Below are 72,089 nucleotides of genomic sequence, written 5' to 3'. Positions count from 1 at the left end.
GTTGTGTCAAATAATGTTGAGCCAATAAAAATATAGGTGTGACAATTGATTTCTTTCTTTCACCATCAAAGCCCCCAAAATGTTGAGCCAATAAAAATTGAACTCAATTGAAAAACCTAAACTGTTTTACCAAAAAAATGTTATGAGTGTTTTGAATAATGTCAATCGATTTTCTTGAAAATTTGTTAAAATGATGTCAGTAAAACTTAATTAGCAACTTTTCATCTCAAAAAATAAGAAAATGGTTTAAAACTATAATATAATATAAATAGTTGAAAATAATATTTGATTAATATTTAAATACTAAAAAAACTACTAAAATTTATCGACTAAGTCTCAAATGTATGAGTTGACTTGAAAGGCCTCCATTGATAATATAACACACTAGTTTCACCAAAAAAAAAAATCTAAATAGGTTTTGTACTCGTTCTCCCACCTCTAAGAAAATAATAGATCAATAGAAAACCAAATCTAATTAAAACTCTAAAATGTTTGAAAAACAAAATATTGTATGCGTTTCAAACCATCATTAACGATTAATTTTACATATGACTTGAAACTTTAATTTTTGTAAAATAATCTTTCATATGGTAGATTGTCAACAGCAACCACTTAATGTTCAACACTACTACACACCAAACTCTCTCTCTCTCTCTCTTAAAAAAACTAGATGTCTTTTCCAAATGCACATATCATTTACAAAATTTTACTAATAATACTTGTTATAGTTGTTTATGTGGAAGGAAGTTAAAAAAAAAATTAAAAAAAAAAAAACTTAAGATTGATAATATCACAAAGAGATTAAATAAATTAGCTATTATCAATTTAAAAAAGATATGTTAACAAACCTTGATACAAAACTTAATTAGGATGTTTGCATCTCAAGAAAGAAAGAATAAGGATTTTTATTTTAAAAAATAAATAAATATTATATAAATGATATTTAAACCTAAAAAAGATCTCTCAAACTATATTAAGCTAGCCTGGTTGCGAAGCCAACATTTGGACCTTGGAGTTGTAACAGCTTGTACCTGCTTCTAACCGAGTTGATGACTTCTGCTTCATGGGCCACGACCCACCCAAGTAGTCCCATTATCATTCATTCCTAGGACTAACCCACTTTTAAAGGTGGTTGGGAAAGGTCATCACATATGGTATGTCTCCCACTCCTCACCCACCTTTCGGAAGGACAATCTTGCCTACAATAATCATTCTCCATGCAAAATAAGCCTTTTTTGGGGGAGCTTTTGCATGCAAAAAAGAATAATTCTAAAAAAAAATACAAAACAATAGAGAATTGTGTTTAGAATTAGCCTCCTCCCCTGCTTTGAAAGTAAAACAAGATTTAACCTCAATTACTCCCAAAACCCATACATACATACATACATGCATACATACAACCCTTCCCTTTAGGCTTGCATAAATGATTCCAAGTAATCCAATGAAACTTTCTTTCCTGCTGCCCCCCACCAAAATTTTCCACCATAAAGGACAATTTTGCAATTAGCCATGGCAATTTGAAACAACACATAATAATGAGAAGGTATAACTTTGTTGAGGTACAAATTTTTGGGCCCTAATTTCATTAACCCACTCACAAAAAATACCCACACAAGCCCATATGCTATTTTGAGTCCACATAAATATTTCCCACATATTACTCAAATATTCTCCATGTTATTGGGCTCTTGCAAATACTCTCTATATAAGTCCCATAAAATTACCTTGGGCCCTCTTACAAATATTACCCATTATATCGTGCATATTATTCACCTTGGGCTTTCCACAAAAACACTTATCACATTACTACCAAATTGGGCCACAAAATTATACTATCTCCACAAAAAAGCCCAAGATCATTTAACTTGTGGGCAAAACCCAAAAAGCCCAACAAAGCTCTCTTACAAAGCCCATTGCTATACGGCACTTTTTAAAAGCCGATTGTTACATGACACTTCTTAAAAGCCTGTTACTACACGGTACCTCTAAAGCCTGTTGCTACACGGCACCTCTAAAAGCCCATTGCTACACAGCACCTCTAAATCCCGTTGCTACATGGTACCTCTAAAGTTCGTTGCTACTTAGCAATATTTTTACAAAATCTTACAAAGCCCAAAAGCTATTTTGGCATCTATTTTTACAAAGCCCAAAAGCTATTTTGGCACCTATTTTACAAAACCCAAATGCTATTTTGACACCTATTTTATAAAGCCTAAATGCTACTTTTGGCACCTATTTTACAAAATCCAAATACTATTTTGGCAGTTACATATAAATCCCAATGCTATTTTAGCACCTATTTTACAAAGTCCAGATACTATTTTGGCAATTACATATAAAACCCAATACTATTTTGGCACATATTTACAAAGCCCAAGTATTATTTTGGCAACTACTCATAAAGCCCAATAATACTTTGGAATCTATTTACAAAAGCCTAAATATTATTTTAACAAAAACAATTACATTGTGCTCAAAAGCCCCGAAACTATTTCTTGACAAAAATATATCTTCATATAGTAAAGTCCCTAACTCATAGGAAATATAAGTTACTCATCTCTCAAAAATAATTATTTTACAAAACTTATGGGAACTATGCTTATTTTTCCATAATCAACTAACTACAAAAGCCCATGCATATCACCCATGGTAAAACTATTCATCTTGTAGGGATGGACAAGCCCAAAGAAGCTTAACTACAAGGCCCAACTGAGCCAGCCCAGCTCACATGAAAATCCTAGTAGCTGAAGCTTACGTGAGCTGTCCAGTCAAGTTTCAGTACAACCTGACAGCTGGAGCCCATCACCATCAATTCCAGCTTTACCAGTCAAATTAGAAAAGGACACGTGTCCAGCAAGGGTTAAACCCTTTCTTGCTAAGTTCATTTAATCATTTTTCATGAGACATAAAGCTGAGGTGACATAATATAAAGCTGGGAAAGCTTCAGCCAGCTGTCCTTCCTTTCTTCTCCAACCCATTCAGTCAAGGACTAAGGGGAGCCATAACCAGGCCATGAAAGCTTATGGAACAACTTGAAATCAGCTCATTATCTTGCCAAAAACGTGTACTTTCTGGTTCATGGACCAAGTACATGAACCCATATAGGGAAACTTAGGGATATGTGATTTGGAGGGCACCAAAGGGATCTCCAACAGAGTTCCTAGCCAAGGGTTCCAAGGTTGACACCTGGCTTAGGGTGATGCAACCAGCCCTAGGGAGCTTTGATTCTAGCAGCAGCAAAACCAAGATCATTAGCCTAATACATGCTTTAATCCCATCAGCTAAGGCCAATTAGCATTTAATGCTAGGTTAGAACCCTAGTTGTTATTACCCAAAACAACAAGAACATTCTAAAAGCTGAGCTTACCACTCTTGGCCAAAATCCTAGGAATAATTCTCTAAATATTGAGGAAGATTGAGGAAGTTTTAGCAGAGATTATTTGCTAATGACCACCTCAAACCCAACTATAAATGGAATTCTCCATTAACACTTCAAGGGAGACCGATACACACTAAGAGACACACTAATAGAAAAGAGTTCTTCCTTAACTTCTCTGTTTAGCCTTCTCTAAACTCCAAAAAAGTTTTGAGTCACTGAGTTCTTAGTTTCAAGCTTAGAAACTAAGTTCTCCAGCTCCTAGCTCACGAACACCCCTCATAACTCTACTCATAAACACTTATTTGTCCCTAGCAAAAAGCTCCAGCAACTTTAATATACACTTTCACTCACTACTCATAATACTCAAAATGACCTTCACTACTCACTACATATACTATGCCCACAAGCATGCTCTGGTATCATAATGATCTTGCTGCGCTAGTTGGAATCTCTCTCTCTCCCTTCATCTCACACTAAGTTTTCTCATTACTTGTTATAATGGAACCTATGGTATTTGTTTATTCATTTACTATTGAAGGTTATGACGTGACTGTTACTATAGAATTTTTCCCTTATATTATTGTATTAGAAGACTCTTCTCTAAAGTTCACGGATGACGAGTTTGAAAATGTAGATACTTTTCTTAATCTGTGAATATCTAACGGCTGATTCTGCTCTGTTTCATTTTACCATTGGAATACTTCACCGCAGAGATACTTTACTACTGGGTTATTTCTTTATTGCAGTATGCTTTTTATTGTGCTAACGTGTCTACTGTAGGAAGTGGTTTTAGGCCACCTCATAACCCTTGTCAATCCCATCCTAGGCCCAAGGTACAAAAAGAGGGTGAACTCTTCGAAAACTTCACTAATAGCCTTTGGGCCATGCTTCAAACCCATTGTCGAGTTTCGGTTTAGGCCTCCAACCCAGCATAAATCTCATTTGTCGGGTCCTTCCTCGACAAACTTTTGCCATCTTGAGTGTTTATTTGGCAAAACTTAAATGGTTTTTTTTTTTAATTAATAAAATTAATTTTAACTTTTTATCACACATTTAGCAAAAACAATTACCAAAAAATATAAACTACGAGAAACCCAAATGGCCAAAATAAAACCACTAAAATATAGTTTTGCTAGAGATCCTTTTTTTTGAACTCAACAAAGGCATGCTTTCTTAGTTGTCCCACATGGTTGTCCACTTGTGCCCACAAAGAAAGGAAGTCCAAGATATTTTTAAATTTTCATCATTAGGATACTGTAATGTTTTGTAAGTTGTAAGATCTATTGTTTTATTCAAAGAATTAATTAACCGATAACTAATTACATGTGAAACATTTGAAGCTAAAGTAAGTTTTTACATGTGACCATACAATTAATACAGTGTATTTACTTATCAAAAAAAAAAAAAAAAACAGTGTATTTACATGTGACAGTACAACTAATAAAGTATTTTTTTTTTTTTTTGGAGAATCAAAAAATAAAGTGAGTTAGTTGAAACTTGAAACATTTGAAGCTAAATTCACAGACTTTTTTTTTTTTCCCAATTTAAAAATTAAAAAAAAAAGGCGGAAAAAACAATAGCTGTCGCTTTCGCTTTTGTCTGATGTTAACTCTCGATCTATTCTCAACAAAACAAGCGATTTCTCCAACAGTGTCTCTCTCTCTTAGATTTGTTAAGATTAAGATTGAAGATTCCTTCTTTTTGACTTTGCATTTGTATAGATTACTGTGTGGTTTTTTTTTTGAGACATGGCGGTGGCAGCTTTCAAATCCTCGTCCAGAAGAGGAAACCCAACAACCACAAACTCAAATACTGCCAAAGTAAGCAGAGACACTTCTCCAAAGAAAGCCCCAATACGAAGATCTAGAAGCGTCAGTGCTTTCTCTAGGACTAGTGCCAACAACTCCACCGAGACTTCTACTACTATTTCCTCTGATTTCTTGAACAAGAGAGACAACCCTTTGTTCTGGAGTAGCTCTACTGCTAAATCACCTCCAGAACTCGAGCCTCAGTGCAGTAATGGTGGTGAAGATAGCAGGAGAGGTCGCTCTGTCACCAGGAATAGTGGTGTTGGTATTGGGAGTAATAAGGGAGCTGGGATGGAGGCTGCCCGGAGTCTGTCGAGTGTTGGTACGGCGGCCGCCCGCCGCAACCGCTCGGTGTCGCGGGGCCCGGTGTCGAGGCGCTGGGATGTGACTTCTGAGGTTTGGAGTTATTTTGCAATGGAATTATTAGTTATTTGAATTCTTTTTTTGTGGGTTTTGATCAATTGGGGTACACAAGTGTGATAAATTATCGATTGACCCAGAAGCTTAAGCCTACAGGAAATGATGAATTTAATCACTTAAACATTGTTCTAACAAAGTGAAGTGGTTTATAAAAGAATGCTTGAATTGATTATATTTGGTTTTAAAAAAAAAATGCTTTTTTTTTAAAGTGATTTGGGATTGTTTGTTTGATCAAATTATGGGAAAGATGGGATGCTGTAAGTTAAAAGATAGAATGTTTGAATTGTTTGTCCAGAGTGAAGCTGAGCAAGAAGGTAATTTATCTAAGGATTTCAAGAATAGACGTGATTGGAGTGTAGTATCTAATAATACAAAAAAGGGTGGCTTAGTAAGTAGTTCTGGTGTATGGTCTTCTCGGGATTCCCCTTTCAGGCATTCAGATGGTTCCGCTACAACTTTGGTACATACTGGGGACCCATTTTCCTTTTGGGATATGATGTGATGGTTCATAAAAGGGAACTATTAAATTGATCATTTTTTGCCTTGTACATATGTTTCTCATTGTAGTCTTGTTCACAAAGTGCAAATCGGGAAGATAAAGCATCCACGGCAAGTTCTTTATCTGGAGCTGAAGATAAAACTATAAAAGCAGTTTGCGGAAAAATGAAGGTGAGGTGGGGATAAGGTTGTGGTCATTTGGTCCAGATATAAGTTATGCACTTTAACTCAGTTTACATGTTAGCAAAAATGCAAATGCTACTATGGAAATTAGTAATATCTAATTATGATGGATAAAGCCCTTTGTAATATAAAATGGTTTCATACTTCTTATTGCAGTCAGTCCAAGGGGACAACATGGAAGCTGATACTACTACTAGTGGTATATATGAAACTGTTCGTTCTGAAGTGAGGCGTGCTATCTCTGAAATCCAAAATGACCTTGAAATTGTTAGTTCTTTTGTTTTTCATTATGTTAGTGTTGAATTAATTATATAATGCTGTTACTGACAAAATTCTTGTCAGAATGCTTTTTAATCTAACATGAGTTAGGCAAGATGTGATGGAGTTCTACATTTTCATTTCTGTATTTACCGAGTTCTCTAATATTAAATGACTGTTCATTTTCATGACAAGGATAGGATGCTCTATCTTCTAAAATTTTTGTAACATATGTTTTGTGTTGGGAATTCATGCCCTGATAGATGGTAGCGTATGTCGATTTTTGAAAAAGGAAAAACATAATGAATATATAAGAGAGACCTTCCCCTGCATGGTGGGGTAGGGATGTCCACATTTTTATTTTTGAGGTGCTATGATCATAAATTCTAGCATATACATCATTCCATTATGTAAAATATTAGAGAACTGAGATTAAGTAGTGAGGTTCTCAATGTGCATTTAGTGTCCCACTTTAAGTGAGTTCAGTAACTCTAACACAACTTTAATTCTTTACACATCTTTGGTATTTTTATGGAGAGACCAAGACTACCAACCTGACAAATTTGGGATGGAATGGATCACCACCAATTCAAGGGTTGGCATGTTGAGAATAGGGGTGTAAATGAACTGACCTGCTCAAAAACTTCTCAGTCAAAGAATTGGTTGAAACTCAACTTGGGTCGTTCATCAAGTTAAACAGGCCAAGCCTGATCTTTAGGCTCATTTAGTAAACAAGCAAGCTCGAAGTGTGCGGTGCTCAAACTCGTTAGCTTGTGAACCTGTTATAAAAAAGCTCGACTATTTGATGGTGCAGGAAGGAGCCTTACAAAGAGTAAATACTTTTCAATTGCATTAAAATTTCAATTAGGACTTGTATCTTGTAAGAGTGATACACAAAAGGGTAAGCATTTTTATTCTTTCCCCTGATGTGGAACTGCTGGAACAATGGAGGGTGCCAACAGAAGACTTGCTAATAATACACGTGCCTTGTGTTTCTAAGCCATTAATTGTTGGACCTGTTTTCTTGTGGGCTCAAACCTTTCTATGTTCAATGCTGGGCTCATAGTTCTTTCTGACCATGTATTGTTTAAGATAGTATTTTAGTGTGACCTAACCAAAAAAGACTATTGTAGTGTGACTTCGTCTTTATTTTCTTAAGTTTGTTGAGCTGCTTGTTGGCTTGATGAGCTCAGTTTGAGCTGAAGGTTTGAAGCTAGTTCAAGCTTCAGCCAAGCTTAAGGTATTGAAATTTTAGATTGAGCTGAACCTGAGCATGGTAGAACGTGGCTTGGCTTTGCTTATTTACACCCATAGTCAAGAAATCATCTTGGGATATGGCTTTAACAGAGTTAAAATTGGGGCACTCCTTCATTTGTAATGTGGTATCTCCAGCTACTTGTTAAAAAGGAATGGCAGAATGTGTGAACTCCAATCATTAAGCAAGAGACACTTCTTTCATAAACTTTGAACTTATGATATCCTTGTCATTGTGTACACACATGCTGACTTATGTTTGTACCCACACCAATGCTCTAGATCTTGTTGCATGGTTAAATTTGGCAGTCTAGCTTTTGTTTCTACTCTCATTTTTGGTTATGTTTGACGATTCCTACATGGCTAGTATCAATACAGTTAATTTTGTTTATTATTTCTGCTCATTTCATTGTATCATGCAAGCCACTTTGGTTTAGTGTATAATTTGTTCTCTGGTTCTTTTAAGTTCAGGCTATCCGAAAGAGTAAAACTACTGCTATTGCGACGACCAATATAGCTGATATCCCTCCTGACTTGGTAAACCCAGATGCAGTTGAATTAGTTTTGGACATCAGAAGAGAATATGCCATAAAGCTTGAGCAGGTGATTTTACCTTGCCATAACTGTAAGCGTAGATGGGGATACATGAATCAGGATTGTCTTGTCATGCTTGGTAATTGGTACGTAGCTTAGTTCATGATGGCGTTGTTTCCCAACTACATAAGTCTTTGGGCAGATAAAGATTCATGCAATTTCCAATCCAATAACTATAACGACTCAATGTAAATATTACTTTTATCCCACAATATTTAGAAACAAATTATTATTGAAGTTAAGTGGAAAATTGGTCTTTCTTAGGGCACAGTAGGCCTAATTATTAATGCCTGTTTGTCTATACAATGGGGACCCATCAGTAAGTCATGTAGTTATCCTGTTTCCTATTTTAATGACATAGTTTACTATGATAAAGTTTGTTCATGCACTACATATTAAAAACATTAGGGAAGTTATTCATGTACCTGGTAGAGGTGACTAATTTAATTGTTTTAAGGAAAATGGGACCAAGAATGGGTCATCAGAGTGGCTAATTCATGCAGAAAATCTGAAGATTTAGGTGGTAACCAAATCAACGTCCATAGTGCATTGGGCAAGCACTTGTGATGAACTATCCTCTCTTATTTGCTTTAACAAAAGAGATTTTTGAAGTTATATTTTTAATAGATGGTTACGTTTTTTATTAAGCTTGGCCTGAAGCTTCTATTCTGGGACAACGTTGAAGGAACATTGTCTTTCTTGGTCCCAAGTCTTCAGTGCCACATTGGAGAACATACACTGGAACAGGCATTCCAGGCTATGGTGTCTAATCATGTTACCTGGTTAATAAAATAGAATTAATCTAAATGTCTTACTCATGTAACATATCAAATTCAGCATTGTTTATTTTTTTTTATCCAATTCATTCAAATAAAAATATATTCCTTAGACCTTGTCTTCAACTTGCAGTCCCTTGAACGTGCTAGAAAACTTCAAGCAGACTTGGCTGTGGAGGAGCACCGCGGACATGAGCTGAGTAGAATTCTGAAGGAAATACTTCCAGATCCTAAGACCCCTAATGTGCCAAAGTCTCGACCAGGAAGAAAAGTAAGGTCTTTTTGGTGTTTTGGTCAAAATTCTGATGCATTTTTACACAATCTGATGACCTCTAGCTCAAAAGGCACCTCCTTCCCTTGTAATAACAAGGTGGAGTTTGAGGTAGTGGGTTCATGACCCACCGGTGTGTTTGTATCTTACCAATACACATGAGTGCGCACACACACATAAAATTTATCTGGATCTTTATTTCTTTTAATATAAGATATGCTATTATCCTGCATAATGCATCAATTTGAAAATTTTGAATGTCGTTCCCCCCCCTTTCCCCTTTGACTAAAATGATCATACTTGATATATGCCTAAACCCCAAACTATTCTATCATTCTATTGCAAATAACAGATTTGTGGGTACAAATACTGGTAAAATTACAACAGAATTGTTTTTTGCCCCATCTTCACAAACAGTCCTGCACAGATCAATCACGTTGCATCCATGTATATCGCTAATGTGGGGAAATAAATGCCACAAATGCTGAGAATTGTAGTGTCTGTATAGAAATCAACTATGTCTTTTCTTCTCTCTCTGAAAGTGTATTCATTCGAATATGATGACAGACTAGCATTGAAAGAAGAAAGATGTCAAAACGTCTAGAAGAAGAAGCCATGAATTATTTTGATGAGTGTGTATCATTATCAACATTCGATAGTTCTGACTTCTCATCACCAGAGGACCCACCATTTGATCTTGCTACCCCAGTTGGTGACAGTATACTACCCCAAGCAAGTTTGGGTGCTTCAGCTACCAACTTTACCAAGAGTTCCTTAAATACTAAACAGGTCAATCTTCTTATCTACTAGTTTTTATCTTTTCTACTTTTGTTTTGAATCATTATATCTAGACATGTCAGTGAATGAATTATTCTATTACTCATTACAGTTTTGCATATTCTCAGAGCTTATTCATTATTGGGGAAAATATCCCTTCTTTTCCTTTGTTTAATGATTTTAGTTGTTCTTAATATATATCCGTAATCCATGCAACATATTTTGTGGTATCGTATGCCAAATATATCTATAAGCAAGAGCAAGCTATAGAAATGGCATTCTTTGCACCAGGGCTTACTGATTGAGCCACTTACCATATCCATGAAGCCCACATGTGGGCTTTAAGTTTGTGTCAAATTCAAATGCTTTTGGTTGAATAACTCAAAAAGAATAATGATTGAGAGAGGAACTAAAACTCAAACACATTTTAGGTCCAGTTTGCATTATTTTTCAAGGTGAAATTTCTCCCTGTGGTTGAGCAGGACCCCAACAAAAGGTTGGACATCTCCCGATTAATGTGGAATAGGTTCATAGTCAAAAAGTTGGGCTATGGCTATCACACCAGAGGCCTGAAAATGCACTAGTGCTGAAAAGTGATTATATATATATATATATATATATTGTGGCATCATATGCATTACTTTTTTTTATTTAAGAGAGTGACAGGCCAAGCTACAAGCCCAACATTGAACTAAAGAATATTGGGCCTACAAAAACTAATACATTCAATTTTTAAACTCTTGATAGAGTTTTATATTTATAGGGGAAGGAGTATAGCACCCTCATTTATTTTCCAACATGGGACTTCTAACAATTCTTTCTCATAAAGAAATAAGTCCCAAATTGAAAAAAGGAAGGATGCTATGATTTAACTTATAACTGAGCTACTCTTCCCTGCTTCATTCTTAAGGTGCAAAAGCCCAATAACCCTAAACCCATGACAATTGACAAGGAGTAAGTCTTTATAAGTTTCTCTTATAGATTAATAATGAAAAATTATGAAACAGAAAATTTTGGCTTACAAGCTAAGAAGTTTAATATCCTAGATGTTAATAATATTTATTATTTATAATGTGCCAATCTGCCTATCGGTCAAATCCTGGATTGACTACAAGATTATAAATCACTCACTTTTCCAGTTCTTTGTCTAGTCCATTGGCCAAACCTTGGTTCAACTAAAAAAATAAGGTATCACTCTCTTTTCCGGGACTTTGTCTAGTCTAGTTTTTAAAACCATGGGTGGGATGAAGGCTTAATTAAGTTGAGGGTTGATGGCATGGGCAGAGTTAGGAAAACTTGTCTATGTATGCTTATGATGGGCATAGGGCTACAAAAATTTGCGGATTTAGGATTTCGTATCTTCAAGAAAGGGTTAGGATTTGTAAGAGTTGTAAATTTTTTAATTTTGTGGCTTTTTGGTAGGGAAATATGATTTGATAAGGGAAGGGTATGGATTTGATTTAGGTTTGTAAAAGGAGAAGAAAACAGAGACTGCTGATGCTGTTTAGGGGCTGTGTGACTAGCCACATGAAGCAGTAACTGTGAGCCAAAAGACAAGAAGAAAAGAGAGATTGAATGAGAACACTCTAGGCACTCTTGCTTCAAAATTAAAATAACTAAATATTCTGTCAATCAATTTCGGAATTCTTTGAGTACATTGAGCACAAATATAAGGACTTTTTCTAGCATTTGTAGCATTAGGACTCCTAATTTTACTAGAGAACTAAAAATCTAGTAAGGTATTAATCAATTTCTGAATATTTTAAGTACATTGAGCACAAATATAAGGACTTTTTCTTGCATCCAAGACACTTGCCAACTCCTAGGAATTATAGACTGAACGACCAAATCAAATTGTTTCAACCTATAGAATCATACAATTCATGCTTAAATTGGATTTCACAAATTCACACATAAATAAATCTTGATTGGATGCAATTGTGAACTAGCAACAAATTAATGTTTCATCATTGCATCAATTGAGGTTTATGAACTAAAAAGTAAAGGGCTATGATTAGCACTTGAAGGTGCTCAATATACAGCTTTTGTATATGGTTTCATGAAATAATTGAATAGGTGCTTACATACACTACCGGACTGATCAACTTTTATTTTTGGTTTCACCTCTCAAATAATTGAATTGGTACTTACAACTTTACTTACAAATCCTTGTGTATTTAACATATTTAAGTTGAGTGTTTTTTTTATAAGTGAACATTATACATATTCAAATAAATTTAAGTTGTCATTTTCTACCATACTTGAGGAAAATCATTTGCATGTGATGCATTAGATTTGTAATTGGCACTGAACTTGCTGAATACCATTCATTGTCCCATATAAAGTTTAATAAACTATTTATTTGTGCTTTGTGCGTATTACAATCAAGGGCATTCATCCCCTGTAGGACACAAAAATTGAAGGCTAAATAGAAGTATAACCAGGTAATGCACGAGTATCATTAGTGACTCCAACTAAAATTTATGAAGAACCATCAGTATGGAAGGTGTGAGTTTCAAAATCTTTACTGAAGATGTCAGCAAGTTGGTACTTGCAGACAGAGCAAACTGTAAGTAGATTATTGGTAATTAAGTCTCTTAACAAAACAATATTTAAAGTGCTACACTAGAGCTTGAAGTACTTGTTTTGGCAGCATGATGAGTAGCACTATCATTGTGAAATGAAGAACCAAGAGTGGTTGGAAAGGTCTTGAAAAACATGGAGTAAGGACCCAAAGCACTTTGGAGGTCATGATGGCTATTGTTTTGAACTCGGCTTCTACACTAGATAAAGAGACAGATAAAGTTTTGACCAAAGCCTGTTGTGGAGCAACATGTGTTAGGACACCTGACCTTACATAAACTAGCTGTAGTCACAATGAAAGGTCCAGATGAGGATAGAGTCTAAGAAAATTACGCCTTTTAGGTTGTGTGAAATCATTTGATGGCTTAGAAGTGAACAGTGGTTTGTTTGTCACTAATTTGACAAGTGTGATTACCAGGACAATGCAAGGCTACCATTTGTCATTTGGGTGTAGGTCAAAGTAACATAAACCAGGCTCCATTGTTGTTCCATATTGTGAGGCACTAACAAAATTCTTCAATAGCTCATAGGTTCTGATAAGGGAGCTCTGCTACTGCTAGAGATTTGGAGCCTATGAGAACAAGGTTTGTAACTTAGCCTTTTAGCCCATTTGAGGAAAAATGATGATTATTTGGTTTGAATAAGAATTAGACCAGTAGGATTGCTGCGAGCTTCAATACTAAGAAAAGTAACAAATTCTGAGGGACAAGATAGTCATTACAGTGACATTTTAAAATTTGAGTTTGGGTAATTCCTTTGACATTGAAAGAGGGAAGGGATTTTTCGGACTCCATGAGAAAAAAGAGAGAGAATCTCTATTAGGGAAAAAAGTAAATGGAAACTTCGAGCCTCGAGGGCTAGTTGGGGTAAAGGAGGAAGGAGAGACAAATAACTAAAATAGAACATTTAAAGAATTTTCCTTTATTTTTTCTCATTTTTTTTTTATTGTGCTAAGATAACTAGGAAGAAGCTTTTAGAATTGAAGTTTCAACTTTTGGTTCCTTTGCACATACATCTCTCCTGATTCTATAACTTAGGAGAGGTCAAATAAGTAATTGACTTTCCCATTTGTTGTCTGCATTCCATAGGGTGAAGATTATATATGTAATATACATCCCTTTTCTTTCAATCATGATTTTTTTTTTTCAATTTACTTTTTTCTTTTTGCTTTTCAACACTAGTTCTAATTTTTCTTTCATAAAAGAACATAACTGGATGAACAAACATGTATTTAAGTTCTAGAATACAAATTTTAAGCAAGCAGATACTTTGTGATATTACAAGTACAAATATCAAGGTTTTGGATACGATACCATCGCAGTTTCCTGAAACTTTTCGTAGGCACAGGAATCAGACATTCCAGGTCAGTTCATGAATGGTGATGATGCGTCAAGACTAACAGCCAGCAGTGACAGTAAGGAGCCCAAGTTGGATCCAGTAAGTCAAGAAAGTGCCAATTCCAAAAGGAGCCAGAAATTTCAGTTCACCTTTGCTGGCAAGACAACTGAAACTTTTGAGCTTCAACAGGACATTAAGAAGTATATCAGAACTTTTGAGAAACATGATGTTGTCTCAGAGAACAACAGATCAAACTGTTACAACATGGATGAATATAATCTGCAAGCCTCAGCTCAAAGCTTGTTGTTTGACAAGGTCATATTGAAAAACAGAATTGAGTCCGGTAGTTTGCTTGTGTGTGGTGGTATCACTGTTTCATTTTCTCCTTTTGCTTCTATCATCTGAATGTTGTGGTTATGGGAATCCCACTAGTTTATTGTGAACCTGGGAATACTATTACGCCAAACAAAAAAACACTCTTGTATAAAGTCATGTAATTTTGTCCTTTTGTTGAATGTGATTTTTTCTTTTTTTGAGAAACCTTTGTTGAATGTGATTCAAGTGTTAGTAATAAGAGCATTAATTTTATTTTTTTTAATGGAAAATCATGAATGATTTGAATATTATGTTTAGTGAATTATACATGCTTTTGAGAAAACCATATTTTATTTTATTTTATTTTTCTCTTTACACTTGATTTTTGCCCATCAGGCACTCTACAAATATCAGGTAGGATGTAGGTTTGAATAGTTTGATCAAGTTTTCCCAGTCTGGCCTGATCTTATTTTATTAAAAATTTCTTTCAAACATTTGCCCATTCTTTAGAGAATTATATTGCGCACTTTTTTTTTTTTTAATTGTATTATACTTCTTCAATCTTAATATTTAACATATACCAAGAGTCTTATAATTTAATTCACACCTTCTAGTCTTTTTAACAAAGAAGTTTTAGGTTCAAATTTCTAATCTCCCACTATAACTATCGAATTATAAAAATAAAAATAAAATATATACTTCCTTCGTATCAATTTGTTTGTCCTATTCGAAAAGTCAAATTTTTTAAAGGAACATCATTTATTGTCTTGTCTGCTTTATAAAAATGTATAAGTTTACAAAACTACCCTTAAATAAATTTATTAGCTTTTTAAAAAAGAGTTATTCTTAATAAGGCAACTAAAAAGGTGCTCCAATTAAATTGATTTTTTTTTAATATTAGTTAGTTTTCTTTTCAAAGTGTTTTGAAAATAAAGTAGAGATATAATAGGAACATTAGTAAACTAATAATTTTTATTTTTAGAAACAGGACAATATTTTGGGACATATCAAAATGAAATAGAGGACAAACAAATTGGGATGGAGGTAGTATTAACGTAAGATATTATTTTTATTTAATATATAAGGTCCGTTTGGATTGAACTTATTGTTGCTAAAACTGAAAACTGAAAATACTGTAGCAAAATAATTTTTAAATGTGTGAATAGTATCGTGTGACTCATTTTTAATATTTTTTAATGTATGAACAGTGATACTACAGTGATGAACAGTATGTGAACAGTAAAATTTGTCTCATAAACAGTGAATTTTGCTTCCTTAAATGCGTGAAAGCAAAAAAAAAAAAAAAAACATGACACAGGAATCAATGAAAATACTAAATCCAAACGCTCACATATTTTATAATAATAAGAATAGACATTTAATTTTTTTTTTTTTTTTTTTAAGTATGTACCTTACGAAGGCCTCTATTTTTTTATTTTTTATTTTTTTTGATACCATCCAAAAGGGAAAAAGCAGTTACAAGAGTACGGAAGAGTCTGGATTAAACCAGACTCTATTTGGTCATTAATCCATCAATCAATCATGATCAATGGATTGATGGGTGTTGAAACTTGAAAGACATCATAGCTGAATCAAATAATGAGAGATGAAGTTTTCTCTTTCATGTGAATGCAAGGCAAATCTTAGAATTTTAGAGCGTTTAATACTTCAATTTGTACAAGGCCTAGAACGAACAAGAAGGTGCAAGTCCAGATAGGATTTGTAATAAGAAGAGTGATAATTGTCACTCTCGAGTTTTCTATTCCCAGTTCCTGCCCTAGCGAGCACCCATGGCTACCCACACCACCCAATCAACTTTTTAAAAATATATATAATTTAAGGTGTGTTTGTATAAGCTGTTCCAAAACGGTGTTTTGGGTTTAAATGAGCGTTTACAATGAGGACTTGTTATTGTGAAATGAAATTTTAAATTTTCAAAACTCGCTTTTAGACTCCCAAAACGCCTAATCAAACACACCCTTATTAAAAAATTGAATTAACATGTATCATGCATGAAATTGGAGGGGTAGGGTCCCCAATATTCATTCCTACCCCAAACTTTCTCTGAACGTAAGAGCTAATCAATAAAATATTGCCTAAGTTTTATTCAAATTCTATTCCAATTAAAATAATTTGAAATAAAATTTAATATTTTATTTTCATTATTTTGATTAATATTATAATTTAGTAATATTTAATGTGTTTTGTTGTGTGACTCATTAATTTAAGGTTGTTGATTTGCTAAGGTGAAATGATATTAAAATTTCAAGTGACTCACTAGTTATTTTAATTTTTTTTTTTTTTTTTTGAGAAATAGTGACTCACTAGTTATTAAAATAGTATCAATGATGTTAGTGAAATATTTTATTTAATTTACATTTAATTTTTAATTAATCTATGTACGGCAAGTGCATACTACTAGTATAAAATAAAAGTTGAGTTTCAAAAGTCATGCTTACACAAACTAACTATTATCTTTTTGTGAAAAGTGTCTACATTCTTATTAATTAATGAAATAATTTTCCTTAGATTAAATTCTATTGCTGTGATTATCTTATTAATTGTTATAATAGTTTACTCTATGTAAAACTTTGAAAATTTTATTTCAACTAAAATTATATTACAAAAATTTCCAAATAATTTAAAATAAAATTTAATATTTATTTTAATTATATATCATAATTTTGTGCTTTTTTATAATCATAATTTTGTGTTTTAATATTGAAAAACTTACAAAATACATACGCAACTCAATATATGTATGTAAAATTAATATATTTTTGCTATGTTGCTCATAAATTATTAAGATAATTAATTTACTCTAGATGATTCTCAAAAAATAAAAAATAAAAAAACTCTAAGTGAAACTTTTAAAATTTCAACTAACTCACTAATTATTAAGATAGTTTCGATTATATTAGTAAAATATATTCTTTCCTTTACATATAATTTCAATTAATTCATACATCTTACAAACATATACTACTAGAGAGAGAGAGAGAGAGAGAGAGATACCTGGAATTTTAAAATTTTATAAATAAAATAGTTATTGATTTTTGATCATTTTGAAATTTTTAAGTATGAAAAATATAAGAGGAAATGTAATTTAATAGTGGAATTTATTGAATAGTTACATGAGGTATTTGATGAGGTATTTGTGTATGTATTTATAGAGTTAGGATTAAAACAATCAATAAAAAGTTAAACCCAATCTATATGTTCACATTTCACACAGAAAATTATAATAATAGAATTAAGCACACGTTTATTACGTTACTAAAACAAAAATTGGCATCCATTTCCAATAATACAAGTTTTAGGTCCAAAAATACGAGTTTTAGGTGTATTTAGTTTTCCAGTTCTACACGTATCAAGTAATTACACAAAGTATCCCATAGTACTAAATCATGTCACACTTTTTTCTCTCCCCAGTAGGAGTTCTTCTCTCTCGCCGTGTCCGAGCACCCTCTCCCCTAAACAATTGTTCTAATCGGTCAAGCTAGGGGTGGATACTCCAAGTAAGAGGTGAATGGTATTTATTTGCTTAATAAATTCCCCATGGCTTATTAGGGGGTTCTTTTTCTGGACTTTCCCTTTGTTTCTTGGCGTGGGTTGGATGCTCTGGCTGTACCCTTGGTTTTTCTTATTTCCTTTTGGGTTGGCTTTATATGATGTATGATATAGAAAATTTGTTTTAATGGCGGAAGCACTGAGGATTATAAGTTGGAATTGTCGGGAATTGGGGAATCCCCGGTCAATTAGGGCATTGCATGATATGGTGAGGTGTTGGAACCCAAAAATTGTCTTCCTTATGGAGACAAAAAAAAAAAAAAAAAAAAAAAAAGTAATTACACAAAGTAATCTCTTGGAGGCTCCAAACTATAATCAATTTTCAGTTTCATTAATCAACTATCAATAGTTTCAATCTAGTTTTTAAAATTCTAACGTTAGTATTTACCCTCGACGTCATAGCTGGCCGCCTGACCGTCACCAATCACCATATGGAATTTTGAATTTTTTTTTTTTTTTTTTTGAGAAAGAATTTTAAATGAAGTTGACATGCCATATTGGGCCATATGATGCTGGTTAGAACAGTCATATATATGTTACTACATATATTCAGATTTTGCGAGATAATTATGTTGCCTAACGTGTCCCGTCTGTATTTTATAATATGTCACAATATTAATGGTTCATTGCACGATGCTCAAAAGAAATGTTGATTGCATAGTTGATATTTTAAGTCGGCAAGGCAGGGTGGCTGTGTGAGTAACATTGAAGTGCTTTTACTTTTTAGAACTTTCGAGATTGCTGTACAAAGTTGATATTTTAAGAATTAAATTATAAATTATAAATCTTAACCTAATACAGAGACTAAAATCATAATTTAGGTATAAGAAGATAATAGGAGATTTGTAGACTTCAATAAATACGTGTTTCGTTTTGTATTTATTTATTTATAATTTGATAATTGGGAAGATGATTTCAACCTTAAATGTTTTCATTGAAAACATCAAGAGATGTCAATTTAATTATATGGCTCTTGGTTTCAATAAATAGATGTTCAATGAATTATGAAACTTAATTACCATCACTTCAAAGGTTTTTTTATTTTTATTTTTTAAATAACATGTATGGTTTACCTTAAGCAACATAATAATAATAATAATAATAATAAATAAATAAAAAAGCATCTCATGCAATATGATACTTAAGAAAGAAAAAAAAAAGTACAATTTGAATTTTGATACTAAAAAAAAAAAAAATGTTGCTAAGACGTTATTGATGACAAGTAAAAACGTCATCATTTTGATAGTCATTAAAAAGAAAAGTTTTTAAAAATTTCATAAGAGCATTCACGCATTAAATGAGCTAAAATAATGTTGCAACTTAAATAAGCTTAATAAACAAAAAAACATCCACATTGGATTATTACTTTGAGAGAGGGAGAGGAGTAGTTAGGCAGATTGTGGATGGTAGGTGATGACGTGTATGAGGAATTCAAGCCTCTCTTTTTTTCTTTTTTTTTGGTTGTTGTTGTTAGCTATGATTTATGTGAGTTTTTATTTGCTTTTTGCAGTAATTCGTGCCTCTCTCATTTCTTTGATCACATTTTACTGTGATTTGTGTGGGTTTTTGGTTGAGGAAGAGAGATGAGAGAAATAAGAGTGATTTAAAAAGAAGAAGTAATATTTTATTAGAATAGGAAGAGAAATAGATAATGAGATGTGTGGGTATTTAAAAGTGATTAAGTCAAATAGAAATAATAAATTCTTATGTCAAATTACATAATAGGTATAATGATATCGTTTTGATTGTGTGATGAGGAAAAAAAAAGGGTCTTATTTAGTCTTGCAATATAAGATAGTACCTCAAGCTTCCTTGACCTGAAATGTTAGTCTTCATTGTACATACTAATCAACCATTAACTCGTTCGATGCACAAGAGAGTTAAGTGAAAATTGTTTATATATGTTACATTTTTTTTAGTAAATACTAATAAGTAGATCATCTAATCAGATAATTCGTAGAAAATAGCAAATTTAATTTAGTTAAAGAAGCTAAATCATGACTTAATCCAAATTTGTTTAGTATTGTGTTGTTTTAGTCCAACCATTCAGTTTTATTTGATTTCAATTGACACGTTACTATTTTTTTTTTTTTTTTTTTTTTTTTTTTTTTTTTTGAGGAACTACACGTTACTATTTAGTACTCTATATAGATCTCAAAAGTAAAATGCTTAACATAAATATCTTAACTAATTATCTTAACTAATGCACAAAACCCTCGCTTTTATAAGTTTTGAGAAAGGTTATGATAGGGAAGGCAAACTACCTCCAAGAAAGGTCATGATAGGTAACTTACCCCAATATTAGAAAGACTAATTCTTGAATTCAAACTTGCAACTTGTTGCTTTTGATGGAATGCACTTGGTATCTTTTAATTTTATTAAAATTTAGGAAAGTAAATTTTAAAGGACAAAATTTAGCTACAAAAGGTTATAACCTTATTCAATATCTTCTTATTGGATGTGAATTTTGACAAATCCACTGTTGGATTACATCTTCTTCTTATATCCTCCATGCTTGCAAAATTTCTAAAAAAATTAAAAATCAATAGCAACGTCATCAATAAATTGTTTAAATTGCAAGTTTTTGTAGTTTAAAATTATATATAAAATATATGCTTTTAGATCATATAGTAAATAATATTCGATTGACATAAATTTTGACATGTGTATTAAGAGTGTAAAGAATATGCAATTCAGCGGTTAGATTTTTAAAATATGTAGTAATGTTTGTTTTATTGAATAAGGTTATAGTTTTAAGTTACAACTAATTTTGTAGCTGCTAAACTTTGTCCATTTTTAAATTGAGGATATTGACCATCTTCTTCAATTTGGAGTTCATAGACTTCCTCACAAGTTGTTTTGATCTTAATAAATTTACAGGCGTAAACTCGAGACGTAATTGACATATAGGAAAGCATGGTAAACCATGTAAAAGTTTTGAAACATTTTCATTTTACTATTTATTTTTCACTTATTTGTAATTTTTTAAAAGTCAAGACAACAAGTTTTAAATTGAGGATATTGGTCCCTTTTTTTGAATTCAGACTTCAGATGCCTCCTTTCAAGGTCTTTAATTTTAAGAAATTTATAGACGTAAAATTATAAAATAAAATAAAAAACTTATTTATAGTTTTATTAAAAGTTAAGAAAACAACTTTTAAATAAAGAATATTGATTCTCTTCCTCACATGTTCTTTGATTTTAAGAAATTTACAGGTGTAAACTCGAGACCCGAAAAGTAACTGAAATATAGGAAAACAAGGTAAGGCAGGTAGAACGGTAGAAGTTTTGAAACATTTTAATAATTTTGGTATTTATTTTTTTTCTTTTTTGTAAAAAGTGTTGAATCTTTTGTATCTTAGTATGCTACATTTAGGGTAATGATTAATAATCAATTTTAAGGAAGTTTTGACATCATTTTTATGGGAAATAAAAAAAGCTATAAAAACATTTATTACTTTTTTTTTTCCTCCAAAAACTTTCTTTAAATGGATTGTTAACTAGTGCTCTAAGAGCATTTCCATTGGCAATTGCAAATGAGAAATGTAGGGAAAAAGTACAATCAAGGTACAAAAAGGTGTTGACAACAGAGCTTGTAAAATGCCAAAATTGCAAATTTATTTGCAATTGTGCTACAGTGTCATTTTATATTTAGATGACATTATAGCACAATTGTAAAAAGTATAATATATTTTAATTGATAAAATGGAAGAGAAATGGGGAGAAGAGAGAGGGAGAGTAGTATTGAAATATATTGTATTATTTTAGTGGGTAATATATTATTTTAATGAGTAAAATAGAAAAATAAAAATTGAGATGTTGAGTATATTGTAAAATAATATAATATAATTGATAAAGTAACTTTTTAAGATAATGGAATAAAATAAGATACAATTTTTCATTTTGAATTTAAGATTTTTCAATGATCTCTAAAATTGAGAACAGACAGATAGAGAGATTCTTTTTTTAAGCTTTGGTAACAGTTTGTAGAGCAAATCCCATTGGTAGCATGGCTGATTGGCTGTAGCACAAAGCCAAGTGTTGGGCATTTAATTAACTCATGGTTAATTAACCCAACTCTCCCTTTAACCCATGGTTAAACCCATCTCTCTGCCTACACAATAGTTTAAGCTCTTTTTAACATTCTCCATTTCCACACTTCTTCCTATCCCATGTCTCTTCCTGTTTTGGTAAACCACTTTAGGTTACCAATATGCTACTACTTCGGCCACTTCCTCTACATTAATAACCAAATTCAGTGACACAAACACCTACCTTTTATTTTTGTTTTTGTTTACTCTGTCTCTCTGTCTCTCTCTCTCTCTCTTTTTTGTGTACATTGTTGACAAAAAACACAACTCAAATGAAGAGGTCTCCTGCTCCTTCCTGTTCTTCTTCTTCTTCATCTTCTTGTGTTGGTTCTGTCATTCCTCATCAATCAGAGAAGCCCAAAGCCAAGGCTAAAAGAGCTAAGAAAAATCACAACCCAGAGAAATGCCAGAATGGCAACTCATCAGTTGGCTCAGCTAGGAGAAGCTCAATTTACAGAGGAGTCACAAGGTGATCCTTCTCTCATTTCTCTCTTTTCAATGTTTTTCCTTAATGGGTTTTCATTTGCATGTATCATATTCCTCTTTTTGCATCAAAAACACAGGCACAGATGGACTGGGAGATATGAAGCTCACCTCTGGGACAAGAGTTCCTGGAATAACATTCAGAACAAGAAAGGACGACAAGGTAATTTTGCTCTTTTTTTTTTTAATTTTATGAAAAATTATAATTATTATATAAATAATGAGAGAACCAAGGAGATCTGCAGTCTCTTTTTTTAATTAATTAATTATTATATTTTTTCACAATTTTTTTTTTAAAATTTTAATGATTATAATTCTGGATTCTGAGTTCTGACTGTGTTTCTGTTCCTGTTAATCCGTGTCATTGCAACGTTCATTTGCACTTTTGCCGCTGTTTAGTTTATTTGGGTAAGTCTCTATTTTAATTCTCAATCCCTTTTCTTCTTTTAAATTTCAAATCTTTTGATTTCTTTTTTTAAATATTATTTATGTGGTCATAAGGGTGTGTATGTGTGTGTGTGTGTGTTTTTTTTTTTTTTTTTTTTTTTTTTTTTTATAAATAATGTGGTGTGCAAAATGTAGTTACTAGTTAATTCATACTTGTGACAATGTGTAGGTGCATATGATAATGAAGAGGCTGCTGCCCATACTTATGACCTTGCTGCCCTTAAGTATTGGGGCCCTGGTACAACCTTGAATTTCCCGGTACATTTATTATTCTCTCTCTTAGATTTTCCACTGCTTGTACGTAATTCTCTTTTGGAAATTACCACTGATAATAAAATTTTGCCCCTTTCTTCTTAAATTTCATTTTCCCATAAATAATGCAGATAGAGACTTATACAAAGGAACTTGAAGAAATGCAAAAGGTTACCAAGGAAGAATACTTGGCCTCATTGCGTCGAAGGAGCTCTGGATTTTCTAGAGGAGTGTCCAAATATCGTGGGGTGGCGAGGTGGGAAAATCAAATGAAAAAACAATTTTAGTACTACTTAATATTTATTTCCTCAGTTTCACATTACTAAGTTATTGACTTAATTAAGTTACATTTTTTGAGGAATTGAAGGCTTTGTGAGGAAGTTATTGACTCAATGTTATTGTTGAATTTTGATAGGCATCACCATAATGGTCGTTGGGAAGCAAGGATTGGAAGAGTTTTTGGTAACAAATATCTGTACCTGGGAACTTACAGTAAGCTCTATCACTCTCTTCTTTTTTTTTTTTTTCCTACTATTTTGATAGTGAAATTTGGACCTTAATATATGATTTGGTATCATAATTCTTAAGTAGTAATTTTAGTCAATTCCCTACTTGTCTGTCACATCCTAACGTGCAACAACCAAAAAGTACTGTTTTTGCAACCAAAATTGCCCTCATAAATTTCAAGCCCCACATCCATCTACCAAATTGCCAACTTCAACACTTCAATGCAAAGTATTTTCCCTCAAATCTCATTCAATTTAAAAAATTAATATCAATTTGTTAAGAAAATTTCAAGCACTATTCGATCTCTGAAATTATTTTCCAGAAAGAATTTTATTTTTTTTGGTCTTACTGGTGTCCGGCCTCATTCCCATTGAGAATATATATGGGGAATTGTGTAACACTAACTTTGTGCCGACTATCCCATCAAAAACATAAAACCTTTGTGCCGACTAATTGCCAATTACTAGATGTCAATTTCGCTATTTCATGGTAAATTTTTAGATGCCAATTTCAAACCCATAGCCATTCAATAGGCTGATGTGGGGCTTTGTGTTTTGCATCAATCCAAAATTTTCTACTTTTTATTTTTTACATGTCAAACTAATTTTTAATAATTATTGTTAATAACTTATGTAGGTCTTCTTCTCACTTAAAAAAAAAAAAAAAAAAAAAAAATCTTTAGCAGGTAGTGTGTATTTAGGATAGCTTATTTTCTTGACTAGTTCATCTTAAAAAGTTATAACAAGTCTAGGAATAAACATTATATATAAATTTTTATAGTTGTTGACATGCTTGTAGCGATTGATGCATAATAAAATCATGTAAATGGTAAGTTTAGGTGTAATTGGTGTTGTTCCAATTGCAAATTGTCAACTTAACAAGTTATGAAAGTGTTCTATTCTTAAAAATACTCTGAAAAATAAGTTGAATTGTAATTTTTATTTTTTAAAAAATATGAGTTTTTAAAAGACTTTATCTAGCCAAAGACTTAAAAAATTAGGAATAAATCATTTGAGAAAGATGAGTTTTGAAAAGACATTATCTAGTCAAACATAAATTAGGAATAAATAATTTGAGAAAAATTTATGTTCTTGACTTATTTATCCTAATAAGTTATAATTAGTCTAAGGATAAATACATTTTATAATTTTCTTTTCAAAACTGTTTGGCATGTTTTTATTGATTGATTGATCCATAATAAAAGCAGCATAAATAGTAAGTTCAAGTAAAAGTAATGTATCCTTATCATAAATTGTCAACTTAATGAGGCATGGAAAATGTTGCTTCCTTAACAATATTCTAAAATAGAAATTGATCAGTATTTTTTAAAAATGAGATTTTAGAATACCATACCCGGCCAGTCAAATACACTTAATTAAACTAAAAACCAAGTTGAGCAAAACACAGGCTATTACAAGAATGGTAAAGAAAAGATAATCAAAGCATAAGTGCAAGTTGTTACTGCTTTTCATCTGGGCTTACAAGGCCGTAATTAAGATTTATTTTTTTTACTTACTTATTGTTTAAATTTTGTAGTGAAATTATTGTGAAAATATTGTGCATCTAATTTTATTTGAAAACAATACAGTGAATAATAGTTTCTTAATTACTAAGCATAAATTGTGGGTTGCAATGTGTGAGTTGTGTACATTGCATAGAGACTTAGCTGGAGCAGCAGTGTAGCACCTGTACTACATGCACCAGTTTCTAGTTCACCAAGAGAGAAAAACCAACCACTCGGTTTGACTCGATTGGCTCTCTCTCTCTCTCTCTGCGTGAAAATATGCACAAAAATGTGAAGGTCACAATTGCCAGCAGAGTGGCACGTGACTTCCCTGCTTGTCCTTGCTCATAAAGGGTTCAGTATTTTTTCACCACCTTTTTGATAGTGACAGGCACGAGGGCTCATGTGTGTACTTGGCAGAGAATGAATTCCCATTTTCTTAGATATGCCTGGCTATCCTATCATTTCACTATTTTTTTTTTCTTTTATCTAATTTTATGAAATTCAATTTCCAAACTTTTAATAGTAATTGATTTGACGTAGGGTTATTTTGATTACTCACCATCTTTGGTGGCTACTTACGTTTCTGAATGGGCAAGATTTAGACCCATTTATTTTTGGTCTAGAATTTATAGTCTACTTTTTTTTTTTTTTGAGAAAATTTATAGTCTACTTTATAGTCTACTTTATAGCTTAGGTATTTGTGTGCATCAAAAAGTTGGTTTCTCATTAATTAAGGCACAAAAGATAGGTAGCCGACAAATACTTGGTAGTACTAAAAAATCTGACAAACTTTTTTCCTCCAAACCAAAATAATTTCTATCTGATACTGCATTTATTTATTTTGTACATAATCCATTATTGGGCTAGATTTCTAACGTTGTGTGTATTTTTTATAAATATATACGATGAAAAAAAATGGATAAAAATATATGTAATATTGTTTAAAGAAAAATGCTAAAAATTATTATTTAAACAGTAATAATAAACAAGCCCTATATCTTTCTTTTTATTTTCCCAAGTAATTATATTTTTAATATATATAAAATGGGAACCTTATTTTCATAAATTACAATGGTTATGGGTGTGGTACAAGCTTATCAAAAATAGTCTGTTTGATTATGTTGTTTAAACAACATAACATAATATTTTTACAATATTTTTTTACTCACATATATTTTTATAACACTTAAATAAGGACAAAACTTCAGAGGCATAGAGTCTCCATTTTGATTTGATACGCTGACAAATAAAGGTATATTTTTTCAGCTAAAAAACACTGGAAGTCAATAATATAAAAACACGAAACTTGTTAAAACTATCATGGGACACGTGAGATTCGAATCCTAGCCATACTAATTAAAGTTATGTCTTATAATATTCTGTTTCATAAAAAGTTATCTCTTTGTTTAATTTATATAATTATGGCACTTTTGTTTTTTGCTTTTTGCTTTTGAAGACACACAGGAAGAGGCGGCAGCAGCTTATGATATGGCAGCAATAGAGTACAGAGGAGCAAATGCTGTGACTAATTTTGACATCAGTAATTATATTGATCGCATGAAGAAGAAAATCCCTGGCTTTAATGCCCAAAGTTCTACTGTATCAGATGCAGCACTTCCCAACAATTGTCACACTCAATCAAAAGTAGATGTGGACAATTGTCAACCTAAATCAAAAGTAGATGTGGAAGTAGAGCAGCAACAGCAACAAAAGCAAGAAAAACAAGAAGTAGTGGGATTAGAAGAACAGCTTCAATATAATATTAATGCACAGCTCCCTCCTTGCATGGACACAACTTCTACAATGGTGGGAATGGAGCCTTCTAGTGAGCAAGAAGAAGACCCTTGGAGCTTTTTGGACAATGTTCCTGACCTCCCCATTGAAAAGCCATGCGAATTAAATGACCTGTTTGACCACACAGGGTTTGAGGATGACATTGATTTTATATTTGAAGCAGCAGCAGCAGCAGCTGTGACACACCAAGATGTTGTTGATGTCAAAATGGATGGCATTTTGGATGATATTTCAGGTTTTGATGAGACTCTCAAGGTTGTTGGTGTGTCAAGGAGCTTGGACAATATGATTGGGCAGGAGAGGTTGTTGTCTTCTTCTTCTTCTTCTTCTTCTTCATCTGCTATTTCTTCTCCATCTTCTTCTACTACAACCTCGGTTTCTTGTATCTATTCTGCTTGAACATTTTGGTCTTTGGGATTGTTGGGATTTGTTTTAATTTGTTGGTGGGATTTTGTTGTGGGTAGGTGGATTGGAAAGATTCTCAATGTCTTTGGCTTTTTCTTTCTTCTTTTACTCGTAGGTAAAAAAAAATAGTTTTTTTTTTGGGATAAAAAATATGGGTAAACTAAAGAGGACACAATGTGGTGACTGCCAGTGCCAATTAGGTATTTTTTTTTTCCATCTTTAATCAATCAATTGGGGTTGGAACCGTTCTATTTTAATTTATTTTAATATAATTAAAAAAATAGTGTTCTAACTTTTATTGGATTATTTCACTTTCTATCTATAAGATACAATTTTTACTTATAACATACCTCGAAAATCATATGAATCAATAGTATAATGAACTGAATTTAAAATCTTTCAGTTTATGTCATACCTCAAACTAATGAGTCCATTAGTCTGTTAATCTGTAATGAATCCTAGTCAATTTTATTTTAATAGAATATATATTGTTTTTGGGCTCCTAGTCCTAGCTAATAGAATAAATTAAGCTTACAAGTTTTCTGACCGACCTAAAGCTTAACGAGGAGGACACTGCCTCGCATAAAATGTCCTAGAACAATGGACTTGTAACTTTGTTAACCACACACAAAAAAACCAATAGGTGATATCCACAGTCCTCCGGGCCCTCGGGACAAGGGAAGCAGTTGGAGGCTTCGGGGACAAGTCTGCTCAATTGATGCTGTGACATTTTCTTCTAGATCGGACATTTGTACAATATTCCTGAGCTAACACAGAAATGAGTTTCTTTTTGGGTTGTTTGTTTCAGATCTTTCTTTAAGCACTAGTAGTACTAGTACTGCAAATATTAGATTTTAAATCCTTTTCTTCTTTAACTAACCTTTAGATCAATAAAGTCCACATCTTCTTTAACTAACCTTGAGATTAATAAGGCATTATTTGATATTAACCCTCTCAAAGTCCCATCGCCCAATGGCATGTCAACTCTGTTCTACCCACACTATTGCAAATTGTGGGGTACCCCACACTACCAACAAGTCACGAGTGTGGTACAATTTTGAAAACAAATCTAAAACAAAGAGGATGGTAGACAATCCATTTTGTAAGAGTTATTAATTAACTCAAGTCCTTTACCCTAATGATGAACTTTTTTTTTTGATGAAATATCATATTAATAGGATATGAGATTTTTCTTAGAGATTTCAAAGTAAATGCCTTGTTGGATAGCTAATTAGCAATTAACAATTAGCAAAGCACATAATGAGGAGCAATACGTTCAAAAAAGCCCCCTTTAGGATGGAATTTGGCCATGCCATTAGTAGATGTGGCAAACGGATTGGGCCAAATCAATCGGGTTACAGTCGGGTCGAGTTGGGTTTGGGCTGACTCATAATGAAAAAAAAAAAAAAAAATGAAGACATGTATTTGCCACTTAATATGCGTTTGGATTGCATTTCTCCATGCTATGTTTGCGTTTTCCTTTTTTTTATTATTTTTTATTTTTTATTTTATTGAGACCCATGTTTCACGTGGGACACGGTACCGTTAGTGGGTCTAGTGCACGGGACCCATAACCTCTTTGACCAGCAAATATTTCATAAGAATGTGTCACACCAATGGGTCCTGTGCACTGTTCACGAGACCCACAAACCTCATTTTTCAGCAACTTTTTCATTAAAAATGGGTCTCACGACACTATTCACATATTTAAAAATTATTTTGCTACAATATTTTCAATTTTCAACAAAATAAACAGTATCCAAACGGATCCTTAGTAAGCCTTACAACAAATTATTTGGTATGAAATGCATTAATTTTGATTCACCTATGTCAAGAAAGAGCTCAGATCAGCAAATTAATACTTGTTCATTAATAATAAAATCATACAAATCCAAGTATTATTAGCCAAAACAAAACATCACAAACACAAAACAGTTTAATCTACCATTTGAAAATCTAATTAAAACAATCACACATGTTCCATTTCCACACAATATTTAACATCCCAAAATAGAAAACAAAATTACAAATGCCCTATTGGATAGTTAATTATGACAAAAAATAAAAGCAAATAAGAAATTTACAATCTTGATAGCCTATTTCATCAAGACCTGTAAAAAATATATAAAAGACTAAGCTTACTGTCATTGCTCTGTCCGCAAAACTTGAAATGCAAAAGACTAAGCTTACCACCATTGCTCTATCCACCAAGCATCTACTGTCTAACCTCACTTCTTAAAATTCCTTTATGTATTGATTCCTTGTAAATGTCCCACAATTAAACCCTACTTTAAACCCCATTTCTTTCTCTTTTATAAATTTCCCATTCTCATACTGTAATTGTTTTGTGGTTTTTGTTGTTTGCAGCGTTAAATAGATTGTTTGTTGCATTAAGTTTGATTTGTTTCAATTTTGAGGTCACTACCAAGACAATGAGCTTCTATAGACTTCGCCATTCCTTGTTGCCATCTTCTCGCTTTAGAGTAAGCTCTCCTTTTTTGTTTTATTTTTAAATAATAATAATAAAAATAATGGCATTCCATTGGCATATAATTGTCAATTGAGTAAAGCCCGAAACAAACAAGTAGACTAGCTAGGTCTGAATTTTATTTAAAAAATAAAAATGGGTCAGATCACAGGCTAGCTGGATTGACCCAAACCGTCCCTAAAAAAAAGTCAGATTATAGGTCAATCAGTTTTACTTTTAAGTAAAAAAAAATTAAGGTTTGGATTGAATTATTGAGTCCTAGTCCAATTCTGTCATGTCTAACCATTAGGTAAGAAGCTCTTCTCGCATCAACCAATCATCTAAAAAATGCATAAAAAAAGGATTTTACACTTGATAGGAGCATAAAATTATGGTTCTACATGCACAAAATTGACTTAGTAAAACACATTTTTGGTTTGGCACACGTTTTGAGATAGTTATGAAATTCTAAAAACGTTTCATTTAAACCTTCTACCAAAATTTTTGTTGGTAGTTAGATCGTTTAAATAATTTTTAGTACAAACTTTGAGATTGAATTGAAATTTACTCAAATTTCTAAGGTTAAATAAAATTATTCAGCCAAGACCTTGTAACTCAACTATTGGCACCTTTTGATGTGTCAATTACATCCAATATTGAAATCCCTCCTTCACCATTATAATTATCGAATTATTAAAATATATATACACGCGTGCACACACACACACTAGCCTCATTGCATGCGTGAGTGTTTGTGATGAGGTTTTTTTTTTTTTTTTGGTTATTAGCTTTAGTATCATAATTTTCAATTTATTCCGATTCAAAGTTTAGGCATTTCTCCAATAATATTTGTAATCATGAATTACTGATACAGTCAGAGTGTCGTGAGCCTAGCACCAAAAAAGAACACAAAAATAGTATTGAAATCATATGTGTAGGGTTGAGGGGTCCAAGAATGTATGTTGGGCCTTGGGTCTTGTCTGAGGACGCATAGTGATCCGAGAACAGATAAACAATAATGAAGATGTGAGTCTCAGAACTCCATGAGCAAGTTACGAATGGGAAGGCTGGGGAAGGTAGGCCGAGAAGGAGTATCTCCTCAACTAAACGAAGCAGAGGCCAAAAAGTGTGTTTTGTCATCCAGAGTAACGTTCCAGAAAATTCTATTGATAAAGATATACATTATAAACGTATCAGACAAATGGGAGTTGAGAAATATCTAAGGGAAAGCTGCTATCACCACATTAAATGTTTTGCAGCTAACTCTCTGGCCGCATTAATGAGGAAGTGATACCTGAACAGTAGTTTTCAGCCTTACAGCTACTCTTTAGAGACTTTAGCAAGGTGCTAATGTGACAGGGATTAACACCAATAATTTAATCTATATATGGAGGACAGAAATGAAAGGGGAAAGGTAGTATAAAATAGAAGTGAGGCCCTGAGAGAAAGGGATCGGAAAATTGAGAAAGAAATACTGTAGCAATAAGAACTGTACTTGTAATCAACTTCAAGAAATATGTATAGAAACTGATCTCCTCGAACTGTACCGAGAACTATTTTCTTTAGAGAAAACCAGTTTATATATCTTTACCTTATTGTCATTTGGATCCATTATAATTGCTACCCAACTCATTATAGCCTAATTTTCCAACCCACTCTCTACAAATTCATTGTATTGGGCTCTTTAGATCTAGATCTTACTCAAATCCTGTCCATACAATATGTTTTCGGGAGAATGTGTTCGTTACAAAAGAGCTACAAACTTGTCTAATCAGCAACAAGCCACTGTTTGCAGTGAAAAACCAAATTAAAACTTACTGATCCATTAAGCATAGCGTGCCATGTTGACTGTGTTGTTTCATTGCCTAGAGACGGGTGGATCGTTGGGTGCCTAGTAACATTAATCTTGATTGTATCCATAGGTGGAATTTTGATAATTACCCACAATACCTCTATATTTTGAAACTCAAATAGAAACACCACTACTTTTATTTCAAATCATCTTACATCAATTTAGAAAGCAAATTTTGTAATTTTCTTGTTCTCAAAATTTAATGTAGATGCAGATAGTAAACCTTCTAATAAATGATCCAATATATTCTTCTCTTGATAGACTTTCCATTTCTTTCAATTCTTTCTAAAACAAGTCAACACAAAAATAGCAATTAAAAAAATTACCAGAATATATCAATGCTGCTAGGTCATTTGCATGCGTGGTTGGTTATGCATCACCATAAACATCCGAAAATTCAACAATGCTAGAGAGTGAGAACAATAATATAGCATCTAAATTGAAAACTTTACAAATTATTATAATTGGAAAAAAGAAAAAAGCCCATTGCACTACTCCGTCACCACAAACATTACGCTAAACTTCACCGGTGGTGAGACCTATGATATCAAAAACATTTATAAAAGGGGAAAAAGAAAAAAAAAGATATACTATCAGCCAAAACTTAGTTTTCCTAAACAAGTAATACTTGTAAGTATTTGTGATGAGAGAGAGTGTTGAAACTAAAAAAATACTTTATAAAAAAGTGTCATAGGTACTGTATTTACATGGCAACTGTGGACTAAACATTAGGATGGGTGAAAAGGTCATGCATGGTCATCTACAAAAAGTTGACTAGCCTATACTAAGAAAAAATATAAATAAAAGCCACGTGAGTGGTCTGTTGCCTACTTTTTTTTTTTGGGTAAAAAGACGATTTCATTAAAACTCAAACAACTTGCTCAGTACAAAGCCTATTGTAGGCAACACCATTACAATCATCCTCCAAAGCCTTAGCTAAGTCCACAGGCGGACTAGCAAACACTCTATACTCTATATCTTGTTCCGCCCCTAGTCTAGCCATCAAATCAGCACAATGGTTAGCTTGGCGGTAGCAGTGACGCAGTTGGACTTGCTGAAATCTAGTCATCAAATTCTGCAATCGTCCAATATAGGAGATATTATATGATTTACATATTCAGAATTTTGAAATACATCTACTATCACTTTGGCATCTAGTTCAATGATTAGGCAGGAGATATTCAACCTGCTGCACAGGACAAGACCATCCCTAAGCCCCCAAAGCTCAGCAGCAAAGCTATTGGTTGCTCCTACATGTCTTGTGAACCCGGCAACCCAATTCCCATGCTCATCCCTAACTAATCCTCCACAGCCAGCCCTCTCCACTCTCCCTAAAACCGATCCATCTGTGTTCAACTTTTTCCATCCTACCGGCGGCTTTTCCCAACTGATTCTCTTGCTGATTTTACGGACTTGGTTACGAGGGGAAGCAACACAAAACATAAACTCAGTAGCTTGGTTAAAAATCTCCTTATGCAGATTTGGATTAGGGCTCTTTCTATTAAAAACACAAGCATTTCTGCTCTTCCAAATGCTCCACACAGCAAAGTTAAACAAGATTCTCCATGGTGGCTTCCCTTGAATAGTACTACAGCTCCCTTTCCCATTGTTTTGCAACCAATTATGCAGGTTGCTCCTCCAAAAAAGATTACTATCTCCCTTTACACCCAGCTGAATCCATATATGCTTAACCCTTGGACAGTCTCTAAGGGCATGAAGTATGGTTTCTGGTTCTCTATGGCACACGGGACACCCTTTATCATCCATAAAACCTCTTCTAGCAAGACAATCTTTCACTCCTATGCTATTGTGCACACATCTCCATATGAAAGTCTTAATTTTTGGGAGAGTTTCAAGTTTCCAAATCCACCCAGCCCCTATATTCTCCACATCATCCACCTCTCTAGCAAAGGAATAGGCACTTTTGAGATCAAAGCAACCTCTAGCATTACCTCGCCAACCAATCCTATCCCTACCTCCATCCGCTAAGGAAATAAGAATGGCTTGGATAGTCGATTTAATTTCAGGGGTAAGCTCAAAGGGAATTCGACTCCAATCCCAACCTCCACTCACCAAGACATCTTTAATCTTCCATTGGCTTGCATCACGAGGTAAAGGGCCATGAATGAGGCTGCGAATAGGGCCTTTACAAGTCCAATTGTCCACCCAAAAGTTAAGAGGACTGCCTCTATGAACCACCCACATGCTACCTTTATTGAAAGTATCTCTACCCTTCTTTATGGCTCTCCAAATCTGCGAGCAAGGCAGCCTATCCATATTGACAGCATTAAGTCTCCTGTTGCTACAATATTTTCCTTTCAACACTTTCACCCACAAGGCATCATCCTCCGTATGTAACCTCCAATTCAGCTTGGCAAGAAGAGCAGTGTTTCTGCCCTTTGCCTCTTGCAACCCTAGCCAACCTTCATCTTTCGGCTTTGTAACTTTCTGCCAACCAACCCAATGGATTTTCCTCGTAGTCTCTGAAGAACCCCATAAGAAATTTCTATTAACCCGGTCAATGCCATCCAAAATTCTCCCTGGTAAGTAAGTGCCTTGCATGACGTAAGAAGGAATTGAAGACGAGGAGGCTTGAATCAAAACAGCTCGGCCAGCCAAGGATAGCAAGTTTGCTTTCCACCCCGACAATTTTTGCTTGACTCTATCTAGGACAAAATTAAAATCTTGGGAACTAGAACCCGGCTGCTTGATGGGGAACCCAAGATATTTGCCAAGAGATGCCGTAGAAGCAAACCCAAGAATATCACATAACGATTCTCTTGTATCCCTATCCACATTAGGAGAGAAGTATACTCTAGATTTGGTAATGCTCACCGATTGCCCCGACATGCTACAAAATTCATCAAGGACATCTCTAATAACAGCACACTCCCTCCCATCTGCCTTCCCAAATAGGACTAAGTCATCCGCAAAAAATAAATGCGAAAACGAAGGTCCACTTTGAGAAGCCTTAACAGGCTGCCACCTTTTTGCTTCACATTTTTCATGAATAAGCTGGCCTAGGAAGTCCATACACATTATAAACAAGTATGGGGAGAGCGGGTCTCCTTGCCTAATTCCTCTCGAAGGATAGATGGGGTCCAAAGCTTCTCCATTCACTAAAATTGAGGTTGAAACTGTCGAAACGTAGCTCATAATGAGGTCAATCAGGTCAGCGGGCAAATTTGCTCTAAGGAGCATGCCTCTTATAAAGCTCCACTCGAGCTTATCATACGCCTTCTCTAAATCCACCTTAATGGCCATATACCCCACTTTCCCTTTCTTTTTACTAAGAGTGTGAACAATTTCCTGCACTATGATTGCATTGTCCATGCCTTTCCTCCCTGGCACAAAGGCAGTTTGAAGAGGAGATATAAGCTTATCCAAGTAAGGCCTAAGCCTAGCAACAATAATCTTTGTAATCACTTTATAGACTGTGTTGCATAAGCTAATAGGCCTATAATTACCCAGAGTCTCTGGCCCTCGAATCTTTGGGATGAGGACAATGTGGGTCCTATTCAAGAATTCTGGCACTTTCCTCTCAACAAAAACTTTCTTCACCAAATCAATCACTAAGTTGCCAACAATCAGCCAGAATCTTTGGAAGAACCCTGCATGCAAGCCGTCCGGCCCTGGAGCCTTAAAAGCCTTTAGAGACCACAAGGCATTTTTAATCTCCTCCACTGAAGCATCCCCACTAATACTCTCCTTTTCCTCATCTAACAACCTGCCTTGCCAAGTAGTGTTGAAAGGAATAGACCTAGAAGCACTAGAGAGAGAGGAAGAGTACACTTCGATGAAACCACTCCTAATGACATTTTTAATATCCTCATTCTCATACAACCACTCCCCTACAGAATCTTTAATCGCCAAAATTTGATTCCTTTTTCTCCTAACCAAGGTAGAGACATGATAAAAGGCAGTATTACGATCTCCTTGAATCATCCAATTAACTCTAGACTTCAAAGCCCAGATTTCTTCCTCCTGGTTCAGCACATTATCAAGCTCTTTTAGAAGCTCACTCTCAAGATTAAGGAGGAAATTTGAAGGTCTAATCGCTACAGCCCGCTGAATACCATTCAGGCGAGCCATAATATTATTTTTCCTAGCAAACACATTCCCAAATTTCATTCTATTCCACTTCTCTGCCTCTTTAGTAAAACAATCTATAGCATCCGCAAGCATAGGATAGTGACTCCACGATTGAGAGACTAGATTAGGAAAGGTTGGGTCAGACAACCAGCAAGTTTGGAACTTAAAAGGTTTCTTCCTATTAACAGCAACTCTAGGCTGCATTTCCAGAAGCACAGGGCAATGGTCCGAATGACATCTAGTCAAGTGAACCACTCTTGCTTCAGGGAACAGAAGGCACCAGCTGGTATTTACAAAAAATCTATCAATCCTCTCTTGAATGAGAGCTTGAATATTTCTTTTATTTGTCCACGTGAAGCGTGGACCAGAGAACCCAATGTCTATCATACTACACTTGTCCAGACAATCCTTAAAAAGCAGGGATCTACTAACACTGACCGCCCTTCCCCCAAATTTATCACTATCCATAAGCGGCTCATTAAAATCACCAGCTAACACCCAAGGCATATCATGCATTTCAGCTACTTTAATTAAGTTATTCCATAACACATGTCTTTCCTCAACTCTAGGACTAGCATAAATTGCAGTAAACAACCAGCTAGAGTTTGAGTTTCGTACCTTTACAACGGTATGAATCTCCTGCTCCGTGTTAGCTAAAGCCGTAATCTCCACTCTGTCAGAATTCCACAGCATCCACAAGCCACCCGCATAGCCAATGGTCTCTGTGTGGATAGCACTATCAAACGGTAACCGATCAGTAATCTCCCTAGCCCTTTCACCTCCAATTTTTGTTTCCATCACAACGAAGATTGCAGGATTATGGCACCGAGTCAATTCCCTCACATTTCTCTGAAAAGAGGGCTTCAGAGCGCCCCTACAGTTCCAAACTAAAATATTCATGATAACCGGGAGCTTTAAGAGGTAACCTTTATCAGAATGCAGAAGTGCCATCAACACCACCCTCAAGCTCCATCCGCTCCAGGACACCACCATCTTTTCTGTTTGCCTCTCCTTTGGAAGCATCGCCCGATGCATGATAAGCCAATCCCTCAAACCCACTTCGCTTAGCATGATCTTCAGAGTTATTTTCGGCACCCACTTCCATATCAGAAGAAAAATCCCTTCCATCTTCACCATCGGACCCCTCCGCTGACATTTCGCTAACCCCACCATCGCACTTCTCTCCATTCCAATCGGTATCGTGATCTCTGCTACACCCACCCCTAAACTGAAATCCCAAATTGGGCTTAGACCCGGTTGGGTAATGACCCTGAGGCGGCAAACCGGACAAGTTTTCTTCACTGCCCGCCTCTTCTTCGTGAGACTTCCTTCCCAAAATGCTACAGACCAGAGGCGGATCCGTTCTACTCTCTTTCTCACCAGCGCTAGCTCGGCTAACCTGAGAAGAAGATTGAAGAGCCCTATTTCGTGCCAAGCCCTTCTTTCCCTTAACTGAAGCTTGCGGATTGGGCTTACTGGGCTTGCTGGCCTTACTGGGCTTGACTGAAATATTAGACTGCACAATACTTGGGCCTGCTTCTTTAAGTGCATTCACCGGTTTTGGTCCTTCCTTCACTATATGCTGGATAACTTTTGCCACTAAGAGCCCATCAATATCTCTCTGGACTGGAAGCTTTCATTTGACGTCTCTACTCGGCCCATTGCAGAATTCTACTGGTCCTGGAGGCATGAAAGCTCTCATCTCCTTTCCTGCGCGAGTCTGGCCATGCTCCCTGCTCAAAGTGGTCCCCTCATGTCTTTGTTGCTTTGCCCCTTGTTTCTTGCGCATAACCACTACCCAAGGACCGTAGGTACTCTCGGGTACATCCTCTTGCGCACTACCATGCACGATTATGCCAGGTCCCACGCTTTGCTTGGCGCTCTCAGTAACATGCGCATTGCATGTCTGCGCCTCTGTCACCCCATCAGGTTGGTTAGCCTCCTTGCTCGACGACGATGGTTGACGAATTACAAACGGACACTGCTCCTTCCGGTGTCCTATTCTCCCACAACCGAAGCATAATTTGTGAATTCCCTCGTAGCACACCGGCTGCTCACGTTTCCCTATCAATATGGCCGTGACAAGCGGCTTCTCGACATCAACCTGAACGCAGAGTCTAGCAAATCTCCCTCTAGATTCAGAGGCTGTGTGTGTGTCCACTCTCAACACATTACCAATCGCTTTACCTATCTGAAGCAAGGCCTCCGCATGATAGTACTCTATCGGAAGATCGTTAAGTCTTATCCATACTGCCACTGAAGAGACGTTTGCCGTTGCCGGTAAGAAATCTGGTTCCCAAGGTCTAATGGATAAAAAGTGCTCTCCAATAAACCAAGGTCCCCTTTTCAATGTAGCTTCATAGTCTTCTCTCAAAGAAAATCTTGTGAGAAAAAACCCATGAGTTAAGTCCACACAGTCCAATCTTCCAGCCGGCCTCCACAGCGTTAACAATCTATTCTGAAGAAAATTTAACCCCACAGATCGTCCATAAACCTTGACAATGAGGGCTTTGTACCAGGGGCTGCGAATCTTCTGCTTTAGCTCCTTTGAGAATTTCACAGCCACCAATCCTTCCCTTAGACCTTCGACCTCCTCATCAGAATCAATGTCGTCTTCCATGAGGTTTCCAAAGTTGAAAGCTTGAGTGAAAGCTCCAGGGATTTCACCGACCAGTTTATCTTTAAAAGACGCTGGTTTGCTCCAAAAACCTCCATCGTTCCTTGGAGATGTAGCAGCTGAGTCTAGCCCTTCTTGGAAACCCGCATGCCTTACGTCTTTAACTTTTTTCTTGCTGCGCAAAAGTTCTTCTTGTTCCTCCCTAGAGAGAGCACGAGAGCTCTCCATCCGTACGGTAATCCTGAGATGCTAGTGCGTCTATGTCTGTTGCCTACTACCTATGAAAAGGAAAAGATAAAAACAAAACAAGTAAAAAAAAAAAAAAAAAAAGTGAAATGGGAAATGGCACAACCAGAAAACAAGGAAAGTGAGCCCGAAAAGTTGAGAAATGGAGATGTCACCAGCGGAAAAGAAGGAATTTAAAGTGGGACGGAATGGATAAAAAGAGCAAAAAGCTGAATAGTGGGCACGGCTGAACACAAAATTAGGAGTTATGGAGAGAAAAATTAACGCAAATTGCTCCATGAGCTGATCGGTTGAGAGGAAAATAAGGGAGCAGTTTCTTTGGAATTTCTCTATAAATAGCGAGAGTCACGCACATGGAACAAAAAAAAAAAAAAAAAAAAAAAGAGGAGGAAAAAAGAAAAACGAAGGCAGAGACACAAAAAGAGAGCAAGTACACACACATAGCAAAGACAGAGAGAAGAAAAAGAGAGGCATGGACAGAGAGAGCAACATCAAACAGAGGAGGATTACGCAACTTTGTATATATGATTTCATCCATCCCTTTCTTCTTCTTCTTCTTCTTCTTCTTCTTCTTCTTCTTCTCTCTCTCTCTCTCTCTCTCTCTCTCTCTCAAATAATTTTTGTTTGGTAAAACAAATAGGGTTGAGTTTCATGAGGAGTTCCTAACTCCATGCATGAAGCTTTATACAAAAGTCCCTGACTCTTAACTCCTATTTGAAACATTACCAAATAAAAATTCTCTCACTACCAAAATCTTTCTCTCACCCTTCTTCAAATAATTTTTGTTTGGTAAAACAAATAGGGTTGGGTTTCATGAGGAGTTCCTAACTTCATGCATGAAGTTTTATACAAGAGTCCTTGACTCTTGTTGGGTGCAAAAAAATTTTCCTTCTAACAAATGAGATTTATATTGGGTTGGGGGTCTAAACTGAAACTCGACGATGGGCTTTGATGCACGGCCCAAAGGCTATCGGTGAAGATCCAAGAAATTCACCATATTTTATGCCTTAGGCTTAGGTTGGAACTGACAATAGTGGCCCATGAACAGTCCCTACAGCGGACATGCCAGCAGGTTAAAAAACATACTGTAAGAAATAACCTAGCAGTAAAAGTGTTTCTGCAGAAAACAGTTCATCGGTAAGGTGTTCCTGCAGAAAATAGCCCAACAGTAAAGTAAAACAAAACAGGATAGATCTCCAATTATTAGTTATTTCACAGACTAAAGGAAATATCTTTGTTTTCAGACTCATTATCCGTTAGCTCAGGAGAGGAGTCTTCTAATACAACAATATGAGGGAAAAACTCTATAGTAACAGTTACATCATAACCATTGATGGTAAATGAATAAGTAAATATCATGGGTTCCATAATAACAAATAATGGAGAAAACTTAGTGTGAGATGAAGGGAGAGAGAAAGATCCCAGCTAGCACAACAAGATCATTATGGTGCCATAGCATGCTCGTGAATATAGTGTATGTAGTGGGTAGAGAGAGTCATTTGTGAGTAATATAAGTAATGAGTGAGAGTATATGGTAGTATGTGTAATGAGTGAGAGTGTATAGTAAGGCTGCTGGAGGTTTTTGCTAGGAGTAGATAAGTGTTTATGAGTAGAGCTATGAGAAGTATTTTTGAGCTAAAAGCTGGGGAACTTAGTTTCTAAGCTTGAAACTAAGAACTTAGAGACTTTTTTAGAGCTTAGAGAAAGCTTAAGCAAAGAGGTTAAAGAAGAATCTTTTTTGGTGCATGTCTTAGTATGTTGTTGAAGCATTAATGGAGAGTTCCATTTATATCAGGGCTTTTAGGGGGTGATTAGCAAATAATCTTTGCTAAATCTTTCTCAATTTTCAGAAAATTCTTAGAGAATTGTTCTTAGGATTTTAGCTAAGAGTAGTAAGTTCAACTTTCATAAGGTTCTTGTTGTTTTGAGCAATAACAGCTGGGATTTTGGCTTAGCATTGAATACTGATTAGCCTTGGCTGATGGGATTAGAACATGCTTTTAGGCTAATGATCTTAGTTGTGCTGCAACTAGAATCAGAGCTCTCTAGGACAGATTGGACCACCCCAAGCCAGGTGTCAACCTTGGAGCCCTTGTTGGGAACTCTGCTGAGATCCCCTTGATGCCCTCCAAACCACATTTCCCTAAGTTTCCCCATTTGGGGTTCATGTGCTTGGTCCATGAACCAGATAATACACATTTTTACTATGAAAATGAACTAATTCCATGTTGTTTCAAGAGCTTTAATGGCCTGATAATGGCTGCTCTTGATTTTGACCAGTTGGGTTGGAGAGGAAGGAAGGGACAGCTGGCTGAAGCTTTTCAGCTTTCTGTCACATCCATCTCCACTTTATGTCACATAATGAATGATGGGATTTCAGCTTGTGAAGGAAGGATTCAATCCTTGAGGGACACGTGTCCTCTTTTGATTTGATTTAGACAAGTTGGGACTTGATAGGAAAGGCTCCAACTGTTTGTGCTGAGATTTTGGCTGGTTACTTTACGTAAGCTTTCAGCTGCTGGATTCTATGTGTGGGCTGGGCTGGTCCAGCTGGGCTTTGTAGTTAAGCTTCCTTTGAGCTTGGTCATCCCTACAAAAATGAATGGTTTTGCCATGGGTAACATACATGGGCTTTTGTAGTTAGTTGATTATGGAAAAATAGGCATTCTTCCCATGAAATTTTGTGAAAGACATATTTTTTGAGAGATGCATATTTATATTTCCCATGAGTGTGGGATTTGGTCTGTGTAGAAACAAGTGTCAAAATAATACTCACATTTTGTAAATATGTGCCAAAATAGCATTTGGGTTTTGAGTGTAAAGTAATTGTTTTTGCCAAAATATTATTTTGGGCTTTGTAAAATAATTGCCAAAATAGATTTGGGCTTTGTAAAATGAGTGCCGAATGTTAATGTTTGGGCTTTGTAAAATAGATGCCAAATTAGCATTTGGGCTTTATGAAAATAGTGTCAAATTATCATTTGGGCTTTGTAAAAATAGATGTCAAATTAGCATTTGGGCTTTATGAAAATAGTGCCAAATTATCATTTGGGCTTTGTAAAAAGAGTGCCAAATTAGCATTTGGGTTTTGTAAGATTTTGCAAAAACATTGCCGTGTAGCAACGGGTTTAGTAGAGATGCCGCATCGTAGCGGGCTTTGTAAATGGTGTTGGGTCGTACCAGGCTTTAGAGGTGCCGAATCGTATCGGGCTTTAGAGGTGCTAGATCATACCGGGCTTTAGAGTTGCCAAATCGTACCCGGCTTTAGAGTTGCTAGATCATATTGGGCTTCAGAGTTACCGGATTGTACCGGGCTTCAGAGTTTTCAGATCGTACCGGGCTTTAGAGTTGCCGGATCGTATCGGGCTTAGTAAATGGTATTGTTGGGCCCTTTTAGGCTTCGCCCACAAGTAAAATGATTTTGGGCTTTTTATGGAGATAGTGTAATTTTGTGGCCCAATTTTGGTAGTAACATGTTGAGTATTTTTTGTGGGATATAATTGGTAATATTTTTGAGAGGACCCAAGGTAATTCAGGCGGCTTTATATAGGAAATATTTGTGAGAGCCCAATATCATGGAGAATATTTGAGTAATATGTGGGAAATATTTATGTGGGTTTAGAATAATTTATGGGCTTGTGTGGGTATCTTTTGGGAGTTGGCTAATGAAATTAAGGCCCGAAAATTTGTACCTCAACAACTCTTAAATCCTATTTGAACATTACTAAATAAAAATTCTTTCACTACTAAACTAATTGGAGTTCTTGACTCTACCCCACTAATTGGAGTCCTTGACTCTACCCCATTATTGGAGTCCTTGACTCTATCTCATAATTGGAGTTCTTGACTCTACCCCATTATTGGAGTCCTTGACTCTACCCCATCGACTCTACCCCATAATTGGAGTCCTTGACTTACCCCATAAATGGAGTCCTTGACTCAACCCCATCAATGGAGTCCTACCCTATTATTGGAGTCCTTGACTTTACCCCATTATTGGAGTCCTTGACTCTACCATTTTAATGGAGTCCTTGACTCCCTTGAATAAAATGAGAATTCTAATTCCTTCAAATTCCAATATGACTAATTTTTTGGAATTCGTAATCTCTTAATCAAGATTGGAATTAATAATTCTCAAAATAAAATGACCAAAAAAAATTTATCTAAGGAAATTTTCTAATTCCCAATGTTCATAAAAAAAAAAAAAAAAATTACTTCAAAGAAGTTTTCTTTCCCTTAATTAAATTTGGAAATCTCAATCAAAATATCATTAAAATTCCTACAAAGAAGCATATGAAAGAATGGGAAAATTACTTGGAACTTTAACTTCTCAAAAAGAGAATCCTTGATTCAATTTCCATGGTCTTTGACTTATCCTTGAGATTAAAACCAATTATTTCACCCAAAAGTAAAATTAAGTCGATGCTTAATTAAATACAAAGTATTTGACTTAAATGTCCATCATTTAAATTGAGCAAAATCAATTTGAGGATTTTGAATCTAAAACCTTAAATTAAGAACTACGAAATGGCTTGATCCCCGCCAAGGATATGTAGGCACCCTAAATAAATTAGGTATAACTACAAAGAAATAAAAAAACACATATCCCCTTAAAACATTAAAAAAAAAAAAAAAAAGCAACAACTCATGTATAATGACGATGTGGTTGGAATCAAAAGGTCTTCCCTTGAAACAAGGGATTGTAATTAAGAAATACATTATCTTGAATGGGCACTACTCATATCAATAAAACTCATACGCTAAAAGGCCTATGAGTGAAATTATGTTTGACGAATTTGACAATGTTTGTTAAACATAATTTGACGACATTTGTTAAACATAAGTTGACAACGTTTGTTAAACATAATCTAACAATTATTGTTAAACGTTGGTTGGTTAACAATTTTTGTCAACAGAGAGAGAAAAAAAACCTTACATAGATTAGAATAGAAATTGGAGAATGCACTTCAATTTGGGTGTGAAGTCATATGGGATTATAATACATAGAATAGAGAGATATGAGAGTATCAGATGTGAGAGTTTTTATGAGAGTATCGAGGGGGAAATTGATGCCTCTATCTAAGATGTTGGGAAGCCAAGCCGAAACTCGACTATAAGCTCTTGAGATGGTACCCAAAGGCTTTCGGTGTGATGACAAAGTCTATCCAAGCAAGAAACTAAGGCTACACTTGACAAAACAGCAACAAAAAGCCCAATGAAAAACACGTTACAATATTTAATTAGTACATTTCGAGTGAAATAAAATCTCCAATGGTAAGGGTAAAATTATACTTAGTCCAGAAAAAACAGATTTAAACAGTCTAATGGTCAATGATTAAATAAATTTAGAAATGTATCAACTCTTGAGGGTCCTTGCATGTCTTGGTCAAGGGAGTTCATTGTACTTTCAACCATCATTACATCAATGTGAGGGAAAAGTTCGATTGTTACAAATACATTATATCCTTCAACTATAAAATAAAAAGTAAAAATTAAAGGTTCCATGGGAGGAGGGAAATGATTAATTGGCATGATGTGAAGGGAGAGAGGGATCCCAGCTCAGTGCAGCAAGTATTAAACTAAGATTTTGGTAGGTGTGTGTTCATAAGGCATGAATGAGACAATATAAGCTGTTTTAGTGAGTGAGATGAGATTAACTCTGAGATTAAGGCTTTTTGTGAGTAGTGGGAGTCATTTATGAGCTGTGTTTGTGTAAAAGAGAGGAAAGAATGTCTAAGGTTAGATGAACGTGGGCTGAAAGAGATGAGTAGTGAGCTTAAAGAGAGCTAAACTACTAGCAAAAATGGCAAATAGACCAGGGGTTTCAGAGGGAGTAGTTGTCTTTATGGGTTGAGATGCTTATCTTTTTATAATATAGCTTTAGGGAAGCATTAATTAATATGAGTCCAAAAAACGTAGGGTTAATCAGAGGTGGAGAACCAAGGTTAATCTTCCTAGGATTTTTGGTCAGAAGTAGCAGGTTTGCTTTATGAGCTGCTTTGCTTCTTTGGGTAATGATGGGATTTTGCATTAAATGTTAGGATTTCTGGGGCTGAGCTTAATCAATGTGATTGGGGTGTGTATCAAAAGCAAATCCTAAAGCTGCAACTAAGATTTAGACCCCCAAAAAGTAAGATTCAACACCCCAAGTCAAGTGTCAAGTTCTAAGCCTACTTCAGGGGGTTCTGTTGAAGGTCCCTTTATGCCCTCCAAACCACATGTTCCCAATTTTTTCCCCTTTAGGATTCATGGGCTTGGCACATGAGTCACGTCTTGAACATTTTTAACATTTATAGCATCAATTTGTTAGAGTTTAAATAATTTGGTTTCAGCTCCCCTTCCGCTGGAGGTGTAGTCTTGAAAAAAAATGATGGAGTTTCATCACCCTTTAGACTTCAGCTGATGTTACAAGCCTCGGGTACTGTTCACGTCAGGTAGAGAGTGACCAAAAGTCGATGGAACAACCTCTAGTTCATCTTTAAGGACTTGATTCTCTTGTTGTACTTTGGTCAAGGATGAACAAGGGCTGTTTTGCCTACTTTCAGTCCTTTGCTTCTTGTTGGGATCTTTTAGATTGGGCCCGTTCACCTGGGCTGGTTCCTTTGGGTCGGGTTGTGTGCATCCTACAAAATCAACAACACATGTTGCCATGGGCTTTCCTCCCTCATGGACTTTTATTAGTAAATATTCTTTGGGTTTCTATAGATACTTGCAATGGGTCTTTTCGGCAATTAAATGTAATGTTTGAAACAATATGACAAGTTTTCAAAGTACCTTCAAAAATAACCTTTACTATGATGGATTCCATATCATAAATAACGTTCATGGCTTCTAATAGTCGCATCATAATTTAAATGATAAGCTTGTGGGATCGAGCATTTTCTATGAGCGTTGGAGATATATATTATGGATGTTGTGATGCAAGTGCTGACCATGTGTTTCATGGGTTATAATGTGAGAACATATTCTTCAAGATAACTCCCTGTGAGCTTTTATAAAACAATTGCCATGGTTTTTTGCCATAGTAATACTTAAGCAATAATTATGTCATGATACTTTTCTCTTTGCCAAGCGTTAATATTCTCGGGTTTTTTGATAAAATAGTGCCAATGAAAAAAATGAGCTTTGGATATTGCCAATGAAGATTGAGCTTTTAATATTGCCAATGAAGATTGGGCTTTTGATATTACCAGCGGGAACTGGGCTTTTGATATTGCTAATGAAAATTGGGTTTTGATGTTGCCAATAAAAATTGGGCTTCAAATATTGCCAATGAGGATTGGGCTTTTGGATAAATAAATTACCATGGGTTTAAACCATAGGCTTTGATTATGGACTTGAATTCCATTGATAAAGTTGTTTTGCCATGGATTTGAATCGTGGGCTTTTCAAACCTTGCCAAGCATAAGTATTCTTGGTCTTTTAGAAAAGATTAGATTTTATCTCGCTTTATTAAATAATTCGGGTTTTTATGAGAAAGTATTGGGTCCTATAGCGTAGCTCAATTTTTGTGGTAGAAAGGAGAATGGTTGTGGGCTAGCATAGTGATAGCTGGAAAAGATATTTAAGCATGTCCAATAATACATTTGAAAGGAAAATAAATATGTGTTATTTAAATAACATTAGGTGTAAAGAAAAGTACACCAACAGAGATATATGAGAGTATCGGATGTGAGAGTTTTTATTTAAGACAATGATTCAATCAAATTGTGGTGGTTATGTTTTTTGAACGTGGAGTTCTTCACAAAATTGAATTGATTTTAAAATTTGAATTTAAAAAAAGAATAAAAAAAGGAAGGACCGGTGGGGAGGAAGAAACAAATAAGTCTAGTTAAAATTAAAAAAATAAAAATAAATAAGGAAAGAAGAGGTGAACGTGGGAATGACTTTTATGGGATTGTATGAAAAAGAAAAAAAAGAGAGTATATTAATAGGTAATAATTTTAGTAATTTTGTTCAACAAAATTACATTTTGCCCCCCCTTAACAATGCCATCAATTCTTTTAAGAGTAATGTTATAGTCACACACTTTTTTACAAACTATTGATGTAACAAATTTTTATTGGTTCGCACACTTGTATCACTTTTTACTTATCGATAACCACTCACCATATTAGAAATTTGTAAAAATTTTGTAGTTTTAGCATTTTTCACATTTTTAAAGCCATAAAAATTAATAGATTAAATCTAAAACAAAATATACAAGTCTAAAAAAATTAGCCCCACAACAAAAATTACCAAAATAAAGCTAAAAAAAAATTAAGCCCAATCAATTTATTTTACCCAAAACAAACAACTTGGCCATTTAAAAAGTTTTAAATGAAAATCCTTAGTGATAAAATAGTAGAGTCAAAGGCCCAAGTTACCGCACACAACTAGCAACAGAGCCGCCCTCCCTAACTTTAATTCCTGGCTCCATCCCTGGATAAAAAAGAGTAACGAATTATATTTTTATTAAAAAAATAGTGCACTTCATTAAGAGAGAGAGAGAGAGAGAACAAAAATCCAAAAGAAATGTGAAAAAAAAAGGATTGGAAAAAAAACATATGAAAAGAAAAACGGATGAACAGTGCACACAAAAAAAGGGGTAGGAATGAAAAGAAAAAAAAAAAAAAAAAAAAAAAAAAAAAAAGAACCAAAAAAATAGGACAAAGTGAGAAAAAAGAGTCTTAAAAAAAAGGGACAAAAGAAAGGAATAAAGTCTTAAAAGAAAATTGGACAAGGTGTTAGTTGTAAAATGTATAAGGGGGCAATTTGGTCTCTTCAAGTGGATTTTTTTTCTTTTCTATTTTCTTCCCAAATTGGGAAGATTGCAATTTGGTGGGCTAGGGGAGAAAACCCCTGGGCCCCACCAATTTTCCTTCCCATTTTCTTCTCTTATCAAACACACCAAATTACAATTTTCTCTACTTTTTCTCTCCTATTGTTTCCATCCTCCCTAAAATCCATAAAATCAAATGAACCCTAAGAATTAGTGTGGACTAGAAAGTAACTGTGAGATGAATAATGGGTATGACTAAAGAAAAAAAGAAATAGGTAAGTCTTTTTTCTTTTTTTGGGTTTTTAATTTAAGAGTATAACAATTTTATATAAGTAAAACATGGTGAGTGGAAATGAGAGTGGTTGAGTGGGTTCATATTTTTTTGGGAGAGATGAAATTTGTTATTTGACTTTATAACCCCTATTTTTAAGAGAACTCATTGTTTATTGATAAGGGTATTTTCGAACCACAAAAAAGTCCAGTCTAATTTATGATTGATCATATTACTACAACATTTGTAGTAAAAATTTCATTCTTTACTGGATGAGGTATTTTTGATCTTCACAAAAAGTCCAAATCAAATAGGGGAATCATGTGCGGTATTTGTTAAGGTTGGACTAATGTGGGTTCTATTTAATAAAAAAATTAGATAAATAAAAAAAAGACATAAAAATAGCCCCACCTTTAATTTTATTTATTCTTTCTTTCTTTCTATGAAGCTGGCTCTAAAGCTTATAAAGCTAAAAAAAAAAAAAAAAAAAAAGGACATAAAACTGAAAAAAGACAAAAAGTTACCAAAAAAGAAGTCAAAAAAGTATATGTTAACAAGCACTTTATGGTGCCCGTTAACACAACCCTATATATATATATTATGAATAATTACACTAAATCATTCTAAATTATACCACAATTACACTTTCTACTATAAACTTTTAGAATGCACAGTTAGCAACCTATACTATAACTCGTGTTACTTATAAGGTAAAAAAAAATGAAATGTTTTAGAAACTTTGAGATTTAAAGTTCACTAGCTTATCACTTCTTTATATAATTTACAAGCTTTGTATCCCTCTCTCCCTTTTTTTTAAGAAGGAAAAAAAACAATTTCCTTACAAAGTAGATTTACCCATCCATAGTCGTTACACAGAAGCGTATTTGGATATCCTCCATCTCTGTCATCCTCTCTTAATATTCACTTTCTTAATATTCAATTTGTGGGAAAATCAAGCTGTTCAACCCACAAGGTATCACTAAATCACACTCTCTTCTCTTAACTCATGCGCACTTTTATTCTCATCTTTTGCTACAATTCTCATCGTTGAACTTGTACTGTTTTATTGTTGAATTCATAACACTCTGCTTTTAGTCTTTCCTTGTATGTATTTTCCCTCTTTCGGCCTTTGTGCTGTAAGCTAGAAATGCAACAGTAACTATCAAAGGCTTATGACCCCTCACAAATTTAGGCTCAATTACAAAAAAAAGGCCCCAATAACCATCAAACAAAACAGTTTCAACATTTGATATAAGAAAGTGGTATTCCAACATTTGATTTGTCCATGAGACGTTCCAAAAATCTCATAAATTGATAGAACGGTGAATTAAACTTGAGATCTTCAAGTTTACGTCATGCCCAAGATTAGTGAGCCCACTACCTAGGTAGCTGAAATGGTATCCCAACTTTTGATTGGCTCATGAGACCCTCCAAAAATCTCATAAATTGATAGTGTGATGAATTGAACTTAAGACTTTTTAAGTTTGCATCACGCTTAAGACTAATGAGCTCACCATCGAGGTAACCCAATGGGATCATAGAGATGGTTGTATATGTGCATCATCTACTTAAGAATATATAAGAGAGAGAGAGAGAGAGAGAGATCTAACTTTATTTGATAAGAGTTGAAATAGCTAGATGGAAGAAAAAAAAAAAAGAAATTAGATATGTATAGGCCTACCTAATCCAAATAGGGACCAAGTCTCTTGGTTATAAATGGGCCTTATATGACCCGAGCCAGCTATATAGTGCCCATGCATATGTAGGCCCGGACATAGCTTATTAGACGAGTAAATAGTAAATGGCGTGGTGGTGAAAACGTCAACGGAAAACGAAAACAGGGAATTAAAAAAACAAACAAAAACACAAATGGAACCGCTTCCACTTCCTGTCTTCTGGGTTTGTTTGTTTGGCTTCATTTATTCTCGTACTAGGAACTACTGACTCTCAGGACTCTTGGCCTCATCACTTTTAATTTTCTTTCTACTTTGAATCTCTCTCTCAAACCCTTAAACCCAACGCACTCTCCCACAAAAATTGCTCACAAAGATACCAACTTCTTCGCTTACAAAGCCCAATACCACCCTCAATTCTGGTCTTACCTGCAACACGTAACGCAAGGTGAGTTTTTTTTATTTATTTTTTATTTAATAATGTGATCGCATTTTCTGTCTTTGAATTTCAGGAACTGGATTTCATTTTGTTTTTTAAAATGATTTGTTTAACATTAAAAAAAAAAAAAAAAAAAGAGTATTGAAAATTTCATTTCGTTTAGGATTTTGGTGGGCAATTTTCCTCGTGGCCTTTAGTGTGGACTGTTGAAACTAACAATGTCTATTATGTGCCAGCATTTGGTTGTGTTTTCAATTCTTTCTAAAAGAGACTGGTTGCTTGAAGCAAAATTTGCCTTAACTTTTGTTTTTGTGAAGATTGTGGATAAAAAGGCAGAAAATTTTCCTCTATTATGTGTGTTGCAGTAAAATTAGAAGTACATTTAGCATTGTCCCATATGGAATTAGTCGTTTTATCAAAATTAGATTTTGTTCTAATTGGATACGTATAGAATCCAATATAATTTTTTATTTGGAATTGAATCCTCCAATCTGAATTTAGTGTTAGAATTATGGTTAAATAATTTTTCTTGATCAGTGATCATTACTTTGATTAGGCTTAAATAATTAAATTCACTATTTCCTAGGCTAACGCATTAAGCTTTTGGGACAATCAGTAATTTTTCAAGGTATCAGAGCAGGTGCTCTTGTGTTCAAATCATGTCTCTACTCTACTTCCCATTTAAAAAGTTCAAAATCTCACATGTTGGGCCCGTTTATCAAGGTGGAGTTATAGGGTCACACATGAGGGGAAGAGTTAGAATTATGGTTAAATGATTAAATTCTAATGCTTTTGGGACATTCATAAGGGTACCAATATCAGTGATGAAACACTTATGTCTGGGTTAAGCATCTAAGTAGTGCTTATTTCCCTGCTTTTTAACTTTTATCTTTGTCTTTCTGTAATAATTTCGTTCTTTGGTTATTCTCTTATTAAATTCAATATTTCAAAATGTTTTTCCATGAATTATATTTTTTTTGTTCAATGGTTTTCTTAAGAAAAGAAATATGTTGGTTTAGTAATGACTTTTAGAGGTACAAAATGCAGGATTTTTTAATTTTTCGTTGGCACATGAGTCACTGTTTGTAGTCCTCCATAAGAGACCATAGATGTGCATGCACTGAATTCGCATGGATGTTGAAGGGGACAACAGGGAAAACCATGTGCATGGAAATTCTGAACATGATAATGGTGAAAAACAGAATTTAGCTGGGAATTCTACTGAGAGAGAAGTAATAAGTCAGGATGATGATGATGAGACTGCTACACCACAAGTGGGCATGGAGTTTGAATCGGAAGATGCTGGAAAGACTTTCTATGATGCATATGCTAGGCGTGTGGGTTTTAGCACCCATGTTGGTCCATTCAGTCGTAATAAGCCTGATGGGCCAATTGTAACATGGGAGTTTGCATGTTCCAGAGAGATTTTCAAAAGGAAAAATATAGAAAGCTGCAATGCCATGATTAGGCTTGAGAGGAAGGATTCAAACAGTTGGGTTGTGACAAAATTTGTTGAGGACCATAACCATTCAATGGTTTCTCCTAATAAAGTGCATTATCTTCGACCCCGTAGGCATTTTGCTGGTGCTACCAAGAGTGTGGTTGATACCTTGGATGCTACTGGTGATGTTTATGTTTCCATGGATGGCAATAGTGTAGCTTTTCAACCAAATCATGTAGTTAGGAGTGCTTCCCCTGTAGAACCAAATCACCCAATCCGAAGTGTTGGGCCTTTAAACTACATTAGGCCTTCTAGCAGAAAGAGGACCCTTGGTAGAGATGCTCAGAATCTTCTAAACTATTTCAAGAAGATGCAGTCTGAACACCCTGGCTTCTTTTATGCGATACAGCTTGATGATGATAACCGCATGACTAATGTCTTTTGGGCTGATGCAAGATCAAGAGCTGCTTATAATTACTTTGGTGATGCAGTAATTTTTGACACAATGTATAGACCAAATCAGTATCAGGTACCATTTGCTCCCTTTACCGGTGTAAATCATCATGGTCAGATGGTGTTGTTTGGTTGTGCTTTACTTCTAGATGAGTCTGAGTCTTCCTTTACTTGGCTGTTCAAGACATGGCTATCAGCAATGAATGATAGGCCTCCTGTTTCTATAACCACAGACCAAGATAGAGCCATACAAGCAGCAGTCTTGCAGGTTTTCCCAAATACTCGCCACTGTATTTGCAAATGGCACATATTAAGAGAAGGCCAAGAAAGGTTGGCTCATATATACCTTGCTCATCCTTCATTCTATGGAGAGCTGTATAGCTGCATCAACTTTTCTGAGACAATTAATGATTTTGAGTTGTCATGGGGCAGTCTCCTTGATAAATATGATCTGCGGAAGAATGAGTGGCTTCAGGCAGTGTATAACGCTTGCAAGCAGTGGGCCCCAGTATATTTTCGTGGAACTTTCTTTGCTGCACTTTCTTCAAACCAAGGTGTTAGCTCCTTTTTCGATGGTTATGTGAATCAGCAGACCACCATCCCTCTTTTCTTTAAACAATATGAAAGAGCTTTGGAACATTCATTAGAAAAAGAAATAGAGGCAGATTATGATACAATTTGCACCACACCAGTATTGAAGACACCATCACCAATGGAACAACAAGCAGCAAATCTCTATACAAGAAAAGTTTTTACAAAGTTTCAGGAGGAATTAGTCGAAACTTTTGTGTACACTGCAAATAATATTGAGGGTGATGGGGTAGTTAGCAAGTATAGGGTTGCAAAATATGAACATGATCACAAGGCATACATAGTCAATGTTGATGTTTCTGAGATGAAAGCAAATTGCAGCTGTCAGATGTTTGAATACTCTGGCATACTTTGTCGACATATATTGACTGTCTTCACTGTAACGAATGTTCTTACCCTTCCATCACACTACATATTGAAGCGATGGACAAGGAATGCCAAAGCAGGGGTTGGGTTAGATGAACAAAATTCGGATCCACAAGGTATCGAGACTCTCACCTTGCGCTTCAACAATTTATGTCGGGAAGCCATTAAATATGCTGAAGAAGGGTCAGTTGCTATAGAGACTTATAATGCAGCAATGAATGCTCTAAGGGAGGGTGGGAAAAGGATTGCTTCTGTGAAGAAAAATGTTGCTAAAGTTACACCTCTTAGTTCTCAGGGTAGTGGCGATAGTCAAGATGACATTAACAAGAAAACCCCCATGTCATTTCCTGAAATGGCCCCATCATTATGGCCTTGGCAAGAAGCAATGCCACATCGCTTTAATCTTAATGATGTAGGAGTTCCTGGTGCAGATTTGAACCAGCCAAGCATGGCTCCTGTGTCTATTCACCGTGATGGTGCCACTTCTGATAACACTGTATGAATCATCTGAGATCTACAGAATTATTGTTGAACTTTTGAATATACTTTGATGATGGCTAAATTTAAATGTCAATTATTTATTTAGGTGGTTCTGACTTGTTTCAAGTCCATGACTTGGGTGATAGAAAATAAGAATTCTACACCAGCTGGTAGAGTAGCTGTCATTAACTTAAAGGTATGCACCCCTTTTCAATAGATTCCGTCAATTGTATAGCTATCTATGCTACTTGTAGTCTTCAATTTTCTTCCCCCTTTTTTTTCCTGTTTAATATTGAATATAGTGGGAGTTGGGATAGGTGACTTAGTTCTTAGGTTGGAACCTTACCAATAGAAGAAAAGATACTGTAATATGATGAATTGAAAGGTGGAAGTGAATGTATCCTGTAGTTTGGAGTAGATCAGTCCTATCCCTGAGGACCTGTTTGATACTCTTGCAGTCTCCATTAAATCTTAAATATTCTAATGAAATAATTCACTGTCTTCATCTCTATGCTCCACATCCATAATAGCTGAGAAGGGTTTGTAAAATATGTTGCTATTAATGTTCTTGTCTTTCCATTTGTAATTTTCTTTACATGTGCTGTAGTTGCAAGATTATGGAAAGAACCCTTCGGGAGAGACAGAGGTGCAATTTAGGCTAACAAGGATCACACTTGAGCCTATGTTGAGATCTATGGCCTACATCAGTCAGCAGCTATCAACACCAACCAATAGAGTTGCTGTTATTAATCTGAAGGTACGAAATCTCTTTTGAGTATATAAATTTTGTTATGTTGAGTTCTCTCATAACTCTGTTCTATTTTAATAAAAGCTCAGAATGTATGATAAGTACGATTTGAAGTTGCTTAGTTTGTATTAACTTCTGCAATTTGCTTTAATAGTGCCAATGTTCGTTGGAATTTTTTATTTTGGGTAAGTAATAATATGAAACAGAAGACTTCATGTTCATGATGATGAACACAAAGTATCTTAAAGAATTACAGAAAATAGAATAGAGTTTTGTACTCAAAAATAGAAATACAATGTGTAAAGTCCCATGCATGAGACAAATAAAACGAGGTACGAATCAACAAGGACTTCAATTGATCTAGAGGTCTCTCAATGTCCTCAAATGTACATCTATTTCATTCCTTCCGCACTATCCACATCAAACATGACGGAGTAAGATTCGAAACATGTGAATAGTGTTTCCCAAACCTATTTTTCCATTCAAATAATACATCTGTTACTTTCAACAGCATCACTCACTGATTCCCAAACATCTTAAAAAACTTCACTCCACAAAGCATAAGCAACATTACAATGGAGCAATAAATGATCCACCATTTCATCATTACACTGACATGTACAGCACCAACTGTCTAACAAGAAACCCCTCTTGATAAGAATATCATTAGTAAGAATCTTACCCCAAGCTAGTGTCCACACAAAGGACACCCTCCTTGGAGCCTTGACATACCATATACTCTTTCAAGTGAATTAACATTGGTACCACGAATAGCTTTGTAATAAGAGTGAACATCAAACTTACCACTCCCATTCCATATCCATCTCATCCTATCACCCCCCAGCCCCAACCCCCCACGGTACCTGTGAGTAAAGATGGTCTAGAAAGGAATTCATGGACTCCAACTCCCAATCATGAAAGCCTTTGTGAAACAGTAGAAACTGAGGCTTCCTTATCAGTTGAGCACTTGAACAGGTCAGGGTACACATACTGATTAAAAAAAAGTGTCCACTTCATTGATCATATCAAAATCTTACTTGTGTTCCATCACCTACCTCAAATGCCACATTCTGAAAGAAACTATCCCAAACCGCTATGATACTCCTCCAAAGACTACGCCCATGCGTCCCTCTACCGGCTTTAGTACAACACTACAACATCCACCCCCTTTAGTTCATTGGGAATGTAAATGATATATATTATATAGACAGTGGTTACAAACCTATGTACCTGGAAGGCAGATCACTGTGTTATGTAGAATGGGGATGTTAATGTGTTACGGCACTCACCTTGTAATGTGGTGTGATATGAGTGTGCTTATTTATACTTTATGTAGATTGTTTAATTAAAAGTTATAACATTGTGAGGTGGTCTGCATTTAGAATAATTGAGGTGTTGTTTAGTAGGGAGGATAAAAAAGTGAGAGGATAGAAAATGTAAGGAGTGATTAAAGAGATTAATATATTCCTTTATAAGTGTTTGGTGCATCAAGGATCAACATTAAGTCTATATATCTTTGCACTAGTGATGGATGAGTTCACTACATTGATTCAAGAGGAAGTCCTTTAGCGTTTGATTTTTGTAGATGAATGATTTTAGTGTATGTAAATAGATGTAGAGTTAACTTCAAGTTAGAAATTTGGTTTGATTTTTGCAGATGAATGATTTTAGCGTATGAGATTAGATGTAGAGTTAACTTCAAGTTAGAAATTTGGTGAGGCATTTAAGGATCTAAAGAATTTTGATTAAGTAGGAATAAAATAGAGTGCATGTAATGTAAATGTATAAAGAGAGATGAAGGGTTGTAAGACTAAATAGTCAAGAGTCATTTTAATAAAGCTTCTTATTTACTTATCAAAAAAAGACTCAATAGTCAAGAGATACCAAAGAGCAGAGCTTTCGACATCTTGGATAAATAATTCTTAAAGATGGAGAGATTGAAGATGATGTGAATCATAGGATAGGAGCATGGTGGATGAAATAGAGAAGCACATCCATTTATGCTCCATGGTACTAAATGTTGGACTATTAAGAAGCAACATATTCATAAAATGAGCATAGTTGAAATGAGAATGTAAAGATGGATAAATGGAAAAACTAAGAGCCTTGTAGTTCAATTGGTTGGTATCTCCTAGAGTGTCCATGACATCTAGGGTTCAAATCCCCCCCTCTCCTGTTGTAACTATTAAATGATAAAAAAGAAAAAGAAAAAAAAAGAGATGGATAAATGGAAAAACATGGAAGGATAGGATCAAAATGAGGAAATTCTCTTAAAGATAGCGGTGGCCCCCTATTGATGAAAACATGAGAGATAAGTCGCTTGAGATGATTTGTTCATGTTTAGAAGAGAGCGATAAATGATTAATGCACCAGTGAGAAAGAGTGAGTTGATTCAAATTAAGAGAAAATGGTAGAGAAAGACCCGAAATATTACTTCTTGTAGTAAAAAATGACATGTCAATTAAGAAATAACAGAGAGTATGGCCTTAGATAAAATAGAGTGGCAGAAAACAATAAATGTGGTTGATCATGACTAATCTTGTAGTTCAACTGGTTGGCATCTCCTAGTGTGTCCATGACATTTAGGGTTCAAATCCCCCCTCTCGTTATAACTATTTAATGATAAAAAAAAAAAAAAAGAGATTGATAAATGGAAAAACATGGAAAGATAGGATTCAAAATGAGAAAGTTCTCTTAAAAATAAGGGTGGCCCCTGTTGATGAGAACATGAGAGATAACTCGCTTGAGATGATGTGGTCATTTTCAGAAGAGAGCAATTAATGATAAATGCACCAGTAAGAAAGAGTGAGTTGATTCAAATTAAGGAAAGAGAAAATGGTAGAGAAAGACCCAAAGTGTTACTTCTTGTAGTAAAAAATGACATATTAGTTAAGAAGTAATTGAGAGTATGGCCTTTAGAGTGGTGGAAAACAATAAATGTGGTTGATCATGACTAATTTGTTGAGGATCTATAACTGGTCCTAGGGCTTGGTTGCTGTTGTATAAGTGTTTGGTAGTAGGGATACAAAAGTGGGGAGAAAATGAAGAATGTTGTTGTTGTTGTTGTTGTTTTTTTTTTTTTTTTTTTTTTTTTTGGGATAATGTAGGGAGCCTTTCTAAAAAAGAGCCTTGTGGACTTGCCTCTGACTAGTAAAACCAATGGACAACTAAACCCACTTGCTAGAACTAGATGCTAGGTAATCCAGGGGTATTCACCCCAATGGGCTAAGCAGTAAGCACGTTGTATTAAATTCCTATTATATCCTTGTATTGAATTGTTTTTAATAAACTAGAGGGATAAGATTATCAAATTACTATTGTAAGACATTTTATCTTGTACTTTCCTCCCTTTTTTGGAAGATTTTTTGATGATTCGATTTTTGGGGAGGAGAGATTTGAACCTTAGACATCTCCATTGGAGATACCAAGAGGTGTCAGTTAAGATACAAGGTTCTTGACCTCTTTAGAGGAAAATTAAAATTGGTGAGAATAAATTGAAATAATCATCTCTCCTTTTTCTTTCATTCTAATTTTCTACCCTACTAAGCAAGAGAAAATATCAATAGATTCAATACATCTTTACTTATCGAAAAAAGAGAAAGAAAAAAGATTCAATACATCTTCCATTTTCTCTCCACCCTTTTCTATCCTTTCATTTTTCCTTCCAACCAAACTCATTCGTAGAGATGTATCCTCTTTTTACCTAGGCGCTTTAAATTTTACTATGTATACTTAATAATGCTGCCTTTCAATCAACACAAAGAATGTTTAAGAAAAATTTTGGGTGGCCATAATTATTTTTTTGGAATGAAAGTGTAATACATTTTGGTAAGATGATCCTTGTCTGGCCTGCAGATCACAACTCGCTGGTGTGTGTGTATATATATAATTTTATTGAAAAAGTAAATAAGTAAATAATAATTTATTGAAAAAGAGGACTTCATGCATGGAAGTGATCGCAAAGGAGTTTAAAGAATTGCAAAAGGTTATGTACACAGAGAGTGATTTTTAAAACTCAGCAATGGAGTTAGTATTAGTAAAACTCCAGGTCCGAGACCAATCAAACAATGATCTAGAAAACAATTTTATCAATTGTGTTCTTAAAATTTCTGTATCCTCAAAAGTACAATGATTATGTTCCCACCAAAATGTACACATCAAAAATAATGGGACCAAGTTTCAAATGTAAAAGATTGCTTGCCTACCCAATCCCGCCAACCAAACAAAAGGTTAGTGACTTTTTCTAGTAGTACCCACTGAAACCCAAAGGAATGGAAAATGAAACTTCACAACTTGTATGCAACACTATAATGTAACAGAAGATGCACCACTATCTCCCTACTAAAGCGGTGCATACAACACCACCCTACTAGTGTGTAACCTCTCGTAATGAGATTAACACTAGTAAGGATCTTCCCCCATGCTACCGTCCAAACAAAGAAAGATCCTCATTGGGCCTTGACACACCAAATACTCTTCAAGTTGAAAATCTTGGCATAAGGGCCCCTTAAGGCATCATAAAAAGGAGTGAACATCAAATTCCCATTCCCTTTCAATCTCCATCCCAATTGATCTCTACCCTCATGGTGAGGGATATTGGAATAAAGAAGATTGAAAAAGGAGGTTACCACCTCTATCTCCCAATCATTAAAGTCTCTCAAAGATTATGTCCCAACTCCTCTATTCCCCTTCATTTTGTTTCCCTAACAAGGAACCAACCAAAGCATCTTTAGCTACGCAACAATCATGCAGGTCTAGAAAGACCATCTTCAATGGTTGGTCACCACACCTGACCAACCACCTATCATGCCAAAACCGAACTTGGTTGCCTTCACCTACATCAAAGCGAATATACTGTAGGAACCCATCCCATCTCAGGTTAATACCTTTCCTTAAGCCACAACTATGAGTTCCTTGAACACTCTTTGTGCACCAACCTCCCCACTCCATATTTCACAGCTACTACACTCCTCCCCGACCATATTTCCTCAATCTTAAAGTGCCATTACCATTTACTCAACAGAGCTTGGTTAAATGCTACCAACTTCTTAATTCCCAATCCACAATTAGCAATTGGAGCGCACACTATATCCCCCCACCAAAGGATGTTTCACCTTATCACCCACAGCACCCCAAAGAAAGTTTCTTTGCAATTTCTCAATCCTGTTCACTACTCTAACCGGAATAGTAAACAGGGAGAGATAATAAGTAGGTAGTCTCGATAGTGTACTCTTTAATAATGTTATTTATCCACCTTCTAACAAATACAATTTCTTCCAACCTGATAATTTGTGTTCTATCTTCTCTATAAAAGGATTCCATACTAACTTGGCCTTGAAGGATACCTCCAAAGGCATACCAAGGTAGGTGAGGTTAACGGCAAACACCCAATCTTACAGCAAAGGATACCTGCAAATTCTGACATATTCCGAACCTCACCGACAGGCCTTTTTACTTTTACTTAGATTTACCTTAAGTAGGTCACAGGCAGATAACTCCCTAAAATAGTACTTAACTGTGGTCCCACACTGACATATTGGGAGTAGTAGAGCCTTATGAGCTAATGGTTTTTTTGTGCTTTTTTATAATGAATGTTATCACAGGCAAGAATATGTTCATTCTTGTTTAGTGGTTTGCTTCAAACAATGAAATTGATGAAAGGAGAATTTGGTGAATTTTACTTTCAGTGATGGTGTGCCCCTTTCCTGTAGTATGCTTATCTAGCAAACCAGTGAAGCCAACAATTGATGATTTGCCATTAATATGCACTGTCCCCACAAAGGCACTCATATAATGTCATTTAGTACTGTTAAACAACCATAGCAATAATCATAATCTAAATAGTTTTGGTTAGTAAACATCCTCTAAAAGGTGGTCCACAGCCTCCCCATTACAATGGCACATATAACACCAACTTGCGATTGAATAACTACTCTTGATAAGGTTATCACATGTAAGAATTTTACTCCATGCCGCTGTCCACAAAAAAAGAACTCTCCAAGGGTCTGAGGGGCCTTAACCCTCCATATGGCTTTCCAAGGGAAAGACATAGGGGGTGAAACCCGTAAAGTCTCATAAAAAGAACAAACAGGAAAATCCCCATGTAAAGTCTCCATATGCACAAACGTAATCATTCTAAAATGGATATACTAGGCTACTTTTTGGTATCAGTTTTTCCTTCTCTATTTTTCTTTTCGAGCTTCAGAACTTCCTGTGAAATTTTCACATCCTTGTTATTTTTGGAAAAAATTAAATAGAACATGGAGGATTACCTCCCATGCTTTTGAAATTGTCCATTTGGGGAGAGATTGGAGTTATTTCAAAGACTGGGCAGTTCAATTTCTAAATTTGTGGCTGTTTCAGAGGTTTCTGCAGATTGTAAAATCAGTAGAAGACTTTGTAATCAACATCATCTCTACTTTTTTAGAAACTTTTCAAATTTCAATAGAATTTAATGCCACTTCTTTGTGTTCAATCTAGATTTCATGTTGATAGAGACAATAGTTCAATCAACATGGACCATAAGTTTGACTGATGTGCCAAATTTCCTAACCTTGTGCGAGCCATTTCATGGAATGGAACTTTATTGCTCGGCAGTTTGTTTGAGTGGTCTCAGGATTGGGGTTTTACCCATTTTACCTCTGTTTTAGAATTCCATAATTCTCTCAGTTTTTCTTTGTAATTTTTCAGACTCTTGTGTTCATCATCTTGAACATGAAGTGTCTTTATTTTCAATAAAATTTTCTACTTATCAAAAAAAAAAAAAAATGGAACATGTCAAATTCTGGAGAATTAGGATACAAGAAACATACATTCCTGGCTTATCATGAGGCATATACATTGACAAGGATAGCACACAGGAAATATAAGGAATGTGAACTTGGACAATCCTTGAGTGGGGTGCAGCACACATTTCTAATCCTGCAAAATCAGATTTAGAGGGTAGAACTCTCTACTCTCCCTCTCTTCCATATTTTTGAGAGGGGAAAGTTAACATAGTAACAAATCCTTTTTTTTTTGATAAGTAAAAGATATATTGATAAAAAAGGGAACACCCTAGTGCACAGGAAGTGTACAAGGGAAAAGAAATCAAATACAAAAATTACAAGAGTCTAGGAAATCAATAAAAGAGGGGAAAGATTTATCTTGCAAAGCAAACAACCAATCCCTTAAAGTTCTAAAAAAGAGAAGCTTGAGGTCAGGAATAGAATTCTCAGTATCTTCAAAACATCTACTATTCCTCTCCCTCCAAAGACACCACAATAAGCAATGAGGAATGATGGACCAAATATAACCATTTCGATGACGACCAAAGCTGCCTTGCCAACACCATAACAGCCCCAGAACAGAGTGCGGCATAACCCAAGAAACTCCAAAAAGGCCCAAAACCATAGACCATAGATCCGAAGCAAAAGGACAATGAAGAAATAGATGGTCAACCGATTCACCATTTCTCTTACACATGTAGCACCAATCCAGAATCCACACCTTCCTTTTACGTAAATTATCAATCGTCAAGCATTTCCCTAAAGCAGCAGTCCAAACAAAGAAAGCTACTCTAGAGGGAATCTTTTGCTTCCATATACTTTTCCAAGGAAACCCAATGGAAGCGGTGCCAGCTAAAATTCTATAATAACCACTAACCAAGAAACCCTTAACTTTGTTAGGAATCCAACACATTTTATCCTCACCTCGCCCCCTTATATGCGAACCATAAATAGATGCCATGAAGTCGGACATAGACTCTAGATCCCGAGCATGCACACTCCTAATGAATCTCACATCCCAAAAGAGGACACCATGAGCGAACATCATAAGCTCAGCCACACTAGCATCCTTATTCCTACAAAATCTGAACAAGTCAGGAAATCTAACAGCAAGAGAAGTCTCTCCACACCACCGGTCTTGCCAAAACTTCACTCTAGATCCATCGCCAATATCATACATAATATGGTGAGAGAAAGAAGGCCATCCCTGACTGATATTTTTCCATAAACCAACACCATAAGGGCCAATCACAGCTCTGGAGAACCAGCCCCCCCACATACAACCATACTTTGTCTCTATCACTTGCCTCCAAAGGGCATCTACCTCAACCCCAAATCGCCAAAGCCACTTTCCAAGTAAAGCTTCATTGAAAAGTCTAATCTTCCTTATCCCTAAGCCACCCGCAGAAATAGGAGAACAAACGGTAGCCCATTTAACCAAATGGATTTTAGGATCCTCTCCAAGACTGCCCCACAAGAAATTCCGCTGGAGCTTCTCAATACGGTTAGCCACACTAGCAGGAATAGGAAATAAAGAAAGAAAATAAGTGGGTAGATTAGATAGGGTGCTTTTGATAAGGGTGACTCTACCTCCCTTGGATAAGTATAAACGTTTCCAACCCGCCAATCTCCTCTCCATTTTCTCTAGAATAGGATTCCATATAGACTTATCCTTGAATTTAGCTCCCAAAGGAAGACCTAGGTATTTCATAGGGAGAGAGCCCTGCTTGCAGCCAAGAACAACCAAGAAAAGGTCAAAATCATTGACTACCCCAACCGGAACCAATTCTGACTTGCCCAGGTTGATCTTAAGGCCAGACACCGCCTCAAACCAAATAAGAATCAAGCGAAGGAACAAAATCTGATCTAAATCAGCCTTACAGAAAATAAGCGTGTCATCTGCAAAGAGGAGATGAGACACCGCCATGGATCTTCCCTCCACGTTACCTACACTAAAGCCCGACATGCGACCTTCAAGCACTGCTTTGTCCAACATACGACCAAGAGCTTCCATCACCAAAACAAACAACAAAGGAGACAACGGATCACCTTGCCTCAAGCCTCTGGTGCTACCAAAAAAACCACAAGGAGAGCCATTGATCAAGATGGAGAAGCGGACAGTAGAAAGACAAAAGCGAATCCATTGTCTCCATTTGGCAGAGAAACCACTTCTTTCTAACATCTGAAGCAGAAAATTCCAGTTTACATGGTCAAAAGCCTTCTCAACATCCAGCTTACAAATCAGCCCCGGCAACCCAGACTTCAATCTACTGTCAAGGCATTCATTAGCAATAAGAACAGGATCAAGGATTTGTCTGCCCCTCACAAAAGCATTCTGAGATGCAGAGATTATATCCCCCATCACCAAGCGGAGACGATTAGCCAAAACTTTAGCAATAATTTTGTAAACCCCCCCAACCAAGCTAATGGGCCGAAAATCTCCAATCTCATTAGCTGCATGTTTTTTAGGAATAAGAGTAACAAAAGTTGTGTTTAAGCTTTTCTCAAACTGACCATTGGCAAAAAAATGATGAAAAACAGCCATGAGATCCGGCTTAACAATCCCCCAGCAAGCTTGGAAAAAAGCCATAGGGAAGCCATCAGGACCGGGGGATTTATCACCATGAAAACTTTGAATAACCTCAAAGATTTCTGCCTCTTCAAAAGGCCTCTCTAACCAATCCGCATTCTCCCCAGATATCATTGGAAAAACCAACGAATCCGGAAACGTCCGCTCAACCTGCTGCTCAGAGTACAAATTCATGAAGAAATGAGAAACGTAGTCTGCAATTATACCCTGATCCGACGACAAAGTACCATTAACCATAAGGCTTTCGATGGCATTATTTTTCCTGTTGGAATTAGCCATACTATGAAAGAATTTGGTATTGGCATCCCCTTCTTTCAAATGTAACACCCTAGACTTTTGCCTCCAACTAGTCTCTTCCATAAGAGTCAACTTTTCAATATCTGAACGAAGGTTAGATTGAGCTAACTTCTCCTCAGCAGATAGACTATGAATCTCCTCTTTAGCATCCAAATCAATCAACTTACTCCAAAGGGCCTGTTTCTTAAAAGTGACATTGCCAAACTCAGTTTCATTCCACTTTTTTAAGTCCGACTTCAATGCAGCCAACTTCTTAGCAAGAATAAAACTAGGGGTACCATGGAACAAATAGGAAGCCCACCACTCCTTCACTTTGTCTACAAAGTTATCCACCCTTAACCACATATTTTCAAAACGGAAGGGAATTCTGCCTCTTCGCTGACACCCACCCTCCAACGAAATAGGAAAATGGTCAGAAAGAACTCTAGGCATCCTTTTTTGGGTGAATTGAGAGAAGTGATCAGCCAAAAGAGGGGAGAAAAGGAACCGGTCTAGCCTAGAAGCTGAGGAAGTATTAGACCATGTAAAAAGGCCCCCTTCCATATGAATATCCAACAACCCATGCAAAGAAACAAAGTCAGAAAAACCAAACATAGACCTGGAGAAGCTGGCAGCCCCCAAACGCTCAGAAGGGAAGCGGATAATATTAAAGTCCCCTCCAAGGCACCAAGGCAAATCCCACCAACTGATCAGCCCGGTTAGTTCCTCCCACATCAACCTACGCCTATTGTTCAAATTAGGCCCATATACACCTGTGAAAGCCCACTCAAATTGGTCGCCTACATTTTTAAACTTGCAAGAAACTGAAAAATGCCCCACCGCTTCCTCCACCTTTTCCACAACCCGGCTATCCCACATCAATAAAATTCCTCCCGAAGCACCTTCAGAGCCCAGGTACAACCAATTGACATAAGGACAACTCCAAATACTTCGAACAGTACCTCTAGTAATCCACTCTAGTTTGGTCTCTTGCAAACACACAATATCAGCCTTCCAGGATCGCAACAAGTTACGAATCTGAAGCCTCTTGTCAACTTCGTTCAGACCTCTGACATTCCAGGAAATAATCTTTAAATTCATTGAGCAACGGAAAGAACCCGATTCCTATTAATACCACATCGCCTAGAAGATGAAGAGCCATAATTAATAGAACTAAACAACCCTTTCAACTCTCTTAAACCTTTCACCCCCGAACCTTTTGAACCACACGATTTCTTTTTCACCTCAGCCCTCCGATATAATTCAGCTTCAACAGCCAATAAAAATTCTGTTGCTTGATCTTCTAAACCCACAAGTGACGTGCCAAGGAAGCTATCAAAGTTATTGAATCTCTTTTGAAACCAATCGGAGTAAGGTTCCTGACTCCTTGAAGTGTCCACACCCACAACACTATCGCCATCTACAAGAGACTGCTTCTCCTTGGCCAAGGGTAGAGAAAAAGCAATTGGATCAACCACTAGGGGCTGATTAGCTTCCTCTGAGAAGGAATCCGAAGCCCAATCCTCCACCAAAACATCATCTTCTTCGAACAGAGACAAAGACATGTCCGTGACTTCAGAAAATTCCAACGTAACAAGCTGTTGTTGCTTTTCCAAAACCTCTGTAGCTTCACAAGGAGGAAAAGCAATCTGCACCGGAACCTCAATCCTCCTCCCATCGCGTAATTCAAGAAACCACTGCTCCGAGTTTCCCCATTTCTTGTCAAAAATGCCGGAATGCTCCTGGAGAAACAGTCGGGGATCAAGCATTAAGCTCTCATCGTGAACTGTGGAGCAAACCGACCCATTCCTGAACTCCTCGGACTCGTCGGAGCCGAGAAGCACAGACTCGGCTACATCGGAAACAAGATTCGAGTCCGTCGTCGCCGGTGGCTCAAACCAGGCTTCGACGGACTTGTCGGTTCTGAGAGAATGGGCAGCGGCGACATCGGAGACCCCATTCCTGGCCTCCTCGGACTCGTCGGAGCCGAGAAGCACAGACTCGGCTACATCGGAAACAAGATTCGAGTCCGTCGTCGCCGGTGGCTCAAACCTGGCTTCGACGGACTTGTCGGATATGAGAGAATGGGCAGCGGCGACATCGGAGACCACCGACGACCTCAGAGGCAAAGTCGAAGGGCACGGCGACGACTGGAAGGATCTCGCGCTAGGACTTAACCAATCTGGAGAATGGGTCTCTCGCGACGGGCAGGTCATGGTAGTCAGAAGTTCTTTACAAGCAGTTCTTCTGGGCTGCCAGACCAACGAAGTCTTGGGCTTAAGTTTGGGAACATGAGGTGGGTTAAGTGGGGGGGCTTCAGCTAGAGCATTGGGCTTAAAGACATCTTTCAAGGGCCCAACACCAGAACAGCCCACTTCCTTAATGTTTGAACTCTTAATGTCCCACTTGCCATTCAGCCCACGTACCAAAAGTAAAGAAACTTCTAGCGAGAGGGGAGAGTCAGCCATTGTAAGAGCGTCATCCTGAAGTTCAAGCGTGACTTCATCCTCAGGAACTGTGCTTACCTGCCCAGCACCCCTATCACGCAAATCCAGGCTCTGAGACTTCTGACTGCTCAATCTAGACTTGTGAGCTAGATTTGATTTGATAGAATTTTGAATATTGGGCATTGCAAGCTTTCCAGTTCTACTACCACCAAAGGATTTCCGATCACCTTCCACCGCTGCCGCCAGAAAAGACTTATGCTTTCTGGACTTTTGCAATGACGGAAACGGGGCAGCAAGAGGTGGCAACTTGACGCCAGGAGAGACGGGAGCAATGGCCTTGCGAAGATGAAAGCCAAAACCTCTCCACCCACTACCCAGCTTTCCTTCTGGTACAATGATGAGGCCCTTCCGACGACCATGAAGAAGCTCAGAGATCATAAGAAAGCTTCCATGTGCATTGAATCCCATTTGCAAAATCAAAACCTTATTACCATCCCTGAAGGTTCTAGCAAAGTTATCAGGACAGGTATTTGACAAGTGATCCTCAATATACGTAAGCAACCGAAAAGCACTCTCTTTTCCCATGAAAACCGATCGGAGAGAATCCTTATATCTTTCAAAAATGCGTAACAAGAAGAAAGAACCACCCTCTTCCACAGAAAATTCAAACGATTTGGATTCGAGAAAAAAGAAAATGGAACCACCCATAGTTTCAGAACTCAAATACAGAAGATCACAAAGAAAGAGTTTGATAACACAAGCCTAGCTATCTAACCATTGTTGTTACAAACCTTTCTTTTGTGTCAAAATCTAATTATTTAAACTGGCCAAAGGATCAGAAGTGCCGCCACACTACAGTGGTTAATAAAAATAATAGTTTTCTGTAAGATCAATAAATCCTATATATCTTTTATAGACCAATAAGTCCTCTTAGAATTCCTTTCCAAAAATTTCAAGTATAGATACACCGCTATGAACAAAATTTTGAAAGCATTATGCAACAAGATAAAATATAATTAGGTCAAGTAAGTTGGGTTAATTTGGAAATAGAGAGTTCTTTTGTTAAATAAATTCATTAAATTGTGTTTTATAAAAGAAACTTTTAACTTTAAAGTAAGAACTTTTTCCATGGTTATTAGGCTGAATAAATTTTGATTTTATTCTTAATAAAATATGATAATGTTTCAATTATATTTAATAATTTAATTGTCATTAATAGGCTAATAAAAAAACTTATAAAATTAATAATTTTCACAATAATATGTTTAGTTAAGTATTAGAGATTAGGGTTATAGACATTTTTGCAAGTTATATAGGTGGCGTTAAAGGTGTTCAAACTCTTTAGAGTGTATGCATACCTAATGAAGCTATATAGGTGGCCTTAGTAGCATGGTCTGTATCATGTAATTACAAGATCAAATTCTTCTTTTTAAAAATATTTTTTGCTAATGGCAAGATCAAAATATCAGTTTCACTTTTTCCCCATTTTTCCTAAGCATAATTTTATACCTAAAACCTGGGAGCACACGTGTGTAAACTGGCATCATGTCTGTGTTCGATATGTGTTGGACATGGATACCGTGCTAACACATTTACGTCCATGTCTAGTGCGTGTTGAATTAAAAATATATTTTTAACTGGGGCATGGCCTGGACATGGCTTGGACACGGTCTGGACACAGGAGAAAAAAAAAAATTTAAAAAGAAAGAAAAGAAGAGGTTTTTTACAACCAGGCACAATCTGAAACATCAATTAGGCTTTGAATTTCTAAAATTTCGACCAATCTCTCTCTTTCTTGCTCTGAAATCTCAGAGATTTCTCATCTCTCTTGCTGATCTGCAACTCATCTTCACTGAACCTGCCGCATTGGTGCTGCTCTGTAAGGTATGGCAGTGTTCTTCCTCTGCTTCAGTATCGGTGTGCAAACTCTTGGAACACTCAACCAGATCAGGTCTTTTTTATTATTTTTTATTTTAAGATCTGGTCCATTAGAGCACTACCCCTAGAGCCCTAACGCCCAAACTTCACTACAACACACTTTTTACATTTACTGAATCATTTTTTGGCCCTTTGAAGATTAACAGTTTTATAATATTAACATTTGTAAAACTAAAAGTGGTCCATTTAATGGTGTAATTTTTTTATTATGTTTTTTTTTTTTTTTTGATAAGTAACAGAAAATATATAATAAAGAAGAACATAGCCCCGTACATAGGAAATGTACTAGATAGGCAAAAACATCAAGAAACCAAATTACAATGATCAAACAAAACAGGAAGAGAAAAACAAGAAAAAGAATGTAAAACTAAACACCATTCGAGAAGAGTAAAAAAGAAAAAAGACTTCAACTCAAGAATGGACCGTTTGCGACCCTCAAAGCTTCTAACATTTCATTCCCACCAGATACACCACATCAAACAGTGCGGCACCATCCTCCATATAACTATATTACGATGACGCCTGAAGTTGCATGACCAACATTCCAACAAATCCACTACCTTTTGCGGCATCACCCAACAAATACCAAACAAGGAAAAGACCATACTCCACATCTCAAAAGCTAAAGGACAGTGAAGGAGGAGATGATCAACAGATTCCCCACACCTTTTGCACATACTCCATGTATATTATAATTTATTATTATTTTAAAATGTTTCAAAGATTTTTATAGATATTACTTATTTCTAAATTTAAAATAGATATAAAAATTTCCTCAAAATATATAAAATACACCTATATATATAAAATTTAATTGCCGTGTCCTTGCCGTATCATGTCCTAATTTTTTGAGGATTGCCTTGTCTCCTTGTCTCATGTTATGTCATGTCCTGTGTCATATCGGTGTCTGTGCTACATAGCCTAAGACCTACTTAAGCCAGCCCACTCTTAAATCAACGCTAGTTGCAAGCTCACTTGATGTAATTGCTAAATTGGAATATTGGATTCCACCAAAGGCGCACTTGACATGAGATCTCCAAGTGGATGTTATTTTTTTGTGTACCTGTATAAAAGTGATCTTGTATTGATTTTAGCAGTCTAAATGTAGGTTTCTTAGTCTGAGTAATTAATGAATGCTTTTGCATCTTACCTAATAGGAACATCCCATGGTTTTGATAATAGAACTGTAGCATCTCAATGTAAATTATTGTTTAGTATGTCATTTTAAAAGTACTGTTGACTTTTATTTACCCTAGTTCTTAAAAGCAGTTTCACCTTATTATGTTCTGTATGATCTTTTATTGGTTTTTACTTGTCTTTGTTTATTTTAATTGGTAAGTTACACACTGGCAGGTCTTGAACACATGATTCCACCCTCCACCTTGCTTTTACAATAGGAGGTGCTATGTGAGCTAGTGCTCTATGTTTTTTTACTTCATAATTTTTCAATCATTTCTATTTTCATAATCTGGTTACATTGGTTTGAGGAAGTCCATTCTATCTCAGACTAGGACAAATAGTTGATTTGGACTGAAGTAGACATTGTGGAACAAGACCATTGAGAATTACATGGATATGATCTTTCAAACACCAGGGCTGTATTGAATTTAGCATTTATAATATTTGCATTTCAGAAAGCGCAAAAGTATATAAGATTAGATTTTATTATTATTTTTAGAATAGTTGCACAACTTCCTAGTGTTAAGTAGTGTAAGAATCTGTTTTTGTGTTTGATCAGCTCCAAGATACAAAGACAACTTCTGGAGAAACAGAGGTGAAATTTCAAGTGTCCAGAGATACACTCGGTTCTATGCTAAGATCAATGGCCTATATCCGTGAGCAGCTTTGAAAGCAGTAAGCATACTCTTTTTAGTACTCTTAATTGTTAAATATTGTCATAATTGTACAAGTAATTACAATGTTCATTCTTATCTTGCTATTTTCTGAGGAGCAGTTCTGTTTAGTTCATATGATGAATTGGAGTTTGTCTGTGGCTTAATCAATTCTGGCATGCCTTAGTGTACATGAACCAAAACAATTAGAAAAATACAACGAATTCCAGAGTCACAAGGATGCATCATATCTGATATTTGGGATGACTAGATGGACACTTTTTGATAAAATTTACTTAGTAGCTGTGGTTTTAACTGACAACATTCTTGACCACTCAATTCTCTAATTAGTGCCCTTACATGTCAGTTTATTGTAAATTTGATATTCTACATGGAGCAAGTACACTGCATTATAATCATTGCAGTTTTCAATATTATTTTCCATCACTTGCTTTTGAATTGTTTTTAGTCCATGTTAATGTTATGGTTTCATGTTTGTTAATGAGGATAATTTCCTTTGAAAGATCACTGTATCCAGCAAGATTCTAGTGCAGAAATTTTATTTATTAAAGATCTTTTATAAAAAGTTCAAAACCTTTGGGTAAAATGGCACTTCGAATCTGCATAAGAATGGTATTTGGTGAGGTCACAGATTTAAGTCCCCTGGAGTGCATGAGTTAATTACCAAGAAGAAAGTTCAAAAGCAGTAGAGTGAGATGCTAATAAAAAAGTTCAATCTTGGCTTTTCTTTTCTTCTATGTTCTGTCCCAAAAGAAAACAGAGAGAAGAGCAGTTACTTTAACAGGGTATTAGCAGGCCTGACCCAATCCCAACCCTCCAAGGTGTACTGGTAGTTCCATTTTGATATCCCAACAAATAAGTTAATATAGTCTTAAAAGTTAAACTCTAATGAGCAAGAGGTAACACCTGCATTGGATCTTAATTTTTTTATATAATAATGATAGGGTTACATTAATAAAATGGGCTTTGATAAGTAGTGTAGAAGATTCTGCAAGATCATGGATGAACTGTCCAGAAAAACTAAATAGGGATACGCCACTTCACCATTTTTTCATTTTTCATTTAGAACCCCTTTCTAATTTTGAATTACTTCAGCTGCAGGGCTGAATTGCTACGCATGTATATGACCAGAATATTCAAGTTAGCCATGATTTTTTATTTATTTTTTAGCAAGTAAATACTCATTTTATTAAGAAGAGCAGACATCTCTAGTACACAGGACATATACCTGAGCTACTCATAAAAATCACAGTATCTAGGCCATGTAACTTTCAAACCGGGTTTTGGCTTGGTTAATCCTGGTTAACTTGGTATGTTCAGCAGGCCAGTGCAGTTGTACGGTCTTCAGCACCCATAATTGGGATGCTTGAATTGTTGTGAATTCTCTTGAAGCTTATCTTTTCTTCTCTCTTGCTTGACCAAAAATATTATGCTTGTTGCGTATACGCGAAGTCCACTCATCAATATGCATTTTCTTTGGGCCTTTTTATATCGAGTTCTACAAGTCATACCTGGTTAGATGAATAATGTTGTGCCATGATTTGATTTTTAATACAGTGCTTCATTCTAATGGCAAAAAAGTCTTCACGGATGAGTTATTATGGGCTATAAGTTCCTTTGAGACCAATAACTGAATCAGACCTATCATTCTTTGGAAAAGCAGTAGCATTAGAGGCATTGAAGGTGTGTTCTGGTTAATAACATTCATGTACCATGTTAATACCATGTTAATGTTCCATTGACAGAATTGGTCTAGTTGTAGTTAGTTTTGTTAGATCTATTCAATTCTCCACATTCAGCTTTTTAGTATATTAGTTAGGTTTGGTGACTTAGAGATTGAAGATACTACATAATGTCCATGTAACCATGTGTTAGAAACTTCTGTACGTGAAAGTTGTGAACGTTCAGATCTTTACCCAATGAGCAATTACAGATATCGTGTATTCCGGCTTTTGGAGATTGTGACATGTTCTTCTAATTGTATCTTGTGATGCTTAATGATGTTTTTCTGATTTAGCATGTTTTTTCGTTGAGTCAACAGAAGTGAACTACTGCATATCATATATACATGGTGATTTCATTCATTTACAAAAGCTCAAAAACCACTAGGCAATTTTTTTTTTTTTAATAGAAAAAACCTCTAGGCAATTGGATGCATAGTCTTGCAAATCTGCAACAATGTCAACTCTTTGATTCCATTTTTCTCAAATA

At 35.6% G+C, this 72,089-nt stretch overlaps 3 protein-coding genes across 5 annotated transcripts; all 3 read left to right on the top strand.

The window, feature by feature from the left end:
- Positions 1 to 5,021: 5,021 nt before the first annotated feature.
- On the top strand, positions 5,022 to 14,679 carry LOC126721930 (uncharacterized). 3 transcript variants are annotated; one of them, XM_050425020.1, is made up of 8 exons: positions 5,022 to 5,583; positions 5,903 to 6,067; positions 6,175 to 6,276; positions 6,445 to 6,555; positions 8,272 to 8,403; positions 9,304 to 9,441; positions 10,009 to 10,230; positions 14,123 to 14,353. In XM_050425020.1, the coding sequence occupies exons 1-8, from the start codon at positions 5,128 to 5,130 to the stop codon at positions 14,174 to 14,176; spliced, it is 1,380 nt and encodes a 459-aa protein (XP_050280977.1). In that variant the 5' UTR covers positions 5,022 to 5,127; the 3' UTR covers positions 14,177 to 14,353. The 3 variants fall into 3 exon arrangements, with proteins under 3 accessions (XP_050280977.1, XP_050280975.1, XP_050280974.1); XM_050425018.1 differs by having other exon boundaries at positions 5,024 to 5,583; positions 14,149 to 14,679; XM_050425017.1 differs by having other exon boundaries at positions 5,024 to 5,583; positions 14,143 to 14,679.
- A 7,484-nt stretch (positions 14,680 to 22,163) lies between these two features.
- On the top strand, positions 22,164 to 27,605 carry LOC126721929 (ethylene-responsive transcription factor WRI1). The gene is made up of 7 exons (XM_050425016.1): positions 22,164 to 22,584; positions 22,679 to 22,761; positions 22,998 to 23,006; positions 23,215 to 23,303; positions 23,429 to 23,553; positions 23,713 to 23,789; positions 26,768 to 27,605. The coding sequence occupies exons 1-7, from the start codon at positions 22,388 to 22,390 to the stop codon at positions 27,502 to 27,504; spliced, it is 1,317 nt and encodes a 438-aa protein (XP_050280973.1). The 5' UTR covers positions 22,164 to 22,387; the 3' UTR covers positions 27,505 to 27,605.
- A 22,033-nt stretch (positions 27,606 to 49,638) lies between these two features.
- Positions 49,639 to 71,831, top strand: LOC126721925 (protein FAR1-RELATED SEQUENCE 3-like). The gene is made up of 6 exons (XM_050425010.1): positions 49,639 to 49,937; positions 50,976 to 53,275; positions 53,366 to 53,455; positions 53,867 to 54,016; positions 69,764 to 69,879; positions 71,436 to 71,831. The coding sequence occupies exons 2-5, from the start codon at positions 51,059 to 51,061 to the stop codon at positions 69,872 to 69,874; spliced, it is 2,568 nt and encodes an 855-aa protein (XP_050280967.1). The 5' UTR covers positions 49,639 to 49,937; positions 50,976 to 51,058; the 3' UTR covers positions 69,875 to 69,879; positions 71,436 to 71,831.
- The last annotated feature ends 258 nt before the right edge of the window (positions 71,832 to 72,089 follow it).

Source organism: Quercus robur, chromosome 4 (genome assembly GCF_932294415.1).
Source record: "Quercus robur chromosome 4, dhQueRobu3.1, whole genome shotgun sequence".
Classification (NCBI taxonomy): Eukaryota; Viridiplantae; Streptophyta; class Magnoliopsida; order Fagales; family Fagaceae; genus Quercus; species Quercus robur.
This window is presented reverse-complemented; position numbering and strand designations above follow the sequence as displayed.

Bases quoted from the DNA above. Each gene is read 5' to 3' on its own strand.
- LOC126721930 (XM_050425017.1), top strand. From the start codon at position 5,128: ATGGCGGTGGCAGCTTTCAAATCCTCGTCCAGAAGAGGAAACCCAACA. The intron at 6,556-8,271 runs GTTAGTTCTTTT...TTTTAAGTTCAG, and splicing joins TCCAAAATGACCTTGAAATT to GCTATCCGAAAGAGTAAAAC. The intron at 8,404-9,303 runs GTGATTTTACCT...TTCAACTTGCAG, and splicing joins ATGCCATAAAGCTTGAGCAG to TCCCTTGAACGTGCTAGAAA.
- LOC126721929 (XM_050425016.1), top strand. From the start codon at position 22,388: ATGAAGAGGTCTCCTGCTCCTTCCTGTTCTTCTTCTTCTTCATCTTCT. The intron at 23,304-23,428 runs GTACATTTATTA...TAAATAATGCAG, and splicing joins GTACAACCTTGAATTTCCCG to ATAGAGACTTATACAAAGGA. The intron at 23,554-23,712 runs GTGGGAAAATCA...GAATTTTGATAG, and splicing joins AAATATCGTGGGGTGGCGAG to GCATCACCATAATGGTCGTT.
- LOC126721925 (XM_050425010.1), top strand. From the start codon at position 51,059: ATGGATGTTGAAGGGGACAACAGGGAAAACCATGTGCATGGAAATTCT. The intron at 53,276-53,365 runs GTATGAATCATC...TTATTTATTTAG, and splicing joins GTGCCACTTCTGATAACACT to GTGGTTCTGACTTGTTTCAA. The intron at 53,456-53,866 runs GTATGCACCCCT...CATGTGCTGTAG, and splicing joins TAGCTGTCATTAACTTAAAG to TTGCAAGATTATGGAAAGAA.